This window comes from Cetorhinus maximus, chromosome 5 (genome assembly GCF_964194155.1).
Source record: "Cetorhinus maximus chromosome 5, sCetMax3.hap1.1, whole genome shotgun sequence".
NCBI classification, from domain to species: Eukaryota; Metazoa; Chordata; class Chondrichthyes; order Lamniformes; family Cetorhinidae; genus Cetorhinus; species Cetorhinus maximus.
Window position 1 is genome coordinate 161475494 of NC_135883.1, and position 72089 is coordinate 161547582.

Below are 72089 nucleotides of genomic sequence, written 5' to 3' on the forward strand. Positions count from 1 at the left end.
TGTGAGAAGAATGAAGAGGTGGGGCGGGTGTGCAGGACTAGAGGGTGTAGGGGGGGTTGCGGGAGAGCTCGGGGAAAGTGAGGGACTCAGCGGGGGTCTTGCAATGAGGGAGCTGGTATGGAGCGGGAGGGTGGAAAGAACCGTGCTGGAGCGTGGGCGGTGGGGGCTTGTGCAGATGTGCAGGGGCATTGGGGCTTGTGCAGATGTGTGGACTGGCATGGGAGGGGGTGGAGGGGGAGGGGGGGTGTGGGGGGGTGGCTACCGAGAGAAATGGGGTTCAGAGGGAAGGGTCAATAGAGTCAATGGAGGATTCCTGGGGGGATGCCTGTGGGTACTGGTGGTAGGAAGGGGTGGTGAGGGGTAAAGGGGGCAGTGGGAGTCAGTGAGGGTGCGATGATGCCAAGTGAAGGGCCACCGAGAGTTGTTGGTGGGGATGCGGAAAGTGACTCGGGTTCAGAGGGTTGGAAGGACGAGAGCGGGCATGTCTAAAATTACAGGAGTGAGATTTGGGGAAGGCAGGGGACCTCTGCATTAACCTGAATGGAATCGGAGGTGATGGGGAGGGTTGAAGGGTGACAACGGGGAGGCCGAAAGTGATTCCTGGGGAGTCAGTGGTTATGGGGGAGAGGGTGTGGGTAACGGGAGGGAGGTGAAAGGTGTTAGGCTGCACCTCAAATGTCACTACCACCATGGCTGGTCACAACTATGCAGATCCTTGTGGTAGAGATCTGAAGGGCTGCATGGGGGTTGGATCATCCAGTGTGGGCGGAGATGCAGGTCATCTCAGCTGGACAACTGAAGGGGAACCCCAGCATGTAGTACTGACAATGCTAGGGCCCTGGGAAAGGTGAGAGTGTGAAGGGCAAAGGGTCAGCGTGCGCAGCAGGCCTCTTACACATGGCCCGACAGGGCCCTGGCAAAGACCATTGCCTCACTGCAGATGCCTGATTCTGGGGGACACGGGGTGTCCCTCAGGAGACGAAGGTAGGGGGGATGCACAAAGGCTTAAGGACTATTGCAAATAAATCACATCAGGTATGATTAAAGTGCGAGTAAACGATATTTATATAAGTTTGATATGTATGACATTCATAGTGCAACCACCTGTGAATTCAAAATTTCTTAACTTTTCTTTCCCTACCATGTCCTCTAAATCCTCCCCCGACATCTGCAGCAGGGGTGGAGGCAGCCTGCTGACCCGCTGACCCTGTTGCCTTGGGTGACCTTGGTGGCTCCTGGAGACCGGAGACCTGGCGGGGCCCCTGCTTACTTTGGCTGTTCTGCTGTGTGGTAGCTGCTCCCTCTGTGGTCACAGAGGCCCACATTGGGTGGTAGAGGCTCCACCCACACTGGGACAGGGAGAGAACTCACCCACGCTGAGGCAAGAGAAGGCTCCATCACACTGGAGCAGTGAAAGGCTCTGCCTGGACTGGAGCAGAGCGGGGCCCTGGCCAAAGTGGAGCAGTGAGCGGCTCCACCCACACTGAGAGAGGGAGAGGATCCAGCCACATTGGGGCAGAGAGAGGCTTTGCCCACACTGGGGCAGAGAGAGATGTTCTGTCCATTGGTTGGTAGAAGGTCTACCCACACTGGTGCAGGGAGAGACTCCGCACACAATGAGGCAGGGGGTGGCTCCATCACAATGGGACAGTGAGAGGCTCTGCCTACACTGGGGCAGAGAAAGGCTCTGCCCTCACTGGGGCCGTGAGCGGCTCCACCCACACTAGAGCAGTGAGAGTTTCCGCCCACACTGAGGCAGAGAGCGGCTCTGATCCACACTGGGGTAGTGAGAGGCTCCGTCCACTCTGAGGCAGTATGATTCCTTGAAGAATTACCCATCCATTACACATCCTGTCCCATCTTTCCTTTCAAAGGAAAGGGCACACTCTATATAACAGGCAACAGATCTAATATTATCTATCATACACAACCACTTAATGTTAGAATGCTACCCAGAGAGGATGTGAGGACTTAAAGGGGAATGCGTTGTTGTATGTTGGTTAGCCTAGCTTCAGAATAATTACCGATTAAGGACTATTGCAAATAAATCACATCAGGTATGATTAAAGTGCGAGTAAACAATATTTATATAAGTTTGATATGTATGACATTCATAGTGCAACCACCTGTGAATTCAAAACTTCTTAACTTTTCTTTCCGTACCACGTCCTCTAAATCCTCCCCTGACAATCCTCAAACAGCCACTGGTTTATATTATATAACTGAGTTATGTACAGCAATCCATGACTAGATGTTACACTGCTAAAGGCACGAACATTCACCGCTCCTCTCCTAGTCATGTGTCATCTTGCCTTATCATTATGGGAGGTGCTATTTACATAGTTACACACATTATCCTTTGAGCTTTGCTGGAAAAAGATACTTTGTCGAAGCTTTTTGTCTTGCATTCATCAGAACAACCGCAATGTCAGGGGAAGCAACTACTTTATTAACCTTTACAAACCCTAATGCTACATGGTGTTACAACCGGTCGCTGGGTGAGGTCGCCCAATTTGTTATCATCACGGACAAGATACCACAAATTGTTGTGCTCCTGGTTGAAGAGGAATGAACTGGCTCCCTTTCTTTATTCAACCCCCTCAGTTGGTTGCAACAAGGCTGATTTAAAAAGGGTCCATCCCTTCTCTCGTGGATACCTTTTCCCAACCCAAATGTATTTATGTCTTAAAAGGAGCCAATTTAACCAGGCTTTCTTGAGCCAAAGAAAGAGTAAGTCTATTAGTTACTAAAAACCTGAGAAAAAAATAATAAAAATGCAACACACATGCATACAGATTAGAAATGAGAAGCTGGCTCCAAAAATAAAAGTTTTTAAAAAACATACGAATCAGTCTTTGGCTTGTCCATGAGGAGCAGATGGTGAAATGTTGCGGCTGTGAAGTTGGGTGATTCTGGTAGAGCTGACTTTGGCAGTTGAGCAGTTGGTTTGGAGACACTTGGTTCTGCAGGTTAGCTGAAAGGAATTGTCCTATTTCCTTTTTGACTGTGGCTTTGCTGACTTGTGACTTGCCTCCAGCAACAGAGAAAGACTTTTACCTCCAAGTTTCAGGGATGCCTAGTTGCTGTCCTTCTATGACCTTCACAGCACAAACTAGCACACCAGAACCTGAACACCAAAACTAGCACACAAGACCAGGTTTGCAGTTGGCTTTTTAACCCCTTTTCTTGTGTATTCCTGGAAGGGAAAAGTAAATATGTCTTTCATCAAGAATCTGCTTTCTTTAAATTCAGATCATGTCCACATTCTGAGAGAGGTTGGTTTCTGCTGAGATGGTAATCAGTCTCCATTGTCTCCACAACCACAGGAGATTAAAGTTTAGCCTTTTGCATTCCATCTCTCCCTTTCAAGTGTCTATCTGAAGTAGGCCTTGACATCTTTTAGGTGTGACATTCCATGTCCTCTCTGGACTAGTCGGTCAATTGTAATACACATAGGCATTTTCCAGCAAGTGGTTATTTTACATTCTCAGCTAGCTTTTGCTTGTATGTCTTTTTTTTTTAAAATGTGTGTCTTCCTTTAAATGTTCAATATGCCCATAAGTAATTTGGGCTGTGATCCGCTGTCATGACAATGGGTGGGTCAGCAAAATGAGAAGAATGAAAATTTGGCAAAGCAGAGGAGCTCTCAGTGGAACAGGGGCCTGGTGGAAGCAAATAACAAGTTAACAGCTAGGGTATGGACCGCCCCCCTCCCTGCCAGCAAGATGTCGCAAATGGGGTCCTGGGGGTGAGGGGGTGGGGATGGTGTGAGGTAGTAGTGTAAAAGAAAAAAAAATTGACCTGGAACTCCAAACTTACAATTGGTCTTTGATTAATCTCAGCAGCAAATAAGCAACTACAGTTAGCTAGGTTATATAGTGATGTCCGGCACAGAAACAGGTCATTTGGGCCAATCATCTATGCCATTATTTATTCTTCACACTGTCATGTTTCTATAATCATTTAAAGGCATCAATCACTCATTGGGTAAACACGTTGTTGTTCATTTATTAAGACTAGGCATGGATATAAAGCTTAAAGACATCATCAGCAGAGCTGCCTGTACTATGCCCTGCTGAAGGCAAAGCCAAAACTAAAACTGAATTGTATGACACACTTCCTTTCTAGTAATGTCATGCCCCCTTCCATTAAAGGCATTTACAACACACTCGAGCTGTTATTGCCTAGACGCTTTGATCTCTTATTTGAGGAGGGACATACTTGAACTGGAGGCAGTTCAGAGAAGGTTCACTAGGATGATTCCTGGGATGAAGGATTTGTCTTATAAGGAAAGGTTGAGCAGGTTAGGCCTACACTAATTGGAGTTTAGAAGAATGAGAGGTGATCTTATTGAAACACATACAATTCTGAGGATGCTTGACAGGGTGGATGCTGAGAGGATGCTTCCCCTAGTGGGGAAATCTAAAACTAGGGGGTCACAGTTTAAGAATAAAGGGTCTCCTATTTCAGATGCAGACGAGGGGGAATTTCTTCTCTCAGAGGGTCATTAGATTTGGGAATTCTCTTCCCCAGAGAGCAGTGGAGGCTGGGTCATTGAATATATTCAATATAAACTCACTGGCAGCAAGTGACAAAGGGCATTGTGCTGGCTCAGGAGAGCTGGCAGCTGTGTCGAGCCTTGGTAATAATGGCGGGCATGTCATTCTGCCATCTGCCAATGTAACCTGAGGTCATTGCTGCCTGAGAGGAGATCTGAGAGCTGAATGCCAGGTCAAAAATGTCCTAAACCTTTCTCTTTAACAATGGAAAATCTGGAGCAGAGTAGTCCACTAAAGTTGGCTGAATAGCCACAGGCACGGTGGCCATGGCGACACTGTTTTAACCGCGTGCACTAACTTTGGTGAGAAACAGTTTTGGACACAATAAAGGTAACTTGTACAGAATTACAGGGAATTTTACAGCTCAGGACTGGAGAATTTTATTTATGAAGGCAGACCGGATAGGCTGGGATTGTGCTCTTTGGAACAGAGGAGACTGAGAAGAGATTTAGTTGAGGTGTGCAAGATTACGAGGGACCTAACTGAAGTGGATAGGAAGCACCCGTTGCTGTTCGCAAAGAGGTCGATAAGCAGAAGGCATAGATTTAAAGGGATTGGAAGGATGACAGCGGGGAGTTGAGGAGAAATTATTTCCACCTGGAGGCTGGTAGAGATCTGGAACTCATTGCCTTAAAGGGTGGTAGAGACAGGAACCCTCGTCACACTTAAAAAATACTTGGCTATGCACTTGAAATGACATAACCAGCTAGGGCTCCAGACCAAGAGTTGGAAACTGGGATTAGGCTAGATAATTCATTATTACTCAGCAGACACAATGGGCTGAACATCCTCCCTGTCTATGGATCTGTGATTTTATGATTCAAGGTCCATGCGGATGTTTATGCTCCACGCGAGCCTTCTCCCAACTTTGTCAACTCACTTCAACTTCACTTCACCCTATCTTCATATCCTTCTATTCCTTTCTCCCTCATGTACTTCTAGCTTCCCCTTCAAGGTAGCCATGCGCCTCAGCTGTATGAATTTAAAATGTAAACTCCATAATCAAGGGAGGCACCAAGGAAGGCACCAAGATAATAAAAGCAATCAGGCACTCTGCTTTCTGTCTTTCAGTTTTAGCAAGAAATGTCCAATAAGGCTAATTACCTTGAACCTGTTCTGCCATTGAATTAGATCATATTGATCTTTCTTAGGTCCAGAGTGGAGAACCTGGCACTTGCCCACACTGGACTCCACCTGACACAATTGGGCCACTCACTCAATCTATCAACACTTTAGGGGCGTCCTCAAAACATCCTTGAAGAGGTCAAACATACCCACTGACTCCTGGGGAATCCTGGTTTGTGGCCAACCAAAATGGAGAAGGCTTAATCAGAAAGGCACCAAGCACATTGAGAGACTTCACTGGGAATGTGCAGAGGTGAAGTCAAAGCATCGGAGGGAGCGCATAAACCTCCAAACAACTCATCTACCCAACCCTTCAAGCACCACCTGCCCCACGTGTGCCAGAGTTTGCAGGTTGCCAATCACAACACTGCTTTGAAAAGAGGCTCAAAAAACATCTCCCTGATTCCCTGGGTTCAAATTTCACTCTCAACCAAAATTGTTAAAAGAGGCACCTACCTTTTGGTCATTATTACAAAGCTGCTTGTGGGATCTTGCTGTGTGCAAATTGGCTGCTGAGTTTTCTGTATCATAACAATGACTACATTGCCCATTTGGATGTGAGTTGTAGCTCAGTAGATTGCACTCTTACTCTCTGAGCCCAGAAGGTTGTGGGTTCAAGTCCCACTTCAGAGATTGACACTGACATTAGAATGAAGGAAATCAGGAGCTCTTTCCCCCAAAGTGACTGTGGTTAATGGATCGAGTGAAAGGTTATTTTTATACGGTAATTGCGTCAAGAGGTATGGAGGTAAATGGAGCTGAGGAGCAGATCAGCCATGGTCGAATTGAATGCAGGGACAGCCTTGCGAGGCTGAGTGGTCTCTGAGTTGCCATGTTCTGATAGAATAAAAACTGACAACGGGAAGTTGATAAAACGGTGTTTTCACGAGCTAAATATGACATTATCAATGACTTAGGTAAAAGAATAGAGAGACAGTATATCCAAATTTGTCGATGAAACTAAGGTGATTCAGGAATAGAGTAGACGGGAGCAGAAAGTGCAAAGGGACATTGATAGATTGAGTGAGTGGGGCCAACTGTGTCAGGTGAAGTCCAGTGTGGGCAAGCGCCAGGTCCTCCACTTTGGACCTAAGCAAGATCAGCTACGATCTAATTCAATAGCAGAACAGGTTCAAGGGGCCGAACAGCCTTCTCCTGTTCCTCTGTATGTTTTATTGGTAAATGAGTGACGGACATCGCACATGCGATCGAAACACCCCCTGCTCCGTCGACATAGGCCTGTGTAATTAGCCCTATTCTTGCCAAAACCGAAGGGCAGAAAGCGGAGTGTATGATTGCTTTTATTATGCTTTTCAAAAGAGTGCTGCCGGGATCTTTTACATCCACCTTAGAGGCAGAATCTTTGTTTAATCTTTGCTTCTCTGAAAGACAGTACCTTCAACAGTACAGCATGGGAGGCTCAGTCTGGGTGACGTGCTAAAAGTCACTGAAGTAAGACTTGAACCCACAGCCTGATTCAGAAGTAAGAGACTACGAGTCACTGAGCCACAGATGAACAAAGTCTGCCTCGAATCCAACAATTCATTAGTCAGCTGAAGGCAATAAAACAAAGTAAAAGTCTGAGCTAATGTTATGACAACAGTTGGTTGTGTATCGTTCATCAGGGCACTGCAAGCGCAGTTAGCACGAAGATACATTGGTTCACACTTTCCAAAGCCACTGCAGCAGACGGGTTAGTGGAATGGTATGCTGGGAGAGAACAGGAAGCCACAAATGACACCACTGTCTCAAACTGGTGGATATCTGATGCCTCAAAGTTATCGGGACTTTCAAGCTTCCGTTCAATGTGTGCTAGATCAGTGTAAACAAACACAGGGAGGTGGAAATGAGGTACTTAGCACAGTCACACATTACAGCCTTCAAGATGTATGGTTGACTGGTCAGCACGAAATACTGAATGTCACTTGTGTATCGACCTCTTCACCACCCAAGGTTATGCCAGATTTCCAATTAAATACTTTTGTAAGTTTGGCCATGGGTGAAATAGGGGTAAGCATGGCAGTTAATTTGTACACAGCATGATCCAACAACCAGCAGAGCGATAAATGACAAGATAATCTGTACTGAGAGGTTAGAAAGGGGTAAGTTTTGAACAGGACATCGTGGCGATCTCCCTGCCTTTCTTCGAATAGTGCCATGGGATCATTTACATTCATTCAAGAAGGGCCCCAAAGCTGCCTGAAAAGCATCATATTTGTCCTCAGCCAATTTTCAGGCATCTGGGGAAGCTACCTAAAACAGGTGCTAGGTCCCTTACCTATGGTAATGATGAAATTGGGTTGCCACGGACAACTACCGACTGACCACCACCGACGGGTAGCAGCAGTGTGCACCATCTACAAGATATAATACAGGAATTCACCAAGGCCCCTTAGGCAGCACCTTCCAAACCCATGACCACTACCAGCTAGAAGGACAAGGGCAGCAGATAGATGGGAACACCACCACCTGGAAGTTCCCCTCCGAGCCACTCACCATCCTGACTTGGAAATATATCACTGTTCCTTCACTGTCGCTGGGTCAAGATACTGGAACTCCCTTCCTAACAGCACTGTGGGTGTACCTGCACCACATGGACTGCAGCGGTTCAAGAAGGCAGCTCACCACCGCCTTCTCAAGGGCAATTAGGGATGGGCAATCGCTGGTCTAGCCAGCGACGCCCACGTCCCATGAATGAATAAAAGAAGAGTTTCTAGCCCTGGTTGGACCTATTCCGGGAGGCGTTGGCGGACGTGATGTCACAAAAAACCGGCAGCATGGTAACGAGTGGATTCTCAGGGATCGCGAGGGAGAGAAACACACTCAGGCCTCTATCCAAACTACTGCAAAAGTCCATTTCATACCAGCTAAGACTGCCTGTAAATTCTCTTGCTTCTTTTACATCCGCGATCCGTTCAGTGGGAAAAAACAGACAACGGCATCCATGAGCACAGTATGCGCATGCATCAGCATCATCGTGCTGCCAAGTATGCAATCTGATCACTGTTTCACAATGAATGAAGGGCTCCTGTACAAATTATGTGCATTATATTGTTACTTGCTTAAAATATTGTTTCAAAAGCTCCTGGAAAGATTGATGTCGATTCCCTGTCATTGCGGCAGGGTTGGCTTCCTGACATGGGCACCAGGTCTGCCACGCTAAGGCTTCCCTGGCATGGATGCGGCTGAGAAACAGGCTGAAACTCCAGGGGTAGGTTTTAATATATATTGTATCTTGGTCCAATTCCTGCTTTCCATCACATTCCCGCCCTCCCCCACCAGCACTTACCTGTGGGATGATGCAACTTGATTTTGTCGCAGGAAATGGAACTGAACACAGGGTGAGGGATGGGCAATAATCCCGCCTTGCGTCCATGCTCTGATTTTAATGTTTCTACAGACTGGGAGGAAGTGGAAATCAGCGTTCATTTAGAACATACAGTCAGGAATATTTCAGTGCCACACACACAATTCTGCACTCTCGTTCTCAGCACCAGCCATTCTAATTTTGTTACAACATTCTTCTTTTAATTGGCGGACAGCCTGGAGCAGTGTTCGTGTAAAGCACAGATAAAGAGCAAATCAAAGACTTCTGGACCCACACACCTTCCATTCATGATTCACTACGATTGCCACACCCCTTGTCACATTCTCTCCGTATAAGGGACATGCTATGAGTCACTGAGGCGGGATTGAAGGAAGTTAACAGCACGTGCCGCACTCTCTCACCTGAAAGGCAAACAGCATTCCTTTATACTACTGAGGATTGCTGTGAAAATGTCACATCACTGCAAGTGAGGAGGTTTTGTGTTTGAAAGTCAATCACACTCCCCAGAACATCAAGCCGTGCGTTGCATCAGTGGGCATTCAAACGTACACGCACAACTGCATGAATTTCCACACTGGTTTCAAGTTTTCTCTTATCTCTAGAACAGATTTGTTGTGCGTAGGCACATGTCTGCTTGGCCGCATGTTCTAACTTATTACATTCTAAGCCCTTTCCACTGCTGCAAACTTTCTTATTGAGGCTCTCTCCCTTGGCTCCTCCACTCTCACCTCCAGCAGTATGTTTACGAGGTGTTCCTGGACTTCTTTGTCACTTAAGATTGGGATCAACCAGTTAGTTGCTTCTGCTGCTTTCCTTCCTTCCAAGGCCATGGGGCTAAACTTCCTCTCAGGACCTCCTTCCTCAACCTAGCCTGAATTTGCTTCTTTATTTAGTTTCTCTCTTTCCTCCTCTCATGCAGTCTCTGAGCTCATCTGGTCTAAGAGGCCCACCTCCTGTGCTTTGACCCTATTCCCATTCACTGCTGACCACTCAACTTCCCCTCCTGGCCCCCATGTTCACGAACATTGTTAACATCTCTCTCGTCTCAGGTAAAGTGACCCTCTCCTTCAAATCTGCTCTCAACATTACTCTCCTCAAAACCAACACTTGTCTCCTTCATCTACTGTCTCACCCCCAACATCTCTTTTCTCTCAAACTCCTTGAGTGTGTTCTCACCTCCCAAATCCATGCCCATCTTTCCTAGGATTCCATTTTTGAATCCCTCCGATCAGAATTTCGCCCCTGCAATGGTACCAAAACAGCTCTTAGCAAAGTCACAAGTGGCGTCCTATGTGACTGTGACCATGGTGGGCTATCCTCCCTCATTCTTCACGACCTGTCTGCGGCCTTTGACACAGTTGACAACAGCATTGTCCTCCAATGCCTTTCCGCTATTATGCAGCTGGGCTCACCCAGTTCCATTCTTATTGATTCAGTGTATCCAGAGAAACACTCCAATGGTTTCCCTTCCTGTTCACCCACCATTGCCTCTGGTGTCCCCACGGATCTACCCTTATATTTTTCATCTCCACGCTACCCCTCAGCAACATCATGTGGAAACACAGCGTAAGTTTCCATATGTGTACCGATGACATCCCGCTCTGCCTCACCATCAACACTCTCAACCTCCTCCGCTATCTCTAAATAATCATACCGCTTATCTGACATCCAATACCTGATAAGCAGAAATTTCCTCCAATTAAATGTTGGGAAGATTTGGTCCCCGCCGTGAATTCTGTTTCCTAGCTATCGACTCCAGCCTTCCCGTATAATCTGTGTGAAGCTGAACCAGATTGTTTCCAAACTTGGTGTCACCTTTGGCCCTGAGAGGTGCTTCTGACCACATATCCATGCCATAACCAAGGCTGCTTATAACCAAGACTACCTCAGTAACATCACCAAACTTTGCCCCTGCCTCAGCCCATCTGCTGCTGCTGAAACCCTCATTCATGTCTTTGTTACCTTCAGACATGACTAGTCCAACACACTCCTGGCTGGTCTCCCACATCCCACCCTCTGTAAACTAGAACTCATCCAGAACTCTGCTGCCTCCTTCCTTACTTGCACCAAGATGGTTGCACTTGCAACTATCACTTCTGCATTCGCTGATCTACATTGGCTCCTTGTTAAGCAATGCCTCAATCTTAAGATTCTTATTCTTGTTTTCAAATCCCTCCATGGCCTCACACTTCCCTATCTCAGTAATCTTCTCCAGGCCTACAACCTTCTGAGATATCTGCACTCCTCCAGTTTTGGTCTCTTGAGCATCCTAATTTTAATCACTTCACCATTGCTGATCATGCTGTCAGCTGGCATTTTATTACATTAAAGGTGCTATATAAATACAAGTTGTTATTGCTGTTGTTGGTTCTAAGGAATCAGGGAGTTTACTTAAACAGTGAGACTGGAAAAGCTGGCATTGTTCTCCTGACTAGGCACTAAAATTCCACGCTTTTCTCCCAAAATCATTTGTCATCTTCTCTCTCCTCCTTTAAAAGATGCAACTTACTATCTCTTTGACCAAAACTTTGGTTCCCTGTCCTAACATCTCCTAATTGGCCTTGATGTCAAATTTTGTTTGATAATTGCTCCTGTGAAACTACAAACACATGAATGAGGAGCAGCAGTTGGCCATTCGGCCCCTCAAGCTTGCTCCGTCATTCGATAAGATCATGGCTGATCTGATTGTGGCCTCAACTCCACTTTCCTTCCTACCTCATATACCCTTTGGCTCCTGCGTCAGTCAAAAATCTATCTAATTCAGCCTTAAAAATATTCAATGACCCAGCCTCCACCGCTCTCTGGAGCAGAGAATTCCACAGACTCACAACCCTCTGAGAAACAAAAATATCTCCTCATCCCCGTCTTAAATGGGCGACCCCTTATTTTTAAACGGTGGCCCCTGGTTCTAATCTCTCCCACAAGAGGAAACACCCTTCCAGTATCCACCCTGTCATGTCCTGAGTAGTGTTACCAAGGTAATGGAGCTATCTAAATACAAGTTGTTGTTGTACCTTTCTAGTACACCTCAGCCCCCTTTCTTTGTAGTTACTGAATTGGACACAATGTTCCAGCTGGTACCTAAAGAGTGATTTATTAAGGTTGAGCATAATTAACACTAATCATCATTGATTTGAGATGAGAGTAGAGAGTGTCCCCAAACACGTTTACCAAGGACCCCCACAGTCAGTGAGGAGAGGAAACTTTCATATGCAAGCCTGCCTCGAATTCAATCCCGGTCATAGAGGTCAAAGGATAAGCAGCAAACTCTGCTGATGTCAGGGAAAGCGAGGTGTCTGAGATAATGTTTATCCCTCAAGCTACATCACCACAACATTTGATCATTAGCACATTGTATTTTTTTTGTGGGATCTTGCTGTGCACAAATCGGTTGTCAGCATGCCTTTCTTTAAAACAACGACTACACTTCAAAAGTACTTCATTGGCTTGAAAGCGCTTTGGGACACCCTGGAATGTGAAAGGGGCTTTAGAAATGCAAGTCTATTTTTTTCCTTCACTGAGAAGCAGTGAATCGGGCTCCAGGGTTCCACGTAAGGATACGTATGAACAGGAATAGGCCATTCAGGCCCTCGAGCATGTTCTCCCATTCAATTCGATCATTGCTGATCTGTATCTTAACTCCATCTACCCAGTTTGATTCTGTAACCCTTGCCACACAAAAATCTATTGCCCAGATTTTCACCACAACGGAGAGGCTCTCCATCACGGCAAAATTTGCGGACGAGCCCGGAAATCCTAAGTCCCACTCCAGATCATGGCACTTCCTATTGTTATGGGGGTAGAACTGGACTCGGGCCAGGGTTCGCACATGAACGGTTTATAGAGGTAGCTAGCCACTTAAATCATCAGCTGCCTCCACTGGAGGGGGATTTTAATAGGCCAGGAGTGTGAAGCCTGGTATGTACAGATTAGACTGGGTAAGAGCTGGTCTGAACTTGGATTCATTTGGATAGGTAGGGTACCCTTTTGGAGAGGTAAGATACCCTTTAGGGTATGGTCCCAGGACACCTTTGGGAGAGGTAAGGCATCCCTTGAGATAGGTAAGGCACTCTTTGGGATTGTTAAAAGTAAACATGATTGTGTGTAAAAAGTGCATAAACTCACTGGAACTGTCAAAGCTGTCAGTGGATTTATATCTGTTGAGGTTTAAATTTAAAAAACAGTCTGGAGTTTTTTTAAAAATCAGTGCTTGATATTTCATTCTGTCTGTTGACATAAGCCTGAGGGTTATCATTATAGGATTTGTGCTGCAATGACTGATTTTACAACCTAACATTATTACAGTAAGGTGCCTGTTTAGTGAACATTTTGACTGCCAACTCCAGGTGGTTACAGAATAGAAATATTTGCTTACACATGAGGTTAGTTGAAGGAATTTCCATGTATTGAATGGTTTTTATCAATGAGAGTGCTTTTTTAAAAATAGTGATGTCATCAATAGACACATAACTTTATTTTATGCCAGCATGGTTCCTGAGGTTTGCTCATGGTGGATACTAGGTGAGTTAGCATGGAGAGGGTAAGGGCAAAGAGTGGTGGGTGGGGCCATGGGTTGGCATGAGTTGGCACTAAGTAGGATTAGTGGCTTTAAAGGGCCATGAGAATTTGGGGCATAGGGGGTATGAGGGAACCATGGGGTTGGCAAAGGGCATATGAGGGACATGGGAAGAGGAGCATGAGTTGGTATGGGGGTATGGGGGCCATGGCGGGGGGGTGCTGGGTGGGGGACATGTGGGGGAATAGGTTGACATGGATGGAGCATGGGGAGTGTATGGGGGGGGTGGGTGTGTGACAGGTCAGGGCTGGGGGGCTGCTTTTTGTTTTAATCATTTTTTAAATTAAGTCCAATAAAGTGCCAGAGCACAGAGCCAGGACTTCCGCCCAGTCCGACTCTGCACTTGTTCCAGGGATGGCGGACTCGACTTCTAATCCGGCCCACCCTTCTGGAGGGAAAGGCAGATCTGCAGGCAGCCATTTTTCAAGGTCTGGTCCACAGAGTCGGGAAATCTCCCCCCACCCCCTACGCACCTGACCCGGGGGTGCAAATCTGGCCCTATCCATCTGTCTTGAAATTTTCAATTGTCACCTTCCTATCCTGCACCTCCCAGCCTTGACTGCTTTTTGGGGGAAAGAGGTCCAGATTTCCACTACCCCTTTTGAGTGATAGGTGAGTGGAACAACAATAACAATCAACAACAATGTGCATTTATATAGCACCTTTAATGTAGTAAAATGTTCAAAGAGTGTTACTAAACAAATTTTGACACCAGTGAGCATTGGGACAAACGAATGTAAGCTTGGTCAACAAGGTAGGTTTTAAACAGTTTCAAATAGTTGAAGAGAGACAGACAGGTTTGGAGAGCGAATTCCAGGCGTTAGTGACGAGACAGCCTAAGGCGTGGTGGCCTATGGTGGAGTGATTAAAATTAGGCATTTGCAAGAGGGCAGAATTAGAGGAGTGCAGATACCGTGGAGGGTTGCAGGACTGGAGGAGATTACAAAGACAGGGAGGGGGTGGCCATGGAGGGATTTAAAAACAGGGCTGAGAATTTTAAAAATTGTGCTTTAATTGACCAGGAGCCAATGTAGGCCAGTGAGCATAGGATTCATAGATAAGGGGAATTAATAAGAGTTAGGACATGAGCTGGATGAGCTCAAGTTTACAAAGGGTAGAACGTGGGAGACCAGCCAAGAGTGCATTGGAATAGTTGCGTCTCCAGGTAACAAAGTCATGGATGAGGGCTTCAGCAGCAGATGAGCTGAGACAGGGGTGGAGTCGGATGAGGTTATGGTGGTGGAAATAGGCAGTTTTAGTGATGGTGCCAGTAAGAGGTCAGCAGTTCATCTCAGGATCAATTAGGACACCAGGGTTGCAGTTTAAAGGTAGATCAATGTCAGACCAGTGGGAGGCATTCAAGGAGGGGATACAGGGGATTCAGAACAAACATGTTCCAGCTAAGAAAAAAAGGTGGGACTCTTAAATCTAAACCTCCCTGGATGCCAAAGCTCATACTGTCTAGATAATGTTAAAAAAGGGAAGCTTACGTTAGATGCCAAGAGCTCAAAACTGCAGAAAGCTCAGAGCAGTATAGCATGTGCAGGGGTAAAATTAAAAAGAACACTAGGAAAGCAAAGTAAAAAAAATATTGGCAAGTAAAATCAAAGAAAGCCCAAAGATGTTTTATAAATACGTAAAGAGCAAGAGGATAACTAAGGAAGAAGCATCGTCTCTTCAAGAGCATAAAGATAAGTTGAGTGGGGAGGAGGAAGACATGCTCATGATTCTTAAATAATATTTTGCATCTGTTTGCACAAAAGAGGGGAACGATGCAGACTTTGTTGTTAAGTGTGAACTATTGGATGATATAAGCACGGTAAGAGGGAAAATATTCAGGAGTTTAGCATCTTTGAAAGCAGATAAATTGCCCGGCCTGGATGAAATGTCTTCCAGTCTATTAAGAGAAGTAAGGGAGAAAATAGAGGAGGCTCTGGCCATTATTTTCCAATCCTCTGGCTACCGCTCTGGTGCCAGAGGACTGGAGAACTATTAATACTGTATCGTTGTTTAAAAAGGGAGAACGTTCAGGCAAGTCAGCTTAACATTGGTGGTGGGCAATTTATTGGAAAAAATTCTGAGGGGCAGTATAAATTGTCAATTAGAAAGGCACAGATCAATCAGTCAGTAAAGATTTGTTAAGGTTAGGTTGTGCCTGACTAACAATCTTAGAGGAGGGAACAGGAAGGGTGGACGAGAGTCTGATATAGACTACATGAATTTTAGCAAGGCTTTTGACAAGGCTCTACATGGCAGACTGGTCAGAAAAATAAAAACCCATGGAGCCCAAGGCAAGTGGAAAGTTGAATTCAAAAATTGGCTTGGTGGTTGGTAGCAATGGTTGATGATGTTTTGGTGACCGGACTCCACATGGCTCAGTACTAGGTCCCTTACTTTTTATGGCAGGTAGGCAGAAAAGTGGCAAATTGAATTCAATTCTGAGAAGTGTGAGGTAATGTATTTGGCGAGGGCAGCCTGCCGAACTGAAAATCCAAATGACGCGGGGTGACGTCAGGAAGAAGAGGGAGCCTGAATTCTCCGTGAGGAAGACAGAATTTTGAAGGACGTTCTGACTGAGATTGATAACACAAGTGTTGAGTGGACTGCCAAGACAACTCGTAAGATCTTGACCGTATTCTTGCTAAGCAAGTGGTAAAAGGTTATCGGGAGTAGGTGGGAACATGGAGTTGAGGTTACATTCGGATTAACCATGATCTTATTGAATGGCAGAACAGGCTCAAGGGGCCGAGTGGCTACTCCTGCTTCTAATTCGTATGTTTGTATGTATCTGTCTTAGCTGTATCTGCCATTTAATGTGTAATTTATTGGCCACAATTTTCCTGTTAATTCAAGCTTAACTTATGCTGATTCTGGTTTTAGAGTATAGGTGGTTAGCCAAGATAATATTTAGTGTTTGCTTTGACTCTTGTACTATAAAATTTATGTTGGTTTAAGCAGTGGAATCCTGTGGCTTCATTCTTTCAGTAAATAACTGGAAGTTCAGATCTTTTCTTTTCTAAAAATAAGTTATTGGTCTCGACTGAGGCCATAACACTGCAATGGGTTGGGACATTCTGAAGTGTTACAAGTGTTTCAAGATGTCGATTATGTCATTCTTACATTGATGGGCCTCATTCTCGATCTCCTCATTTACTGGAACCAGTCTGTTTCTACGTACACATTATTTTAAACACCTTGACTGAATCTCCTCGAATAAAATCAGCCCCAATTTGCCAAGTTACTGGTGTGCCGGCTGCATAAGGATACGACCAAAGGACTCCACAGCCCATCTGGTCAATGTCTAGATCTCACAGGGGTGACATTCATATCAGACAGTAGGACAAATCTGGTATTAGCAAATTGGCTTTCCCATTTTACACTCCACCCGAGTTTCTTTTCCAAGTCAGGGATATATATGATGGAAAGCTGAGGCTCCAGTACAAATCCAGGAGGAACACCGCATATGTGACATCCCAACAATCAGAGTACATCGCACTACACAAGTGTCAGGCAATGACCATCTCCAACAAGAGAGATTCTAACCATCTCCCCTTGATATTCAATGGCATTACCGTCACTGAATCCCCCACTATCAACATCCTGGAGATTACAATTGACCAGAAACTGAACTGGACTAGCCATATAAATGCTGTGGCCACAAGAACAGGCCAGAGGCTAGGAATCGTGTGACAAGTAACTCGCCTCCTGACTCCCCAAAGCCTGTCCACCATCTACAAGGCACAAGTCAGGAGTGTAATGTCATACTCCCCACTTGTCTGGATGAGTGCAGCTCCCACAACACTCAAGAAGCTTGACACCATCCAGAACAAAGCAGCCCGCTTGATTGGCACCCCATCCACATACATTCGCTCCCTCCATCACCGACGCACAATAGCAGCATTGTGTACCATCTACAAGATGCACTGCAGGAATTCACCAAGGCTCCTTAGGCAGCACCTCCCAAACCCACGACCACAACCATCTAGAAGGATAAGGGCAGCAGAAAGATGGGAACACCACCTCCTGGAAGTTCCCCTCCAAGTCACTCACCATCCTGACTTGGAAATATATCGCTGTTCCTTCACTGTCACTGGGTCAAAACCCTGGAACTCCCTTCCTAACAGCACTGTGGGTGTGCCCACACCGCATGGACTGCAGTGGTTCAAGAAGGCAGCTCACCACCACTTTCTCAAGGGCAATTAGGGATGGCAACAATTAATTTGCAACTAATCAGGAAGTTCAAAAGTTTTCATTCACCCCGATGAACACAAATAAAACTTACAGAAAGTATGGATCTCAGAACAGTGAGGTGGAATAACTGTTCCTGCGTAATTACTGGGTGCAACTTATTCCAGGGAAGGTTGACATGTACAAACATTGACTGTGAGGGAAAAGAACAGTGACATACACATCACTGAAACGTGCCGAGACACTTCCGGGGATTACAGTGTACTTGTGTTGCATGGCAATAAAGGAAAATGAGCACGTCTCACTGTAGAAAACCTTACACAAGCAAAGCTTCTATTCACCATTGATGAGACATTAAACTGAAGCTCCATCTGGCCCATTGGGTGGACATGGAAGACCTAAAGGCACAATTTCAAAGAAGCCTATTTCCTGGCCAATATTTGTCCCTTAACCAAAAGTTCCAACTGTGGACATCAGACTTTAGGAAGGATGCCAAGGCCTTGGGGAGGGTGCAGAGGAGATTTACTAGAATGGTACCAGGGGTGAAGGATTCAGTTATGTCAAGATACTAGGAAGGCTGTGATTTTTCTCCTTACAGCAGAGGAAGGTAAGGGAAGATTTAATAGCAGCATTCAAAATTATGAAGAGTTTTGATTGAGTAGATGGGGAGAACTTAGTTCCACTGGCACAAGGGTGGGTAACAGGAAAACACATATTTAAGAAAATTGGTGAAGTAAAAAACAGAGGGGAGATGAGGAGAAATTATTTTACTCAGCGAATTGCTATGACCTGGAATGCACAAAGGTAGGTAGGAAAGTAAATTGTGAGGTGGGCATACAGAGTCTGCAAGGGGATTTAGATAGGTTAACTGAGTGGGCAAAAAAAACAGCAGATGGAGTATAAGGTGAGAAAATGTGAACTCGTCCACTTTGGCAGGAAAAACAGAAAAGCAGCATTCTATTTAAATGGAGAGAGATTGCAGAACTCGGTGATACAGAGGGATCTAGGTGCCCTGGTGCATGAATCACAAAAAGTTAGTATGCAGGTACAGCAAGTGATTAGGAAGGCAAATGAAATGCTGTTGTTTAGTGAAAGGGAAACGGAATATAAAAGTAAGGAAGTTCTACTACTATTGTACAGTGTGGTGGAGAGACCACATCTGAAGTACTGTGCACAGTTTTGGTCTCCTTACTTAGAAAGGATATAATTGCATTAGAAGCAGTTCAGAGAAGGTTCATGTGATTGATACTTGGGATGAAGGGGTTATCTTATGAGGAACGGTTGAACAGGTTGGGCCTGTGTCCATTGGAGTTTAGAAGAATGAGAGGATGTTTCCTCCGATGAGAGAGAGTCTAGAACTAGTGGACACAGTTTAAAAATAAGGAGTCTCCCATTTAAGACAGAGATGAGGAGATTTTTTTTCTCTCAGAGGGTCGTCAGTCTGTGAAATTCTCTTCCCCACAGACTGCAGTGGATACAGGATCATTGAATTTTTTTAAGGCTGAGTTAAATAGATTCTTGACTGACACAGGAGTAAAAGGGTTTAGAGGGAAGACAGGAAAGTAGGGTTGAGACCACAATTAGATCAGCCATGATCTTATCAAATGGCTGAGCAGGCTCGAGGGGTTGAATGCTCTACTAATTCGCATGTTCGTACGCACTGCTTGAAAGGATGGTGTAATTACGCAAATTCAATAGTAACTTTCAAATGAGAATTGCGTAAATATTTGGAAAGAAAACAAACGCACGACTATGGGGGAGAAAATAGCAGGAACGAGAATAATTGGATAGATAGGTCTTTCAAAGAGCTGGCACAAACACAGTGGGCCAAATGGTCTCTTGTGTTGCATCATTCAATGAATTGAGACAGATGAGTCACGGCTTGCTCATTCTCTCTTTCTCATGGCTAACTCATTGACAAATCTCACTTCCTGGCTCATTATTGATCAAAGCGAAAAGCCGAGGCCTGTGTGAGCTCAGAACCTGGCAAAAGACTGATGACCACGCAGTAAGTACAGAGGCTGACGTAGGCTTGAGATATCAATTTCACTGGAGTTACATTCATCTCTGCCACCAGAGAGAAAAGAATTACTTCCTCGTGTCTGGCTACATCATTGGCATGCAAATTTGGGTCAATGCAATCAATGTCTAAATGAGAACACAGGCTAAGCGCTCACATCGACAGCTTTTATAAACCTGCTCCTCTATGTGCTCCTTGATGTAGTCTTTTCAAAGCCTCCATCTGCAAACCAGAGTAATTATGGGCTGCTTCTCACTTGTTATAGTTTTTTGGTTCAAGGTTGGACTGATTCTGTGTCATCGCACCTGGCTGCAAAGTGCCATCAAGTCACGCACCAGAAACAGCAATGCAATGTGGGATAGGGTTGCCAACTCTTCAGTATTGCCTTGGAGTCTTCAAATGAATTGCAGTTTAATCTCCTGCCCCCAAACCTCCCAGGGGGAGAAAAATCATAGCGATGTTAAATAAATAGTTTTTTTTTTTCCATTTCCTTTCAGCACACTTGTTTCTTTGTGATAAAAATATTGGAGGTGGGAGAAAGGCTATTTAACTGGGGCTGGTTTGTTCCAAGCAGGCGGGGTCATGTGATGAAACCTGCAGACTAAGGTCCCAGCAGAGTTGGCACCTATAGTGTGAGATGGCAAACCTAGAATGCAATGCGTTGCCAGATCTGTGTTCATTCAAAAGTCAGTATTTTCTCTCTTTTTTACTTTTGTGGAGAAGCTTTGAGAAGATTGAACAAAGCTATGTCCATCAGGAAGGTATCCAAGTCAAACTTCACCCTATCAGTTGGCCTGGACCTAGGCTAGACTGTGATTTTAAACAGCTGGCAGGTGTATGCGTGTAGATGCCAGTCAGGCACAGCTGCGATGCTTGTTAAAGTCCAGCAGACCGTGGCCACCCGCTGTTGTGCCTCAGTCACAGGAGGAACGTCCTATCAACGCCGCTGGTGGGCCGCCTGAGCCTGTGGAACCAGGCGCCAACCCACGTCGGTGCCCTCAGGGGGTGATGAGTAACCAACTGAGTGGGGAAATTAAGGCTTTTCATTCAAACTGCCTTTAAGTTGTCACTAGGGGCCAGAGCTCCTCATTGCCCGAGACCATGCAGATTACACGTGCTTACACAATTGCAAAGGAGACCCTGTGGTTTAGTGGATAAGGCATTCACCTGTCAGGCAGTTGTTGGTTCAAGTCCTACTCTGGGCACTTAAATATATTTCAAGTTGGGAGGCAATGGAGTAATTGCATTGGCGCTGGGCTAGAAATTCAGAGACCCAGGGTAACGCTCTGGGGACCTGGGTTCGAATCCCTCCACGGCAGATGGTGGAACTTGAATTCACTAAAAATCTGGAGTTAAAGTCTGATGCTGACCATGAAACCAATGCCGATTGTCATAAAAACCCATCTGGCTCACTAATGTCCTTTAGGGAAGGAAATCTGCTGTCCTTACCTGGTCTAGCCTACATGTGACTCCAGACCCAGAGCAATGTGGTTAGCTCTTAAAAGTACCTTCTGAACAAGGGGAATTAGGGATGGGCAATAAATGCTGGCCTAGCCAGTGACGCCCACTTCCCATGAACGTATAAAAAAATCGTGGACACCCTGAGCGCATTGGGGAGTGTTGCCCAGCTGTCAGAGGTACCATCTTCCTGGCGAGGTGTTAAACCAAGGCTCCCTTTGCCTTCTCAAGTTGATGCAAAGGATCCTATTTCACTCTTTCAAAGGAGAATGAGCAGTCCTCCCTAGTGCGCCGGCCAATATTTATCTTGGAGGCTAATAAAAAAAGTCAGTCATTCTTTCTTACTTAATGTCATAATTACAGCCGCACTAATTGAAAGCTGAGCAGTTGAGGCTGGCAGAGATACTGGGTGAGTCAGGCTGGGGGGGCCTAAACAATTGCACGTCGGCAGAGGCCTCAGTAGAGGTAGGAGGAGGCTCCTAGGCTTCTCTTCCCAACTTCAGATTAAGGCAATTTAAAAACAAAGTACTCCAGCAAAATACTGCGGAGGCTGGTAAGTTAAAATAAAAACAGAAATTGTTGGAGATGCTAAGTGGGTTAGGCAGCATCCCGACTTATTAAATATAAGCTTACTGGCAGGCTGCTTCCTTGCTTAGATCACAGCAGGGCCTGAAAAAGTAGTTGGAAGCTGTGCATTTCTATGTTGTGTATATGAGAGTCGGGAGGCATCCCATAACTGTTAAAAGGAAATTAGCTGATGAGAAAACCAGTTAAAGGACTTGGAGAAAGTACAGGAAATAGGAAGGAAGATTGTATTTGGAGCTTGGGAGGAACCAGAGGAGGAAGTTATCAGAAGAATCGCCATGATAGTTCTGACAAAACAGAGACACGAGAAAGTTTGGGACAACAGGGTAAAGATATTCCACAGTGGTTCACTGATCTCACCCTGACTGTGGCCTTGTCTTTCCATCAAACAACGCTGCAGTAAGAAACCACATGTTCTTTTCTCTCTTTCAGGTCACCACCACAGAGGGTGAAGGCAGGGATCCCTCTATGCGGGTGGCGCTTAAACAATGTGGACAATATGATAGCCCTCTGCGGAGAGGGAGGGAAGTCTTTGACCTTAACAGTTTAACCTATGTTCATCATGGATGGCAAGTTGGTCAGGGCAGGCTGCTATTCCCCACATGGATTCAGCCCGCCGACATTTGAAACTCTGAATCAGGAATACAAATCCATCAAAAGCACACGGACCAGAGATGGGGCGTCTCTGAGGGACACGATGAAGTGCTATCCAAATCTCAGTCTGTTTTTCCCTCTTTCTTTCTAGTTCTTCTTTCTTGCTTTTTTTTTCATGTCGTTCCTCCTCTTTTGCCCTCCTTCTTTGTTCTGAAAGACAATTCCCAAATACTGCCCGAAGCCTTTTCCTACTGAGCTTGGAGTTAAACGTAAAAAGATTCCTGGTTAAAAAAAAAAATAAAATGACAATTTTTAAAAAAATTCATCTTTCACTCCTGAAGCCGTGAATTCCTCGCTGAGGTGTTAAGAGTATCCAAATGGCTCTGATCCAACACACCGGCTTTGAGAGTGAGTCGTCTCAATGGGATATCCATCCATGGGAACATAGCATCTGCCCCGTTGTTACTCTTTCCAGCAAGGACCACAGTGGGAATCCTAGCAGAGTTTCCCTTGTTGAAACCAGTAGGACTGCAATAACCAACTGGGAGGTCTCAAAGGTCACCGAGTTGAGATCGGCTGGTGCAGCAAATAACTCCTCGGAAGGTCCGCAATTGACATGCGAATACCTGATGACTCACTGTATTTCTCAATCATGATTATCAAACATCAGATCCACCAGATACAAAAGCCTGAGAAGTAGATGAATGTAGATAGCGATAAACAGAGGAGGAGGTCTGCAGAATGGCCTTAACTCTTACATCAAAAAAAAAATCTTGTTTTGCAACATTTTGACATTTCAATTGTCCCACACTAAACATCCTTGGAAAGTTTTCCGAGTGAGGTTAGTAGTGAAATCATAGGCCAACAGTTCTTTTGCGTTCCAGCCTCACCATTCCAGGCAGTCCAGTCTCTGATAGTGCACGGTTCTGCCCATCTGAATGTGAGCTGTGGTTTAGTGGATAGTTCTCTAACCTGAGTCATAGGGTCCCAAGTTCAAGTCCCCTTCCAGGGCTTGAGCACAAAGATCAAGGCTGATGTTTCAGTGCAGTACTGAGGGAGTGTTGCACTGTTGAGGTGCCACTCTTCAGCTCAAATGTTAAACTGAGGCCCCATCTGCCTGCTTGGGCAAATGCAAAAGATTGCATGGCCCTCTGTTGAAGAAGAGCCGGAGAGTTATCCCTAGTGTTATGGCCAATATTTACCTCTCAATTAATTTCACAAAAAAAAGATGATCCTGTCATTATTACATTGCCGTTTGTGGGATCTTGCTGGGCTCAAATTGGCTGCGGCGTTTCCTACATTGCAACAGGGACTACAATTCAAAAAGTATTTCACTGGCTGTGTAGTACTTTGAGTCATCAGTGGACATGAAAGGTGCTATATAAATGCAAGTCTTTTGTCTTTCTATCATGCTGATGCTGGGTCTCTGAACGCACTATCCAATTGGTCTCACTCACCTTACCCCCTTCGCCATCACCCTGCAAAACTTTTCTTTTCAGACATGTGTCCAATTTCCCTCTGCAAGTTACATGAGAATCTGTTTCCACCATCCTTTCATACAATACCTTCCTGGCTGTTAAAAAAAACAATCTCCTCGGTGCTCCCTCGTTCTTTGCTCAACCCCCTTAAACCTGTGCCCTCTGCTTATCCGCCCTCCTGCCAATAGAAACAGTTTTGCCCTAACTCCTCAAAATTTTAGGCATTTCTTATCAAATCTTTTCCTAACCTTCTCCAGTCTAAGGAGAACAGCCCCAGCCTCTCCCATCTCTCCACATAACTGAAGCCCCTCACCCCGGTATCATTGTGGTAAATCTCCTCCGCACTCTCTCTGAGAACTTGGGAACCTTCCTATAGTGTGGTGCCCAGGACTAAATAAAAATGCTGCAACACACAAGTGATTTTTAAAGGTTTAATCAATACTGACTATCTTAATTTGCACCAAGTCATCTTCGTCCATCACCCCTATGGTGGCTGACCTACATGTGCTCCCAGTCTGTCAACACCTTATTTTAAAATCCTCCTAAGCAATATATACGAATATGTAATGTATAAAATGAAGAAGAGTCATACAAACTCGAAACGTTAACTCTGTTTCTCTCTCCACAGATGCTACCAGACCTGCTGAGTTTTTCCAGCCACTTTTTCTGTTTTTATTTTGGATTTCCAGCATCTGCAGTGTTTTGCTTTTATTCAAAATTCCCTTCTTTGTTTTCAGATTTCCCCATGGCCTCTCGCTTCCCCATCTGATCTCCTCTGAGATATCTATGCTCTTCCAATTCTGGCCTCTGGGACATCCCTGAATTCAATCGCTTCCCCCGCTGGCGGCTATGCCTTTCAGCCACTTGAACCCTTTCTTTCCCCAAGCCTCTTTGCCTCCCTCTCTTTCTCCTCCTTTTAAGGTGTTCCTTAAAGCCTCCTTCCTCAACCAAGCTTTTGGCTGTCTGTCTTAATGCCCCCTTCTTTGGCTCCGTTCCAGTTTTTGTCTGATTACATGCCTGTGAAGCACCTATGTTAAAGGCGCTATATAAATGCACATTGTTGTTGCGCCCTGCCTGACCCGGAAGCGCTTGATGTCGACAGCAGGCTCCTGAAAAGACAATGTGCTCCACTCCTCAGTGTCGAATTCGGCGCCTAGCTCATGCTCCACCTCAACTTGGGAAATCTGAGGCCCTGAAAAGCTTTCCTTTAGTGTTCAATTGCTTGGTGCTTGATTATGTGAGTCTGTTGACTCTTCCCTGTTGTGTGTGCCGTCTGCCAAGCCTGGCTGCGATGACTAAGAGGAGCATCTGGAAGCATAAGAAAGCAGATATTTTAAAATCACCATAAGTAAATCTCCCATACACACGGAATCTGGTGCGTCATCTCCTGATATCTTCGAGGCATAAAGCACAAATCTTTCCATTCTCAAATAGGCATCGTTTTGATGGGTGGGCCAGGGGGGGGGGGGGGGGGTGGGGGGAGGGCACATAAAATATGACAGGTGGCCAGCCCACTGCCTTCCCACCCACCCCTGACCCAGTCCCCATAATGCTGGCAGGTGAGCGGAGGCTGACATTACCAGCCTGCCCACCATTTTGAAAAAATCATTGTCGGGCAATTGAGCTTATTAATAAGCCAACTGGGCCGAATATCATGCTGCACGTGGGCAGTGGGGCATGAACAGGGAGAACATTTTTTTCGCCATCTTGGGTAAAGAAGCACGAAGGATTGGGCAGGGGGTGCATCTTTTGGGGGGAGGGGGTGGCTGTGTGCATCAAGCCCACCCCACCCCCCCCAACCCCCCCCTACAAGATGATACCCCCATTTAGTGCCTCTCCACCTGAGTTCCAAAAGCCATACCCCAACACCCACCCCCTACAAGTTGCCTGATCCCTTCCCACTCTAAAAGCCTGGGAACTTACCTTAGTCCGGGATCCGTTGCTTTTCTTCTTGGGGCCTACTTGCAGTGTCGGCAGCCGCCCACTACTGAGTTCTGGTGTTGCTGGCCAATCAGGGCGGGGCTTCCTACCACTGAGGGATAGAAGTGCCATTCTCTGCTCATTTAGCCCACCCTCAGTGTGTTATCCCAGAAGAAAAAAAAAAAGTTCAGACCAGTACTCTTATTTCCCAGTTTTTATTGGTGTTCCACTTTAAGGTATACAAGACCAATTCGGACCAGTATTCTTATTTCCCAGTTTTTACTGTTTATTTCCTTCTGGGATTGCTGTGGGGTGAGCTTTTTTAAAGCTCGTTGTTACAGAGTTGATTTTTCCAGGCAACTTTTCTTGGTGGAAACATTAAACTTTATTTACAAGGCGGCAGCAGCTACACGCATGCACCCAACTCTACAACTAAAAGATAAACCTTCCACGTGAAGTTCCCTGTGCTACAAGCTGATTGGTTTACACAGACCATGTGATCTTACAACACAGGATTATTCTTAAAGCCACAGTGCTATGTTTATCAAAACTATAATTACGACACTGGCCCACTTTTGTAACGGAGGAGGGAGCGATACATCACCCCTGCCCCTGCAAAATTCAGCCGTGATCTTCAGCAGTTAGACGGTGATGCATGCACTGCGCATGGCCAATGAATGTTGCAGCTGTTATGTAGTCACTTAGCAAGAAAAAAAAACCACAGAACCAGCTGTAACTAACAGCAAGGTGCAATGAAGCAAGCCAGAAATGTAGGCAGCTATAGGCAAATTGAGCAAATTTTTGCATTTTTATCTGTTGGCAATGGATCATTGGGAAAGTACATTGAAGAGGCCAATGATTTTAGGCCAGGAATTAAATGGAACTATGCATCATTTCCAAGAACTGGCATGCTGAAATGATCCTTCTCTTCAAGGCAGGCTTGGAGGGGAATTTGCAGGTGGTGATATTCGCATGCATCTGTTGCCCTTGTCCTTCTAGTTAGAGGTTGTGGGTTTGGAAGGCGCTGTCGAAGGAAATATAGGTAACTTGAGATCTACAACGCCTCCAAGATCTCTGTGCTCCTCCAATTCTAGCCTCTTGCGTTTCTCCAATTTTAATCGCCTGACCATGTCTTCAGCTACCTTGTCCGTAAACTCTGCCATTCCCACCTTAAATCTCTCGGCCTCTCTACCTCTCTCTCTCCTCCTTTAAGATGCTCCTTGAAACCCATCTCAGTTCCCAGTCGTCTGTCTGAATATCTCCTTATGTGTTTCGGTATCAAGTTTTGTTGGATAATGCTCCTGTGAAATGTCTTGGGGCATTTTACTATGTTAAGAGTGCCATATGAGCACAACATATCGTTGTTGTGGCATGGGGGTTGCTAATGGGGAATATTGCCCATGGTATATAGAATTGCAACTGTTAAAATACTTACAATAGAACTCTCCTTATCACTAGGCGAAGCAGAAATTACAAAGATAGCCACATATGAGGGAGTCCATCGATCTCCGCTTTCCACAGATACCTAAGGCTGGATTCCCCTCTGTTATCCCACCCTAAACTCCCGCTTCAAACAGTCCCAAGTCTGAGTCAAACGCTTCGGGGTTCAAACACCCGAATCCAGACAGTCCCATCATGCAGAGTTTGGGCCCTTCACTCTAGAGAGTCCTATCAAGTGGTGACTGGAGCTCTGGCTCTGAATTCAGGGATCTAATGGAGATGGTGGTCCGCCCCCCACCTCACCTCATCACTTGCATTGCAGGGGCCTATAAAACCCTCCCTCTGTATAAAACTGACCTCCCTATCGACCAGTATGAAGGTGGTACCGACCATGGATGGAGAGTCCATGTTTTTTTTTAATATTCTTTTCATGGGGTGTGGGCAACGCCAGCATTTGTCGCCCCCCCCCCATCCCTAACTGCCCTGGAACTGAGTGACTTTGCTGGGCCATTTCAGGGGGCAGTTAAGTCAATCACATTTCTGTGGATCTGGACTCAGAGTCAGGCTAGGTAAGGATGGCAGATTTCCTTCCCTAAACGAACATTATGGCCGGGATTTTGCGTACCTACTGGCGTCGGGTGTGTTTGACAGCGTGGGCGGGCAATATGGCACGATCGGGTTCACGACGGCATGAAACCAGTTTGCAATCGTCCGCTCAGCCCGCAAAACCCTGGGTTCGAATCCCACCATGGAAATGGTGAAATTTAAGTTCAATAAAAAATCTGGAATTAAAAGCCCGATGATGACCATGAAACCATTGCCAATTGTCGTGAAAACCCACCTGGTTCACTAAAGCCCTTTAGGAAAGGAAATCTGCCGTCCTTACCCTGGTCTGGTCTGGTCTACATGTGACTCCAGACCCACAGCAATGTGGCTGACTCTTAAATGCCCTCTGAAATGGCCTACTCAGTTCTCAAGGGCAATTAGGGTTGGGCAATAAATACTGGCCCAGCCAGTGATGACAACATCCCATGAACAAATATATATAAAAGAAAAGTCTGACATGCACAAGTTGGGACTTCCCCCCCTGCCCCCTCCAGGGTCTTGCTCATATCATGGACATCTGAACACGTCAACTGGGGAGGTGGGTGGAAAGTGTAAGGGAAGGAGTGCATAAAGAGGAGGCTGTCCAGGGGGAGGAAGGGGTGGAAGAGAGAAGGGAGGGAGTAAGGCTGGAGGAGGAAGTGAGGCTGGAGGAAGGAATTAGGAGTGGGAGGGACTAAGCGGGGGTGTCTGGGGGTTGGGAGGACTAGTGGGGGGGAAGGGGTGTGGAGGGGGGATATATAGTTGAACATGCAAGGGAGGGGTCGGATAGGTCCATGCCTGCCTCCAAAGAGCAAACTGAGGGCGGGTGTGCTATGGAGGAAGGGTGAGAATGACTGAGGGCAGAGTAGGCGGTAGGGTGGGAGGGTGAGGGTTCGACGGTAGCGATAGACGGGATGGCGGGAGTGGTTGGTGGGGACCCAGAGGCAGACACGGAACCTGAGGGTGGGAAGGAGGAGGTCGGGAAGGTTAATGTGGATGGAGGGGGGAGATTTTCGGGAAAGAAGGGAATGTGCACATTCACCTGGACACCCCCGAAGGAAAAGGGTTGAAGTGGAAGGTGATGCTCGGGGTGGGGGGGGGGGGTGGGGGGGGGGGGGGGGTGTGGGGGGGGTGGGGGGGTCAACAGTGATGGGAGAAAGGAAATGGGTGATGGAGGGAGGGGAAAAGACGGGGGAGCACACGACAAACCGAATCAAGGCCATCCTGGCCAAATCGAAAGTGAAACGAGAGTTGTGTTGGGCGAGATCAGGTGCTGCATGGGAGTGAGATCAGTGGGTAGGCGGAGATGCAGGTCAGCTCAGATAAACAACTGAAAGTGAATCCCAGCAGGCAACATTCAAAATGCTCAGGACATTGAGATGAGTGTGAAACGTGAAGGATCCGCGTGTGTGTGAGAGTGCTCGCACGAGGCTCCAAAAGGCCCTGCCAAACACACACACTTTTCCCTCCAGAATCACCCGTGGGCCGGCTGCTCTCTCTACGGTGTCAGAGGACGAGGGTGAGGGGATCACAGGCAAAGGGGACTCGGAAGGTGAGGACAGCCTCTGAGATTCCTCCGTGGATGACCCAGGGGTGCCCAGTGTCGCTCATCCTTCCCTTGTCTGTCTGAGGGCCCCAGTCTGACGCCTTGAGGGGAAGGAGCACCTGGAGGGACATCGAGGTGCCCCGTTTCCCTCTCGCGTTGCCACTGCAGGAACTCACTCATGGCTACTTCAATGGAGTGCAGGTCTGCACGCATGTCTGCATTTCTGCTAGACCAGGGTCTCCAAGGCGTCCACCATCCTCCCCATGGAGACCTCCATACACGCGCATGTGGGCACCACTTCATTAGAGAGCAGGCGGGCGCACTCTTTCGACTTGCGTGCCACTCTGTTGAGAGCTGTCAACAGCTCTGTGTGATGTTCCCCTGCCTTCTGCTAACTCTCCAGGATGAGTTGGAAGGCTGAATCCAGAGGCTCATCTGACTCGGACCTCACAGATGCCTCTTCCCCAGCAGTGCTCCGAGTGCCGGGGAGCTCGGCTGAACATGCCTCCTCCTGCCGCGGACACGTGTCCGTGTGGTGACCATCAGATTGTGAACCTGAGCCTGCTCTAGATCTAGTTCCCACCGAGGTGTGTGTGTCTGCGCTGGTGGAGGGTGTGGGTAAGCGCTGTGACAGGTCTTCCGGGCTGCTTATTTCCAGCTCTTCACTGTCGGCGGTGCCCTCTTGGCTGGAAGTGAGGACATGAATGGGGCTGAGAGACTGGCTGGATGAGGGTGTCGGTCACTTGGCAGAACTCCCTGTGAACCGAAGTAGAGATAATTAGTGCGTGGCAGCAGAGTCAAAAGCAGGAGAGAGAGAGAGCACTCACAGTGCTCTCAAAGTGAGCGAGGGGTCTAATGTGGGCCATTCCACCTCCTGGTCTGAGACCTCTCCCTGCTGATGTGAGCAGGCTTCTCCTGCATGACAACAGATGAAGAGAGTGTGAGCAGGAATGGAATGGAATGTTTGTGTAGTGAACGGCGCCATGGACAGTAATGAGGATTTGAGCCTGAGAGGATATGAGCCCGATGGAGAGGTGAGGGTGTGTGTGGGAGAGTTAGTGGTGTTGTCCCTTGAGGTGTGAGATCCCTGTGGATGTGTGATGGGTTTGTGAGTGTGTGAGTTGAGAGTGATGAGAAGAGTGAATTACCCTGGCAGAATGGATGAGACCATTCATCCTGTAGCGCCACTAGGTGCCTAATCTCTTTTGCAGGGCATTGGCGCTGACCCCCGCTGCCACCACTGCCCGACGCGCTGGTGCAGCAGGTGAATGAGAGCCCGCCCACCATGGAAACGGCGCGTTTCCCGGGAATGCATAACTAATTCAGCGGGTTTCGGACAACCCGGCGTGAGAGCCCGCCATCGCGGCCGGCAGGGAACATGTCATTTTACTCACCCCGCTACTGCACTGAGGGCAAATCTGGGACGACTCCGCCCTACGTGAACCAAAGGGGTTTTTAGAACAATCAATAATAGTTTCACGGTCACCATTACTGAGACCAGCTTTTCAATTCCAGATTTTATTAAAAGAGTTTAAATTCCGCCAGCTGTTTTGGTGGGATTTGAAACCTTGCCCCCAGGGCGTTAGCCTGGGTCTCTGAATGACAAGTACTAGTGACCCCCACCATTTCCCCCAGCCAGTCAGGCTGTTAAGCAGCCAGCCAGTCCTTGTGTCACCATTGCACACCATTCTCCAAGAAGAAGAGCAGAAAGATACACAAAAAAAACCATTAACAATCTGAGAGACAGGCACTGGTCTAACTGGAAAACTAGAAAAAATTGGCCAATAGCTTCAAAACTGCCGAGGTAGCTGCCAAAGCAGCGGCAGCACAAGGAAGACCCTAACATGTGAAAACAGGTCATTGGATAGGCCCTGTAATTAAGGTCACCGATTTACTCAGCATTTCCTCAATTGTACTGGAAGGTAAAATTCATCAGAGCCCGAGGGAATAATCCAAATGTCAAATGCCTCATATCTGTGATAAACATGGGTTTGTTTTACATTTCACAATTATTAGCTTGTTAACCTTTTAAAAAGGAATGATTAAACAGGAGCGTTTTCAACAGGCCAACTACACTTCCAGTGACCTCCAAAGGTATCCCAATAGTCATTCCAACCCTCTCCGTTTCACAGTGAGACTACACCTCCAATCCAACTCCTCACTCTTTTAGGGACGCGGGCCATCTATTTGCCCCATTCCCCTGCTCACCATTTCCCCTTCAATTGCTATTCATTTTCTGCCTTTCATTGCAATCCATTTCCCTCTCCAGTCTCAACTGATGTCCAGTCCCTGGGACCGGGATGACAGGGGAACATGGGGTCAGAAGTTGTTGTCGTTTGATAGGCTGCTCATGGCATTCTTGTTCTTTTTGTTGCTGCCACTGATGATTTCATGAGCATCTGTGTGACTTGACAATGATGATTTCCTCCCTTTCTTCACTGGCATTAATGGGTTTGCCAGTGAAAATCACCTGATCTGATGCTTCAGAAGATCTATGGTGGGATGTCAGATAGGTCAAGCTGTCTGAGAGGAGCCTTCTGACTGTTTTTTCTCTTCATTCATGGGATGTGAGGCTGCTGGCTAGGCCAACATTTATTTCCCACCCCTAATTGCCCTTGAGAAGGTGGTGGTGAGCTGCTGCCTTGAACTGCTGCAGTCCATGTGGTGTAGGTACACCCATAGTGCTGTTAGGAAGGGAGTTCCAGGATTTTGACCCAGCGACTGTGAAGGAACGGCGATATATTTCCAAGTCAGGATGGTGAGTGACTTGGAGAGGGACTTGCAGGTGGTGGTTTTCCCATCTATCTGCTGCCATTGTCCTTCTAGGTGGTAGAGGGTTTGGAAGGTGCTGCCTAAGCAGCCTTGGTGAGTTGCTGCAGTACATCTTGTGCAATGTACACACTGTTGCTTCTGTGCATCAGTGATTGAGGGAGTGAATGTTTAAGATTGTGGATGGGGTGCCAATCAAGCGGGCTACTTCATCCTGGACGGTGTGGAGTTTCATCAGTGTTGTTGGTTGCCACACAACCATGGTTACGGAGAGAAGAAACAAAGAATTTGCATCTCCACAGGATCTTTCCTGACCTCAGGATATCCAAAAGCGCTTCACAGCCACTTTGCTATTTAATGAGTAGCCACTATTGTAACGTGGGGAAACACAGCAGCCAATGTGCACACAGCAAGCTCCCACAAATAGCAACAGAATGATAACCAAGTAATCTGCTTTTAGCCGGGTTTGTTGTGGGATAAATCTTGGCCAGGACATCCACGATGACAGCTCCTCTGATGGTGCAGCATTCCCTCCATACTGCACATAAACATCATCCTATGTTCAGGCTCAAGACTCTGATGTGAGAGAACCCATGCCTTCCTTGACTCAAAAGCGAAAGTGTTACTCACTGAGTCATAGTTGACAGAAGCAAATTCTCCAACTTGGGCAGTTGTAGCGTTGATGAAATCTCCTCTTGCCAAAAGCAGTACCAGAATACCTCCCAATGCCAGTACTATGGTATTGAGTGCCTCACCATGCTATATGGTACTTTAGTATTGTCCCAATTATGCCATCTTAGTCTTCAGGTGGTACCACATGAAAAGCCCAAACCACAAGATCTAGCATTAACAAATTGCAACGGTTCAAGAAGGCGGCTCACCACCACCTTCTCAGAGGCAGTTGGGGATGGGCAACAAATGCTTTCCTTGTCAGTGACACCTACATCCCATGAAGGAATATATTTTTAAAAATTGAGATGCCAGATGCCTGCTCTAGTGCCACTGACATGACCAAGAGCACAGTGGGACAGGGGGTTGAGGGCGGACTGCCCTTGCAGGGCAAGGCGGATAAATAACTATGCCATCTGCTGCATGGCCATCTGTGGCTATCATATAGCACAGGGTTGGCATGTCCAGAGACAGCAGTGGTCAGCTGCAGCCTGAAACCTGGCTGCACTTCCTTGCAGTCACTCTGCGGTAGAAGGGCATGGTGTTGTGGAGCAATGCGAAGGTCCAACCCCTTGTACAAGTACCACGGCTTCTGACGTGATCAGATCAAGAAGGGGTGGTGAGGGAAGGCACCCATTGGCCTGTGCCTGCTCTATAGAATTCCTTCTCCTTTTCCTTGCGACCTGCATGCGCTCAGTCCTTCTGCTGAGAGATTCTTTTGGTGTTTCCGTGCCTTGAATGCGACGCTCTCCTGTTTCCTTATAATTTGACTGTCCTCTCCCATCACTTGTAGTCTCCCTGGAGCCACCCTGAACCAGAACACCTGCCGCTGCTGACAATGATGTAAATGAATGGACGCCGGCGAATTGTGTGTTCTTTGCATTCGAAGTGCAATTTGTGACCCGTTCTAAAGCGGTTGGAAGCAACCCAGGCCTGTAGATGTTAAGGCGCCCGGTGCAATTGGGCGAGGAGCCAAGCCAGCCAAGACTCAAAAACCCGAAGCTGCACTTTGAACTTTGCCAAGTTGCGTGGGGGTCATTATTAAACGACGGACGTGAAGCACACAAAATATATGTTGCAGCTGTTCATAGATGAAGGGTTGAGAGAGAGAAAAAAAACTTCAACCCGGAACATTCTGCACATCACTGTCAGCATTTAACATATTTTTCTTGATTCTTGGCCAAGTCCCAGATGACAGGAACAATCTTTTCATGACCTGGCAAGAACAGTGTTATATTAACTCCTTAAAGGTTTGAAAGGAAAAGGAATCATTTTACTTTTCCTGAAATAACATTTCCCCTCAGGTTTCTTCCCCCCACAGTTGACCCCTGAGATGAGCTGTGCAGGTCTTGACTGAAGTGGAGCAGTCTTTCTGTTTGTGCAACACCTTATCACATCTCTCAGGAATCTCCCAAAGGACTATGCTTATACACTTGGAAAGGAAGAATTTGAAGCTACAGAGAAAGAGTAGGGATTAATTGGAGAGTACTTTCAAAGAGTTGGGGCATGCATAATGGACCAAAAGGCCTCCTTTGTTGCTGAATTAGCTTACTCACCTCAGGCGGTCATGGGTTCAAATCCCACTCCAGTGACTTGAACACATAATCGAGGCTGACACTCCCAGTGCAGTACTGAGGGAATGCTGCTGTGCTGCCTTTCAAATGAGATATTAATAGGGTTGCCAACTGTAATTAAATGTATTTCTGGAGGTTTCATCACATGACTTGCCCCCCACACTCCAGCCATTGGTCGACCAACACATCCATCCTTGGTACTTCCTACACCAATTGGACAGCAAAAAGACTCATTACCCAATTGCTTGACTATCAGCTAAACAGCCTGTTTTTCCCATTTTCAATATTTTGATGTCTAGTAAAGAGAGATGTTCAAAGAATATGACAAAAAAAGAAGTCTTCTTTAATGTCCCAATGATTTTTCTCCAGGGTTACACAGAGTAATGTCCTGGAGATTGATCCCTCCCTAACAGCACTGTGGGTGTACCTATACCACATGGACTGCAGCGGTTCAAGAAGGCAGCTCACCACCAAGGGCAACTATGGGTGGGCAATAAACGCTGGCCCAGCCAGAGACGCCCAGGCCCCATGAATGAACAAAAAAAATTATGAAGACTCCAAGCCAGTCCTGGAGGGTTGGCAACCCTAGATATTAAGCTGAGGCCCTGTCTGTCCTCTCAGGTGGATATAAAAGATCCGATGACATTGGGTGTTCTCCCCGGTGTGGTGGTCGACGTTTATTCCTTAGCCAACATCCCTAAAAACAAAAGGTGACTTGGCCATTACCTCATTGCCCTTTGTGGGATCTTGCTGTACGTGCACTCGCTTCTGTGTTTCCCACAACAGAAGGCATACTTCTAAAAGTTACTTTACTGGGGTGGAAAGGGATGTCCTGAGGTGAAAGGTGCTTTATAAATGCAAGTTCACTCTTTAGCTCAAAATACAGGAGCAGGAGTAGTAGTGGTAGTTCATTCCATGCCTAATTTGTTCATATGATCTTGGCAAGACATGTAGGTGCAGTCCTGGTCAACAGCAGCAACAGTGGGTTAACTCCGAGGACTGGTTAACGGAGTATGTATGTCTTTGTGTGTTTATATGCCGGGCTTGTCCAACCAACGGCCCAGGGGCCAGATATGGCCTCCAAAGCCAGTCTCTGCAGCCCCCAGAGCCAGTTTTCCAAATTGCGGTCAAACAGGTAAGTGGGAGTGGAAGATTCGCCAAGCAGCTGCTTCTCCAATCACAGGCCGCTCCTCTCCCATACCTCACTAGTGAGCCATCCAGCAGCAAAGGTGGGAGAGAAACAGTCTGTGATTCCAGGAGCAGCGAACACCAGCAGAAGAGGGTATGTTCCGAATGCCGGGGCCTGGGGAGGGGGAACACTCAGTGCCGGGGCCTGGGGAGGGGGAACACTCAGTGCTGGGGCCTGGGGAGGGGGAACACTCAGTGCCGGGGACGGGGGAGCAGGAGATCAGAGTTCCCGGGCCGAGTGGCGAGGAAGCAGAGTGCCAGGGCCTGGCGGAGAGATACCAGGGGGGCTGGGGCCCGGGGAGGAGAGGCTGGCTGCAAGACATGGTCAGAGGAAGGTGGGGTGGAGTTTTGGAGAGGCTGGATCACATGTGTGGGAAATTCTGTGTATATATGTGTGTGTGTGTTGGGGGGAGTGACTGAGTGTGTGTGTGTGTGGGAATGAGAGGGTGAGTGTGTATGGGAGGGAGTGAGTGTGTGAGTGTGAGTGATAAAGTGAGTATGTGTATGTAGGAGTGAGTGTGTGTGTGAGAAAGTGAGTATGTGTATGTAGGAGTGAGTGTGTGTGTGAGAAAGTGAGTATGTGTATGTAGGAGTGAGTGTGTGTGTGAGAAAGTGAGTATGTGTATGTAGGAGTGAGAGTGAGTGAGTGTGTTTGAGTGCGTGATTGAGTGAGTGTGTGAGAGAGTGAGTGATTGCATGTGAGTGAGAGGATGTGTATGTGGGAGTGAGAGAGTGTGTGTGGGAGTGACTGAGTGAGTGAGTTTTTCGCGCACTCCCACCACCACACACCAACACACACACACACACTCACACTGGGTGAGGGAGAGTGAGTGAGTGAGCCTGAGACTGGGAGTGAGCCTGGCACACACACACACACACTGACCCTCTCACACTCTGGTCATTTTTATTAATTACTCTTCTTTAAAACTTAACAATTTATTGCTATGACATTGGTTTAGTTTTGCTCAGCAATTGTTTCTTAATACCCCAAGTTTTTTTTTTGAAATGCAGTTTAAAGTTGTGCTAAACCTTATCTTTCTGAAACTTGCTCATCAGCCCTTTGAGGGGGGGGTTAAAATGGGAATGTGCCCCCCCCCAAGTGAAAAGGCTGGGAAAGTCTGGTGTGTGCATTTTCTGTGCGTCTTTTTCCTCATTCGAATAATTATCATTGTGTGCGAGCCTGTCCTGGGAGTGGCGTGGGAAATTAATTTTTGGAAGAGACATTCTTACAAAAGGTTTCATCAGAAAGTTTGGTATTGCATCAGGCCACCTGAGAAGTTTAGCCAGCAGGTAAGGCCTGTTCCCAGGCATCGTGACCTTCAGGCCTGCGTCCAAGGCTCCAGTCCGACTGATAGCAGAGAAAGCAAAAAAACACACTCAATAAAACATACCTGTTACAAATGAAGAATTAAAAGAGTGGGGGAGGGAGAAGGATTACATGGGTCTTTAAAGGGGCCTTCATGAGATTTTTAAAAATGCTGACTCACAATAGTGATATTATGTTCCTTCTGTCAGGTCACTTTGCTGGCCAACACCTATCTACCGGTGGGTGAGTTGGCAGACAATATACTGCAGACGCAGAGATCAATGCAAGATGAAGCACGTGCTGTTTATTAACACAAGTAACAAAGCACTAACACAACGTGTGCTTGCCCAACCAGACCCTATTCTACACTACTGATTAACATTGCAGCCCGTGCTACACAGCCATTGGGTAATACAATCACTTGGTCAATCTGCTCACATTCTCTTAAAGGTGTATTGCACCTCAGATTACCACATCCCTTCCCCTTTATTCGAAAGTACAAGTTACAATCTTTACAACATATCAACTATTTACATCAATGAACTGTTTACAGATTCAGTCCTTCTGAAGGCTTTTTCAAACGTGTCGAACATTGTAGTTCTACGACTTCGGATGGTTTATCTGAGGCCTCCCTCTGAGGAGACATCTGTCCACTAGGCTTTCCAGTAGGAACCCGTAAGTTTGCCTCTTCGACTCTCTCAGGCTCAACGGATCCTACAGGTACTCCCAAACTAAGGGGAGTTCCTTCTACCTGTGGTGTAGACTCCAACAGGAATGCTTGGCGCATCCTTTCTTGTAGATCTGTTTCCCTATTCCTGAGGTGATCGATGCATCTCCTAATTATCTGGCCTTCGACTGATATGTGATAGGAAAGGGGTCCTGTCGCAGCACTAACTTCACCTGATAGCCATTTGGGCCCATCTCCAAAATTCTTTGCAAAAACTGTGTCTCCAACAGTGAAGTTGCTTTCACGACTGTGGTAATTGTGTCCATTTCTCTGGGCCTCCTGACATCTCTCTACCCTCCCCCCTAAATTCGGCCTTATGAGACTGAAACGTGTCCTGAGATGTCTCTTCATCATTAACTCTGCGGGGACAGTATTGGTGGTTGTGTGTGGCGTAGTCCTATAGCTGAGTAGGAAATGTGACGATCTAGTTGCAATAGAGTCGCCTTCCAGTTTTTCTCATTCTGGATTTGAAGGTCTGGACTGCCCTCTCGGCCAAACCATTGGATGCAGGTGTGTTATGGCGAGATCTGAACGTGTGTTATGCCACTGAGAGTTGTAAATCTTTGGAGCTCCCTGCTAGTGAATGCCGTTCCATTATCAGACACTATTATCTCTGGTAACCGTGTATCGCGAAACTTAGACGCAACCTGTCTATGGTGGTGACAGATATGGGTGATCTCATCTCGTATCCATCCATCTGCTTCAAGTGAGCGTCTATAAATCAAAAGGAACGTTCTGCCCAAAAAAGGCCCCATGTAGTCAATGTGGAGCCGGACCCATGGCCTTCCTGGCCATTCCCTGGGGCAGAAGGGGGCAATTTCTGTACCTGTTGGCACTGTATGCAGCCCTTGACTAAGTTTTCAATTTCTGTGTCCATCCCTGGATGTACCTACACCACAGGGACTGCAGCAGCTCAAGAAGGCAGCTCACCACCACTTTCTCAAGGACAGCTAGGGATGGGCAATAAATGCTGGCCTAACCAGCGAAGCCCACATCCTGTGAATGAATTTTTTTAAAAAATAAGTAGCTGTGCGCCAACCTTTTCATTCTGGAAATGCTGGGGTGAGCGCTATGCAATTCCCTCAATAATGGTTGTTTTCCTTTGGGAGGCACAATGACTCTCACTCCCCACAGCAAGATGCCATCGGCAGGTGAGCTCATATCTCCTGTTAAAATGGGGCTTCATTTCATCCAACTTTGGCTCCTCAGACCACCCCTGTAAGACTTGTTCCCTGACGTGAAATACGGTCTGTCCACTCTCTTATTTGTTTGGCATTTACTGGTGACGAATCCAGAAAGTTTAATAACAAGACAAGTTCTTGAGGGATGGGGGCATTCACATTGCTGTCCTTCAGGGGTAATCAGCGCAGCGCATTGGCATTGGCAATCTGGCTTCCCAGTCCGGGGATTAAAGTATATTCGTAAGCAACTAGAATCAGTGCCCATCTTCCAATGCGTGCCGAGGAAATTGGGGGTATTGCCTTATCACCCCCGAATAAGCCTAGTAGTGGCTTGCGATCGGGTACAATGGCAAAGTGGCGACCATGGATGTATTGGTGGAACTTCTTAATGCCAAATACAATGGATAAGCCTTCTTTCTCTATTTGTGAGCATCTTCATTCTGCAACACTGAGTGTTCTTGAGAAGTAACCAATGGGCCGTTCAGAACCATCTGGTGGGAGAGTACTGCCCCTACTCTGTAAGGGGATGCTTTGGTCAAAATTAATTCTTTCTTTGGGTCAAAATGTACCAACAAGGCCAATGAACGTAGCAACTGCTTTACTGACGTAAAAGCTTGTTGTTGTGGAGCTTGCCAAGTCCACCTGTGGTTTTTCTTGAGTAAACCGTAAAATGGAGCCAATACTGTTAACAAATTTGTGAGGAAATGGCCATAAGTTAACCATTCCCAAGAATGACTTGAGTTCTATCGCATTTTTTGGTGCTGGCACCTCATGAATAGCTCTCATCCTGTTTTCTACTGGGTGAAGATCCTGCGAGTCGACCTTATGGCCCAGGTAAATCACTTCTTTTGGTTGGAAGATACATTTTCCTCTTTTCAAGCGTACTCCGGCTTGTGAGAAATGCTTTACTACCTCTTCCAGGTTAGCCAGGTGTTCTTCACCAGTCAGTCCTGTTACTAGGACATTATTGAGATAAACCACCACATGGGGCAGACCTTGGAGTAAATTTTCCATAGTCCGTTGGAAAATGGCACAAGCCAATGAGTCTCCGAAGGGTAATCGGGTAAACTGGTACCTTACGTCTGTTGATAGTCACAAAATCCCGAGAGGCCTTTTCTAGCTCGATTTGCTGGTTAGTGTGGCTCATGTCGAGCTTTGTATATGCGGTTTCTCCTGTCAGCTTGGAGTATAATTCATCAATTCTCGGTATAGGATGCCTGTCAAGTCTGGCCACTTTGTTAACGGTCAACTTGTAGTTACCGAATATTCACACACTCTGGTCAGGTTTTAGTACTGGAACTATGGGTGCTGCCCATTCAGAAAATTGTAGAGGTTGTAAGACTCCCAATCTTTCCAGCTTGTCTAATTCAACATCAACTTTTTCTCATAATGCATAGGGGACTGGCCTCACCTTCAAGTATCTGGGGGTTGCTCCAGGATCCACGTGGATTTATCTAGCAGCCCCTGAATCTTCCCAAGCCCCTCCCTGAACACAGGGGCATATTTCTGTAATAATTCTTGCAGATCTTTCATTCTGAGTTGAAAAATCTCGGTCCACTCCAACTTTATTTCCTTAAGCCAGTTTCGAACAAGTAGACTTGGACCGTCTCCTGTTACCACTATCAGGGGTAAATTAACAGACTGGCTTCTATACTGTACTGGAACCTTGCATATTCCCCTTACTCATACATCTTCACCAGTGTATGTCTTTAATTTAGCGTCTGAGTTTTCCAGATTTAATGAGTGTCTCCTCCATTCAGATATTTAAACGTATTGTCCCCTATAACTGTCGTGGATGCCCCTGTATCCACCTCCATTCGGATGGGTTTTCCATTGACTTTCACTGTCACGTAGATTGGCTCTGTTTTACCCATTTTTAAGTTGGGTGGTGAGTAAGTATCTGACTCTGTTTCTTCTGGTTCCTGCATTATGTGGATTTCACCATTTCTACCTTATTGCTTAAAGTTTTGTCTCAATCCGTCTTTACAATATCGCATAATGTGCCCATTACAAAGGAACAGAAACACTCGGTTCTTTTAAATTGCCGTTCATTTGTAAGCTGTCTGGTTCTAATTCTGCTATTATGAATGTGGTTTTTATCCATTAAGCTATTGCGTTTTGCTGGTCTGTTTAATGATGGTTGTTTCCCGCCTTTCTGTGGAGCCCTGAGTTTCCGTGCCATTTCTAACCAGTGCTTCCCTCCCGATGCAAAGGACGGCGCCATTTTGTGCCCCCTTGATTTCTCCTGAGTCCCTGACTGTGTCTCCATTGCAAGCGCCAATTCCAGAGCCCTGCTGAAGTCTAAATTCGTTTCTGACAACAACCTTTTTTGAATGTCGTCTTCATTAATCCCACATACTGATTGGTCTCTTAACATGTCGTTTATCAACATCCCGAACTCACAATGCTCTGTCGGTTATTTTAAGGCTGCTACTCAGCAAGCGACTGTCTCTCCAGGGGTGTGACACCTCAAATTAAATTTAAAATGCTGTGTTGTTACTGAGGATTTTGGCTGAAAGTGGCTTTTCCCAAGATTCATCAACTCATCAAAGCTCTTGGAATCTGGGGCGTTGGGTGCCGTTAGACTACGAATTAGGCCGTATGTTTTACTGCCACATGTCGATAAGAGGATCGCTCACCTCTTCTCCTCCCCCAATATGTCATTGGCCAAAAAGAAGAATGCGAGGTCTGATCAAACGATTTGATATGGTCAAACTGGAGGAAGATAAAGTTGACAACTATGGAGAGGGCTGTACTGACAATTGGTCTGCAAGGCATGGCTTATTCACTTCAGTGGAATTTTCATGGCTTTCCTTGGTGTTGTCAGCTGGTCATGTTTTGCCTCGTGGCCAGTTGTTATGTTCCTTCTGTCAGGTCGCTTTGCTGGTGAACATGGTTGCATGTCTATCTACCGGAGGGTGAGTTGGCAAACAAAATACTGCAGACGCAAAGACCAATATAAGATGAAGCACATGCTGTTTATTAACACAAGTAACAGTGCTTCTCCAACCAGGCCCTATTTGAAACTACTGATTAACATTGCAGGCCGCGCTACACAGCAGTTGGCTAATACAGTCACGTGGTCAGTCTGCTCACATTCTCTTAAAGGTGTATTGCATCTCAGATTACCACAAGCGAGGAGATGCAAATTTAAGGCAAGCATTAAAGGGGAGGCTAAATGGGGGAAGGGGATGAGTAGAAAACAAATTCTGAACACTGAAATGCCCTGTCAGAGGTGCTGGCTTTTGGATGACACCTTAAATCAAGGTCCTGTCTGTCCTCCCAGGTGGATGGAAAAGATCCCATGGCGCTATTTTGAAGAAGACCAGGAAATTTGTCCCTAATGTCCTGGCCAATAATTACCCCTCAACCAACATTGCTTAAAAAAAACAGACTATCTAGTCATTTGTCAGTGTGCTGTTTGTGGGAGCGTGCCATGAATCTTTTAGGATCTCCTGCCATCATGGAAGGTGCAATAGAAATGCAAGCAGTTCTTTCTTCTTTTTATTAACCAAAGACCAGTCACAGAAGGAGGGCCCTTCCTTCTTAGGAAAGCCCAGGACCAGAACCAGAAGTGCGTAAGGCCTGCACGCAGGGCTAGACCTTTCTTAGAGGGCTCCTGTTGACTTCTCAGCCATGGTGATATCCATTTAACGGCTGAACAGGCTATCCGGGTAAGTCTCTTACTTAAGGGCATTGTACGCGTGGGATCTTCATGGGAACGGGGAGTTTAAACTGGGGTTTGTCCTTTCCAACTTGCATTCCTGAGGCTTATTCAACGGACCACATACAAGCTCGCAACTCAGGCTTGCAAAACACAGAATGGTTGACCTGTGAGGCATCTTTCTAACCACCCTACCACTCGCATTGTTGGGGTCATGTGTTCAGTGAATCTGTTGGTAAGTGAATCACTGGAAGGAAGGACAAGACTTTGCATTGATGTGGAACGCTTTCGAAGGGGCTGGTTAGCTCAGCTGGTTAGATGGCCAGCCTGTGGTTCAGAATTATGCCAACAGTGTGGGTTTGATTCCAGTTTTGGCTGAGGTCCAGCCTCCATGCCCTGGCCCCTGAGAGCGGAAGGCAATGGAAAGCTTCCACTGACAAAAGCTGTTGTGAGCCCAGCTCAGAATGAAGCAGAGGCAAGGATCAGCCTCTGGGCCAAGCACACACCAATGGATAGCACCTCTTACTTCTTCATGCAGGTCCCAAACTATCTTTGAAGTGAGCCATACAGACTGGTTCCCTCTTCTCTGCTCTGAGTTACTCGCTCTTATCCAGGACGGTGAGGGGGGTGTGGAAGGGGCGATGGAGATAAACAATTGGCCTCAGTGCCTTCCATGCCCAGGAAGTTGTTGGGGGGGTGCGGATCTGCCAGGGTTGCTGTTCTTGGTCCCTACCTGATGACTGGTGCTGGGCATTCACAGAAAGACAGTGTAGGGATCAGCTGAGAAGCCTTCTGTGGTGGAGGAGCCTGCCAACACCTTGGTGAGGATCGCAGGAGGCAGCTGGTGCCTGTGGGATCATAACAAGGAATCAGCAACTTAAAGGAGGAAGGAAATATTCCACAATTATCGTCTATTTATAAACAAATTCAGGACATCCAAGATCCGGTATTGAGTTTCCTAACAAACTAGCTTTAGCACATATTGCCTGTCAGTGTTAGGCCCCAGGCCATTGCTTAATAGCTTTCTTTTGATCTCTACGTGAAGTAATATTTCAGTGATTCACACTTTCTAAGCTTAATGCATAATTTTGCTGCATGTAGAAAATCGCCTCGAATTATGTAAATTCTGGTGACTGTGTCTCACTGCCCACCTCTGCAGCTCTGTTTCATTTCTTTCTCCCGTAGTCTCTGTATCTGTCTCATCTCCCTTTGTTCCTGTATTCCTCTCTGCCGCTCCCTGGGCAGAGGTTTTCGCTCGGCGGGCGGGCGCGCGCCTTTACCTGCTGGAGCGTGGAGTGACGCGCGTGAATGTCGGCCAAGCATGCCGACGTCAATGCGCATTCGCATGATGGTTCGGTTGGCGCCGGAGCCGGTAGCGCGCCCGCCGACCAAGTAAAAGGCCTGTTATGTCATCAAATAATGTAAGTTTTTCACTGCCCGTCCAGCCCAACAATTGGCGGGCAGGCGAAAAGGCCAAGCGGCCTTTGCATTCGTTTGGAAACCCCAGCCACAGGCAGGATGAGGTTTCCAAAGGCAAATAAACAATAAAATAAAAACTTTAATTTTTCATTATAACATGTCCCTGCTCATGTGACCGAGTCACATGAGGGGACGTGTTTCATACATCTTTATTTTTTCTTTTTTGTTTAGCTCCGTGCCTCAGGGAGATTCTGTGGCGCTCACTCGCGCGCCTGCTCAGCCAGCTCGCGCTCGCTCGCGCACGGGCTCAGCCAGCTCGCGCTCGCTCGCGCGCATGCTCAGCCAGCTCGTATTCCACCCCTCCCTGCTCCCACAGGCAGCCCTCAGTGCTGCCGCTTGCAGTACATGCTGGGCGGGCCTTAATTGGCCCACCAGCATGAAATCGCAGTGCGGTGCCGATCGTAGGTGGCAGTCGGCTTCCCGACCACCCCTGCCCATCTCCGCAGAGCCCGCTCACACCTGCCGAGCCCGCCTGCCAAGGGCTAAATTCTGCCCTCTGTCTCCCATATCTTCCCCTCTCCCTCTTTCTTTTCTCTCTGTCTCCTGTACCTTTTTCCATCTCCCTCTCTCCTTCCTGCCTACATAGATACAACTCTCTCTCTGTCTCATGTATCTCTCTCTCTCTGCCTCTCTGTCTCTTTCTGCCTCTGTGTCTCTTCTCTCTGTCTCTATCTCTGTCTCTCTCTGTCCACATACTGCATCTCTCTGTATCCTATGTCTTTCTCTGTTTCTTCTTTCTCTGTCTCTGTCTTTCTCTCTTTCTCTCTATCTCTGTCTCTCTCTGTCCACATACTGTATCTCTCTGTATCCTATGTCTTTCTCTGTCTCTGTCTTTCTCTGTCTCTGTCTTTCTCTCTGTCTTTTTCTCTCTCCCCCCTGTGTCTGTCAACATACTGTATCACTCTCTCTGTCTCCTATATCTTCCTTTCTTGCTCTCTCCTTAGCTCTCTCTCTCTGTCCCTTCTCTGTCTCCTGTACCTCTCTCTGTCTCTGTCTCTCTCCCTCGATCTCTCTGCCTCTCTCTGTCTCTCTCTCTCTCTCTCTCTGTCCACATACTGTATCTCTCTCTGTCTCCTGTACCTTCCTCCCTCACTCTCTCCCTAGATTGCTCTCTGTCTCTTTTCCCTCTCTTCTTTAAATATATAAAAAGGAGTGAGGCCAAAGTGAACATAGACTCCTTAGAGAATGAGGCTGAGGCAATAATTATGGGGAACCAGGAAATGGCAGAGGAGTTGAATAAATACTGTGCATCAGTCTTCACAGTAGAAGACACTAATAGCGTTCCAAAAATACAAAATAATCAAGGGGCAAAAGTGGGGGAGGAAATAAATCCAATAACTATCAATGGAGAAAAAGTACTAGGGAAACTAATGGGGCTAAAGGCTGTTAAGTCCCCTGGACCTGATGGGTTACATCCTAGGATATTAAAGGAAGTAGCTACAGAGGTAGTGGATGCACTGGTAGTAATCTTTCAAGAATCCCTAGACCCTAGAAAAGTCCCAGAGGATTGGAGAATGGCCCAAAAAGGGAGGGAGACAAAAACAGGTAACTGTAGGCCAGTTAGTTTAACATCTGTCATTGGGAAAATGTTAGAGACTATTGTAAAGGATGTAATAGCAGAGCATTTAGAAATACATAATCTAATCAAACAGAGTCAGCATGGCTTCATGAAGGGGAAATCATGCCAGACAAATTTATTAGAATTCTTTGAGGCGATAACAAGCAAGATATATTTGGATTTCCAAAAGGCATTCGATACCACACACAAGGCTACTTGATAAGAGCCCATGGTGTTGGGAGTAGTGTATTAGCATGGATAGAGGATTGGCTAACTATAAGAAGACAGAGAGTTGGGATAAGGAGGAGCATTTTCAGGATGGCAACCTGTAACTAGTGGAGTGCCACAGGAATCAGTGCTGGGGCCACAATTATTTATTATATATATTAATGATTTGGATGAGGGAAGTGAATGTACTATCACCAAGTTTGCGGGTGACACAAAAATAGGTGGGAAGGCAAGAAGTGAGGATGACGGAAAGAGTCTACAGAGTGATGTAGACAGGTTAAGTGAGTGGGCAAAAACTTGCCAGATGGAATATAAAGTGAGAAAATGTGAGGTTATGCACTTTGGCAGGAAGAAGAGGAGCTGAGTATTATTTAAATGGAGAAAGACTGCAGAAAGCTGCAGCACAGAGGGATTTGGGAGTCCCTGTGCATGAATCCCAAAAAGCTAGCATACAGGTTCAATAGGTAATAGGGAAGGCAAATGGAATGTTGGCCTTTATTTCAAAGGGAATGGAGTGTAAAAATAGGGAAGTCTTGCTAAAACTATATAAGACACTAGTTAGACCACATCTAGAATGCTATGAACAGTTTTGGTCCCCTTATCTAAGGAAAGATATACTGGCATTGGAGGCAGCCCAGGGAAGGTTCACTAGGTTGATCCCTGGTATGGAGGGATTTTCTTATGAGGAGAGGTTGAGTAGGTTGGGCCTGTACATTGGAGTTTAGAAGAATGAGAGGTGACCATATTGAAACATATAAGATTCTTAGGGGGTTTGACAGGGTAGATGCTGAGAGGTTCTTTCCCCATGTGGGAGAGTCTAGGACCAGAGGGCATAATCTCAGAGTAAGGGGTCACCCATTTAAAACAGGGATGAGGAGGAATTTCTTCTCTCAGAGGACAGTCAACCTGTGGAATTCTTTACCGCAGAGGGCTGTAGAGGTTGGGTCATTAAGTATATTCAAGGCTGAGATAGACAGATTTTTAATCAGTAAGGGAATCAACGGTTTTGGTTAAAAAGCAGGAAAGTGGAGTTGAGCGTTATCAGGTCAGCCATGATCTCACTGAATGGCAGAGCAGACTCAATGGGCCGAATGGCCTACTTCTGCTCCTACGTCTTATGGTCTCTCTCTCTCTGTCTGCTGTACCTCTCTCTGTCTCTGTCTCTCTCTCGTTCTCTCTGTCTCTCTCTCTCTCTCTGTCCACATACTGTATTCCCTCTGTGTCCTGTAACCCCCTTTCTCACGCTCTCTCTTTGTCCTTCGTATCTCACTCTTTCCCTCTTTCTCTCCCATTCCTCTCTCTCTCTCTCTGTCTCTTTTACTCTCTCTGTCTCCTGTATCTCTCTGTCTCTTGTATCACGCTCTCACTCTCTCCCTCTCTCTCTCTCTGCATCTGTCTTTCTCTCGACTCTGTCTCTTTTCTCTCTCTTTGTCTCTTGTGTCACTCTTTGTCTCCTGTCTCCTTTCTCTCTCTCTGTCTACATACTGTATCTCTCTCTCTCTGTCTCTCTTTCTCTCCTATATTTTCCTCTCTCTGTGTCTCTGTAGCATTAGATTTCTACCTACCACTTGCCTTTTTATCCATTTCTCACAATTCCGGACCATTCCCCCTTCCCTAGTCCAATATGGCATCATACCCAACATAGAAGCCCCCAACCCCTGTTCCGCCTGTGATCGGTGTGAGTGGGATGGGAATGTGACCTGTGATCTCCTATCCTGTACACTGGGTGGTGCAGTTGTAAAAGAATGAGCGGCCCCACCATCCCCCTCCCATTCTAGGAATGGAGACAAAATGGGACAAAGCAAAGCAAAAAGACAAGAGGGAGTGGCCGAGAGTTTTCTGCACGTCTCCTCCAGCTGGCTGCAGTGGGAGGCTATGGGAGGCTCCTTGAGATGGTGAAAATGGCTTGATTTATAAGTCTTCATAATCAAGTAGATTGCACGCTCCAGCTACTGATGTGGTTCTCCTCCTCCTCAGAAAGAGGTCCATCTGGGGCCTCTCATCAGGGCCTCATCTGTGCTGCGGCCGCTGACATCAGCATTTAGCAGGCACCCATCTGTTTTAACTCTTCCATCTCTCCCCAGAATATTCCCGGCAAGCGGCGTCCCTGTTTCCCTCATCCCCTTCCTTCCTAGCCAGCACGCTCCCCCAACCCCGTTCCATCCCCTGCCTCCAAACCGCTTCAGTTGAGAAGCCCAGGTTCGAGGCCTGAAACCCGTGGGGCAAATTGATGCCGGAACTGAAAAGGCAAGGCAAGGCAACATAGGTCAAAGATTTGGCTCCAACACGTTTTCCCACAGTTTGTAAAGAAGGATGGGAGCACCGTGGGAAGGAAAGAAGTGAACAATTTTTTTTTTGAGGTCCTGGGAAGTAATGGGAACATGTTGAGATGCTGATACGTTCTGACAAGAGGTCATCAACCTGAAAGGTGAACGCCCCTGCCCTCACCGCACATGCTGCCTGACCTGCTGAGAGTTTCCAGCCTTTCCTGGTTTTATTTCTGTTACGACGGAACCTGATTCGAACAGAGAGGAGCGGAGGCATGCTCAGGCAAACAAGAAAGATCATCTGGTCATCAAGCCTGCTCCACTCTCATGGAAAAATCATATCTAGATACTCCCCGTAGTATTAGGGTCTGGCACATATAGGGTTAATGTGGGATTGAGTACAGTACCCTCCACACAGGCACATGACCTAGACTCAGGGGTCATTGTCGTGTTGAGCAGAGACATGTATAGACTTAAGCATGGAGACAGCGCCTAGCTCGTCCCCTTTATTGTACATGTATAAATAGTTCTAGTAGTTAATAAAGATTTCTGTAACCAACACCCTTCCAACATGGTGGCAGCAATGGGATTAAAAAGAAGGTGGCTCATCGCCAACATCTCAAGGACAATGAGGAGTGAGCAATAAATGCTGCTCTTGCCAGCGCTGCTCACATCCCATGAATAAATTTAAAAAGAAACATTCACCGCCTGTCACTGACAGAGTGGATTAATCCTTCGACAACACCTTCCCAGCCTGCCACCTCTATCATCTAGAAGGACAAGGGCAGCAGGTGCATGGAGAACACCACCACCTGCAAGTTCCCCTCCAAGCCGGTCATTATCCTGACTTGGAAATGTATCGCCGTTCCTTCACTGTCGCTGGGTCAAAATCCTGGAGCTCCCTTCCTAACAGCGCTGTGGGCACATGGGCAAAAAGGCAGCTCACCACCACCTCTCTCAAGGGCCATTTGGGATGGGCAATAAATGCTGGCCTAGCCAGCGCTGCCCATATTCCATGAAAGAATAAAGAAAAATTTTCTTTACCGTTCTCAACGTGCCATGCATTTGTTTCTTGAAAGGCTCAATCTGTCCCAAACAGGCTTTTCCCATGTCATCGAGCATTCTGCGGATATCAGGCCTTCAGGAATCATGCCCGCTCCTGAAGCTGCTGTGAATGATACGCGAGGAGATTGACAGTGACTGCTGGGATGAAGGTTTCCATGTGTGGATTAGCTGAGCAGTTACCATTTAAATGTTAAGCACTATCGGTCGTCTGGTCCTTAGAAATTCCCGCCCACTCCCACTCAGCTGAAGTAAATGGTTTCCTGACATGGCATGCCAAATTTTTGGACATCTGCTTCATTCTCATGGAAGCAGGTCAAGTGCGATTGGATGAGTTCCCTCAAGGTTTGCAGGCTTATTAACTTCGTAGGCCTCAAAGGTTCACATTAGGGAGCCTTCAGGACCCTCAACTGAAAGAAAGAAAGAATTTGCATTTCCATAGTGTCTTTCATGAGCTCAGGATGTCCCAAAATGTTTTACAGCCCATAAAGTGCCTATGGCCACTGTTGTAATATAGGAAACAGGGCAGCCAATTTGGACACAGCAAGATCCCATAACCAACAATATGATAATGACCAGGTCATCTGTGATAGTGGTATCAGTTGAGCCCATGACACTGCGGAGAACCCCCCTGCACTTGTTTGAAGTAATGGATAGTAATGAGGCCCAGGTTAATGCTCTGGGGACAGGGGTTCAAATCCCACCATGGCAGCTGGTGGAATTTAAAATCAATTAATAAATCTGCAATTGAAAGCTAGTCTCAGCAATGGTGGCCATGAAACTGTCATCGATTGCTGTAAAAATCCATCTGGTTCACTAATGTACTTTAGGGAAGGAAATCTGCCGCCCTTATCCGGTCTGGCCTACATGTGACTCCAGACCCGCAGCAAGGTGGTTCCTTCTGAAGTGGCCTAGCAAGCCATTCAGTTCAAGGGCAATTAGGGATGGGCAACAAAAGTTGGTCTTGCCAGCGACGCCGCAAGCCACATCCCATGAAAGGATAATTTTTTTTTAAATGCCATGGGATCTTCTGTGTCCACCTGAAATGGTAGAAAAGGCTTAGCTTTAATGTTTCATCCGAAAGACGGTACCTCCAGCATTGGAGCACTCCCTCAGTACTGCCTTGAGTATGAGCCTGGATTAGGTGCTTAAGTCTCTAAAGCAACACTTGGAAGCCCACTCAACCTTCAGACTCAGGCGAGAGTAGCAGCAGCAGCAGCAAAGAGAGTACAATGAGCCTACAGACCCTTTGCTTTGCCTTGTGCAGGAGTGTGCGAGGAGCGTTTTGTAAAAGCCCTTGTATTGAGAGATACATTAATAATAATTTTACCGATACACCACCACTCATTCGGTGCAGATCCGTCAGACGAGCGCCCAGTGCTTCTTCCCTCGCACCCACCCTTGCCCTCATCTCCCTTAACCCAGAACAGGATTGACAGCGTGCTTTTTAAATCCTGGGGCCAACAGGACTAAAGTGATGAACTTGATCAGACACCGTGGGGTCGGTGAGGAGTCGACTTTCAGAGGTCGATCCTTCCAGAATACTGACCGACTGACCGCAGCCTTAAAAAGGATGGGCAAAGGGTTTCATTAACACTTCTTCTGAAAGTCACGTACCAACTCATTCATTTCCCAGTCAGCTTCTGAAAACATTCTTTCAGCCTTTAACAAATGTCAACGGTCTCAGCACATAAGTCAGGAGTGGCCTCACATGTTTGTGAAATGCGGGGCCGGAGCCCTGGTACGTGTCGGCTGGAAGGGCTGACACAACCAAGGTCACTCCAGAGACTGACTCGATGCGTTTGAATTATGAAATGTGTCATAGTCAGCAGCAGCAGCCTTCTCCAGCTGAGACTCCCACAGGGACACAGTTAACTCTCAGCAGCAAAAACAATTCTGATTGTACTCGAGCAATAATCCAGTCCCACTTGTTCACGTTGTCAAGAGCAATAACTGAATTGTTACAGCCAATGACAACTCCTGGTCTTCATTAACCCCCTCGGTGGCTGCTATGGAAGCACACTTGTCACAAAGGGTGTGGATTCAAGTCCCAGGCCAGAGGCTTGAGTACAGAATAAGTGGCACTCCATTAGTGAGGGAGAGCTACACTGTCAAAAGTGCCAATGAGGAGTCAAATCAAGGACCCCCTCTGCCTTCTCAGGTGGAGCTAAAAGATCCCATGGAGCTGTTTCAAAGAAGAGCAGGTGAGGTCTCCCCAGGTGTCCCGGCTGCTATTTATCCATCAGCAAATGATCCGATCGTTATCACCTGGCAGGACCTTCCTGAGGACAGACAGGAACTCAGTTTAACGTCTCATCCTCAGTATTGAACTCAGAGTGTTCAGCCTGGATTTGTGCTCAGGTCTCTGAGGAAGGCGCTGAACACACAAGCTTCAGGCTCAGGTGTGAGAATGCTACCATTGAGTCACTGATGACACCTAAGATGCAATAAGGTGCCACAGAAATGATTTGAGGTCAACAATCAAAAGTTCAATTTCAAAAGTTGCAGATGACACAAAATGGGTGCAACAGTGAATATTGAGCACGACTTGACGAATTGCAAAAGACATTAAAAACTTATAGAGTGAGTGTTTAATTAACAAATTAATTTCAAAATAGATAACTGTGAGGGTGCATATTTTAGGAGGAAGAATAAGGAAGTCATAGGCTGCTTGGATATTGAGAGTCAAAATGGGGTAGAGAAGGAACAGGGTCTAGGGCTACAGACCACTAAAAGTAGAGATGCTGTTGTGGTATTGTGTGCATGGCAATCCAGACAGTGACATGTACCTTTAAGCTGCATAGTGACATCATTATGACATCACCATGGGGAGACTTTTTCCTACAGCGGGCAGGCTGGGCGGGGGCAGGCGCGGAGCCAATCGCCGCCCGTAATCGGCTGTGTGCCACCATTTTACACAGGAGGGCCAATTAAGGCCCGCCCAGCGTAACACATGACCGGTAGCGCTGCGCTACCTGTGCAGGCAAGGGGAAGACAGAGAATCGGGGCCTGCGTTTTTTTGCGCATGCGCGCGGAAGAGATTATTAAATGGGTTATTAAAGTTTTTAATAAATAAAGTAAAAATGTGTTTAAACATGTCCCCTCATGTGACAGTGTCACACGAGCTGGGACATGTTTGTGAAGTTTGGAAACTTTACTTAATTATTTCATAAAACCTTCAGGAAACCTCATCCCGCCCATGGATGAGGTTTCCTGAAAAACGCGAAGGCCGCTTGGGCTCTTCGCCTGCCCACCAACCTTAAGGTTGGACAGGCAGCTCAGCTAATTGAATTAATTACTATTTAAATGGCTTTAATAGGCCTTTGACAGTTCAGCGGGCGCGCAGTGAACTGAAAATCTAAATGACGCGCGGTGATGTCGGGACGCCCGCCCCGCGTCATTTTACGCGCTGGCGAGCGGGCCCCGCCCCCACTCGTCGACCAGACAATTCCACCCCATGTAACTGTGTTTGGCCAGAACCCTCATCAGTCTCAATACCTTGCTTAGCAAAGATAGCACAGAGGCAGATTCCTTGAGGTCTACGTTGAGATCCTCAACATATATGGTAGCAGCAGACTGTAAGGGACCATGACAGGCGCGGGATCATTTTTAAAATATTTTTCACAGATGTTGGTGTCACTGGCAAGGGATTGTTGCCCATCCCTAACTGCCCTTGAGAAGGTGGTGGTGAGCTGCTCCCTTGAACCGCTGCACTCCATGTGGTGTAGGTAACACAGCGCATGTTAGGGAGTAAAACCATGAAGAAGTAAACAAAGTACCGGGATTAGCTTCCAGATTGAAAAGCAAAGAAATTATGTTAAATCTATACAGAACGTTGGTTAAACCACACTTAGAATACTGTGCACAGTTCTGGTCTCTCTATAAAAGTGATGTAGAAACACTGAAGAAAACAAAAAAGAGGATTTACAAGGATGATACCAGATCTGAGAGGTTATGTCTATAGTGAAGATTGAATTTTTCTTGAAAAAAGAGAAGGCTGAGGGGTGACTTCATAGAGGTCTTCAAGATTGTGAAAGGGTTTAATAATAACAGAAAATGCTGGTCCAGCAGCATCTGTGAAGAGAGAAACAGAGTTTACGTTTCAGGCCAGGGAGCAGGTGAAAGGGTTCAATAGGGTAGTTGTGGAGAAGATATTTGCACTTTTGTGAAGCCCAAAACTGGCAGCTATAAATAGAAAATAGTCGCTGAGCAGAGTATTGCTTAAATGGAGAACGGCTGCATAATTCTGAGGTGCAGAGGGTTCTGGGTGTTCTAGTTCATGAGTCACAAAAAGTTAGTATGCAGGTCCAGCAAGTAATTACAAAGGCTACTAGAATGTTATCCTTTATTACAACAGGGATTGAACATAAAAGTAAGGATGTTATGCTTCATTTATACAGGGCATTAGTGAGACTGCACCTCGAATACTGTGTGCAGTTTTGGTCTCCTTATTTAAGGAAGGATGTAAATGCGTTGGAGGCGGTTCAGATGGGGTTTACTAGATTGATACCTGGAATGAGCGGGTTGTCTTATGAGGAAAGGTTGGACAGGCTGGGCTTGTTTCCACTGGAGTTTAGAAGAGTGAGGGGTGATTTGATTGAAGCATACAAGATCCTGAACGGCCTTGACAAGGTGGACGTTGAAAGGATGTTTCCCCTTGTGGGTGAGTCCAGAACTAGGGGGCACTGTTTTAAAATTAGGGGTCACCCTTTCAGGACAGAGATGAGGAGAATTTTTTTCTCTCAGAGGGTTGTGCGACTTTGGAACTCTCTGCTTCAGAAGGTGGTGGAGGCGGGGTCATTGAATATTTTAAGGCAGAGGTAGATAGATTCTTGTTAGGCAAGGGAATCAAAAGTTATCGGGGTTAGATGGGAATGTGGAAATCAAAACACAAGAAGATCAGCCATGATCTTATTGAATGGTGGACGGAATGGGGCTGAATGGTCTACTCCTGTTCCTATTCCTTATGATAAATCTTATAAGGAATTTAAGAGAATATGGAAGTCACAAACACAGGGAGCGGCTGAAGCAAATAGTAATAATGTATTTTAAGGGAAGCTAGATAAATGCATGAAGGAGGAAGAATAGAAGGATATGTAGATGGGGTTAGATGAAGAGGAGAGTCTTGTGGAGCATAAACACCAGCATGGACCAGTTGGCCCTAATGGCTTGTCTCTGTGCTGTACATTCAATGTCATATCTGGAAATCCTTCTTCCTTCATTCCTTTCCCGAAACCATCTCGGAATGAGAAGCAAATTATACTTTTCAATGGAGGTTCCCTCATTACTGCCTGTGTTTGTAAACATTTTTCCATGACTGCGGTGCTCCTTGTATATGCAAAAAGAACAAATGCATACAGAGCTGGGACTGACAATCTGCTGCTCCTGAGAGCTGTTCTCTCAGAGGCTTGGGAAGGGTCCAGAATCCTGGCAATCCATCAGGAACATCTCCTTCAGTCAGTGACATTTAGCAAACTTACGCTGAATAATCTTGTTTGGTATTTCATGGCCTGCTTAAACTCACGTACATATTAAAGGGACAACGACTTCATAAATATAGGTCTGACCAACTTTCCTTTATTAGTTGAAGCCGATGAACTCAACTGTAAAACCTAATCCTGAAACATTTAGGCTGGTTTTATATCACAAATGACATGTGACTGTAATAAAGGTAAACTATCCCTCCTCATCCTTCTCAATGTGCCTGCGGGTATACAATTGAACACACCATCCTCCTCCAACACCTGTCCATTGTCATCCAGGTGGATGGAATTGCTCTCGCCTGGTTTTATTCTTATCAATTTAATCAAATCACTTGCAATGGTTTCTCTTCCTGTTCCTGCCCTCTGGTGTCCCTTAAGGATCTATCCTTGGCACCTTTCTATTTTCATCACATGCTACCCCAAGGCAAGATCATCTGAAAACAGTACCAGTTTCCAAATGCACACTGACAACACCCAGCTCCACCTCACCTCTCTCGAGTCCTCTGTTCTATTCCACATAGCAAGTGATTAAGGATAGATCTGGAGTCTAACTATTACACACTCTTATTTATGTATTATCTATTAATTTATTTATTAAGCTTTTATTTACAGGGACACACATTACAAACTCCTAACCTGTAAGGAACATATATTTTTATTTTCTGTTGGACTGTGGATTAGAATGGCAATGGCTACAGGTTGAAAGACATGTCCACTAGAACAGAATGAGAGATATATACAATGTTGCAGTCCTGGAACAGAATGTGCCATGAAAGACAGGATGGTGCCAGAAAGGAATCCTGGGCCAAAGGAGCTGCATGACAACAGCATTTTAATTGGTTCCTAACCAGGTGACCAAGGTTTTGTGTGAAGAGCAGGGTAGCAGAAAGCTCCTGGCCTACAAAGAGAAAACATCTAAAATCTCTTCTCCTCAAATTTCTACAACCTGCTCTCCCTCTCTGAGGAAACCCCTGCAAAAAGGAAAAGGGGAAAACCACTGTCAGAGACATTGAAAAGCAAGTTCTCAACCAATGAACTAAATACTAAGTGCTGGAAGATCACTTTGTGTTGTCAACAAAGAACTGAAAGGGAAAACAGAAATACCTGGAAAAACTCAGCAGGTCTGGCAGCATCAGCGGAGAAGAACAAAGTTGACGTTTCAAGTCCTCATGACCCTTCCACAGAACTAAGTAAAAATAGGAGAGGGGTGAAATATAAGCTGCATAATGCATAAATATAATGCAGCTTATATTTCACCCCTCTCCTATTTTTACTTAGTTCTGTGGAAGGGTCATGAGGACTTGAAACGTCAATTTTGTTCTTCTCTGCCGATGCTGCCAGACCTGCTGAGTTTTTCCAGGTATTTCTGTTTTTGTTTTTGATTTCCAGCATCCGCATTTTTTTGTTTTTATTTAAGAAACCTGGTGCTCACATTCTGTTAACCCAACTTAAACAGTTAGGTAGAATTGGGGCAATCTGGTGGTTTGGTGAAACTTTTCACATGTGTCACTGCTCAGGGAACAGTGGGGTTCGATATTACAGAACACTATCCCCAGTGAGTCGTGAGAAAGTTTGGGGGCTTGGGTCCCGGGATATTTTGGAACAAAAGACAACGACGATTTGGGTGTAGATTTAGTAAGTAATAAAAGCTGAAAGGAAACACCTTGCTTGTACTGCTAAAAATAAGATGGCACTGGAAACTGCTAAAGATTTCCTGCAAGTGGAAGAGATGTCCCTGACAATTTTACATGGAATCCCAAAAGCCAGGTTAATCCAATTAGCAAGAAAATTAAGAGTAGGATAATTGAAGAGATGGCACAGCATTTGAAATTGGAAGGAATACCCAAGGGAGCGAGTTCTCCAAGGGGTGTTTCATTGGAATGGGCTCAAATTCAGTTGCAAATAAAAAAAATTGGAACTAGAGGCATCAGAAAAGGAAAGGGAAAGGGCAGTCCAAAGGGAACAGACAGAAAAGGAATGAGAAAGGATATTTCAAAGGGAGTTAGAAATAGCTAGGTTAGAAAAGGAGGAAAGAGTAAAAGGGAGAGAATTCCAGCTTAAAATGCTGACAGTTAAAAAAGAGACACCAGTATGTGAGGCAGGACTCATTTCCAGACCAGAACCCAGTGGGGGAGATGTTTAAATTTTTTCCAAGCTCTTTCAAAATTTGAGGAAAGGGATTTTGAAGTATTTTTTATTTAATTTGAGAAGATAGCTAAACAGATGAACTGGCCAAAAGAAAACTGGGCATTACCCATGCAGAGCAAATTGACAGGTAGAGCACAGGAAATTTATGCTTCACTGTCAGAGGAAGTTTCTAGGGATTATGATGTGGTGAGAAAAGCCACTTTGAGTGCATAGGAATTGGTTCCTGAAGGATACAGACAAAAGTTTTGAAATTTAAGGAAACAGCCTGGGCAAACTTACATTGAATTTGAAAGGTTTAAGCAAAGTAGTTTTGACAGGTGGATATGAACATTAGGAGTTGAAACTACCAATGAAGTTCTCAGAGAGACCATTCTCTTGGAAGAATTTAAAAACTGCCTACCTTCTGTAATAAGAACCCATGTTGAAGACCGAAGAGTTGCAACTGCTAGATAGGCAGCAGTGATGGCTGATGATTATGAGCCGATCCATCAAAACTATACCTGTTTTCCATCACCCCCATAAATTTGAAAAAGATAGAAAGTGGGAGAGTGAATGGAAGGCAAGTAGCCAGGGTAAAGAATGGATAGCTGGGAATACCTTGAGATCTCCTCCCCAGATCAGGAAGGAAGATACTGAGGGTGGAGGTGAAATTTGAAAGCCTAAGTGGTTCCATTGTAATGAAGTGGGACACATTCGTTCAGAATGCTGGAAGTTGCGAGGGAAGCCCATGGGACTTATTGGAGTTCTTAAGAGTGAGTCCAGAAGAGAACTCAAAAAGAAAATGCCACGGATCAAATTGTAGCTTTAACTACAAATAAGAGTCTGGAGGTAAACACTGCTATGAATGCAGGTGAAGTAAATAATGTAGATGAGAGATATAAAGGGTTTTTGTCTTAAGGAAAGGTAACCCCTTTTTCATCAAAGGATGCAGCTAAACCCAGAACTATATTAAGGGACACAGGAGCTAACTCTTTTGTCAAACTCTTTTACTGGAGAAGGACCTAGTTTTCCCTCCAGAGAGTTCAATGAAAGCTAAAGTATTAGCAAACGGGATAAGTGGAGAGTATATCCTGGTTCCATTGTATAAAGTGCAATTGGAGTGTGATTAGTTGTCTGGATCGGTGGTTGTCGGAGTGGTTAAGAAATTACCCGTGGATGGAGTTGATTTACTCCTGGGGAATGACTTGGCAGGAGTGAAGGTTATAGCTTCACCCATAATTATGGAAAGTCCGAGGGAGGCTAAAGAAGCGGGGCAGTTACAAGAACAAGTTCCTGGTATTTTTCTATCATGTGTGGTAGCCAAAAGAATAGCTAAACAAAGTCCATCACCAGAGGTCAAAGTAATACCATGGGCAGACATTAGATCAATAAACATTCTTTAAGGATGAGGATAATTCGAAGGAAGTGTTTGCCATGTCTTCATTAATTGAGGAGAGAAAACAGATCCAGAGTTAAACAAGTTAACACAATCAGCTCACACTGAAGCTGAGGCCGAAGGAGTTCCGGATAATATTACATTAAAAATGGAGTTCTGATGAGAAAGTGGAGACACCCTCAGAAACCTGTGGATGAGTAATGGATGGTTGTTCATCAGATAGTGGTACTGCCCAAATATCGTAAGGAGATATTGCGAGTAGCACATGAAATCCCTATGGCAGGACATGTAGGAATACTAAAAACCCAAGCATCAATAAACAGGCATTTTACCTAGCAAAATCTTCATAAGGACATAGTGCAATTTTGTAAAATGTGTCATACATGTCAGGTAGTAGGTAAACCTCAACATGTAATTAAACCAGCACCTTTAATACGCATACCAGTTTTTGAAGAACCATTCTATTAGTAGATTGTGTAGGATCATTACCGAAAATGAAAGCAGGACATCAGTGTATCCTTACAATCATGGATATGACAACCCAATTTCCAGAAGCTATTCCTTTAAGGACAATTACAGCTAAGGTGGTAGTGGAAAAGATAACTCAGTTTTCCACTCGTTATGGCCTGCCAATTGAAATACAATCTGACCAAGGTTCTAACTTCATGTCTAAAATTTTCCAGGACATAATCAGCAATTTGGGTATCAAACAACTAAAGTCTACTGCTTATCACCCACAGACACAGGGAGCTTTAGCGAGACACCATCAGACTCTCAAAACCATGATTAAGACGTATTGTCATGAATACCCAAAGGATTGGGACAAAGGATTAGCTTTCTTACTATTTGTAACCAAAGATTCTCCAAATGAATCTACTGGATTTAGTTCATTTGAATTGATCTATGGTCATGAAATAAGAGGTCCATTAAAAGTGATTAAGGGAAAGTTCATAAAGCATAAAGATAAATCCTCCATGTTGGATTACGTGTCCATGTTTCTAGAAAGACTCACAGGAACATGTAAAGTTAGATGAGAGGACTTAAAAATTTCCCAAGCCAAAATGAAAGAATGGGCAGACAAACATGCTATAACTAGAACATTCCAAACAAGAGATGGTGTATTGGTATTGTTGCCTTTACAGGGTGAATTCAGTGGCCCCTACAAGGTAGTTAGGAGAATTAGCAAAGTGACTTATCTGATAGGTACTCCTGAGTGTAGGAAGAAGAAACAGTTATGTCACATAAACATGTTGAAGCAATATCCTCACAGAGAAGATGATAAGACAGAGCAAGTGTGCCAGGTGGTAGGAGTAATGGAGGATGACAGTGACAGTAAGGGCATGGTAGAAGAAGTAGACAGTGCCCAAAGCAAACTTCCTATAATTTGACTAGCCAATATGACAATACTGGGACAGTTAGACCCTGTGTTCTCATATTTAGAGGAAGGACCAAGGGAAGAGCTAATAAGTTTACTTAGGAAGTATAAGGGAATTTGTAGGGATACACCTGGATGTACTACATTAGCTAAACATGATGTGGACGTAGGAGACTCAGTGCCGATAAAACAACATAATTATTGGTTGAACCCAGAGAAACAAGCTCAGTTAGAAACAGAGATCCAATATATGCTGTATAATCAATTGATTGAGCCTAGCCAAAGTGGCTGGAGTTCACTGATAGCATTGGATCCTAAGCAAGATGGATTCATTAGATTTTGTACAGAGCACCAGAAAGTGAATGTAGTAACGAGGACAGATTTGGACCCAATTCCTCGGTTAGAAGATTGCATCGACAAGGTTGGCAGTGCTTCATTTCTTTCTAAATCGATCTAATGAAGGGGTACTGGCAAGTGCTATTAACACCAAGGGCTAACATTAACGTCCTGCCTTTGTTACACCAAGTGGGTTGTATCGTCTAGTCATGCTGTTTGGGTTTAAAAAACCCCCAGCTACATTTCAGAGACTTATGAATCAAGTTGTAGCTGAAGTATCTAGTTGTGTGGTTTATTTAGACAATGTTGTAATATATAGTATCACATGGGAAGAACATGTAAAGCAATTAGAGGACCTGTTTGAGCAACTGCAGTTGGCTGGCTTGGCCATAAATCTGGCCAAAAGCGAATTTGCAAAAGCAAGGGTAACTTACCTAAGTCACATTATAGGACAAGGGCAGGTGTTACCAGGAACAGCAAAAGTGAACGCTCTAATAGAATTTCCCATTCCTAAAACTAAACAAGGAACCCTGAGATTTTTGGGGATGTGTGGGTTTTGTAGGAAGTTTGTGCCTAACTTCAGCACACTAGCTGTACCTCTCACCAATTTCTTGAGAAAACAGGCAAAAGTGGTAAGGTCAGCAGAAAGACTAGCAGCCTTTGAAAAGCTGGAGGCAATCTTAATAAATGAACCAGTGTTGGCCTCCCCTGACTTTACCAAACCTTTTAAAATAGCAATTGATGCTAGTGACTTGGGGGCAGGTGCAGTCCTATTATAAGATGATCAATTAGAGGTAGAGAAGCCAGTGGGGTACTTTTCCAAGAAAGTAAATCAATATCAGAGGAAGTACTCTACAGTAGAAAAAGAAACTCCTGCATTGTTGTTGTCTCTTCAACACTTTGAAGTTTATGTCCAACACAATAACAGAGAAACACTAATCTACACTGACCATAATCCACTAACATTCATTGCAAAGTTTAAAACTTGAAATGCAAGACTGTTTAGATGGAGTCTATTGTTTCAACCATTCAATGTAAAGATTGATCACATTGCCGGCAAAGATAATGTGATCGCAGATACATTGTTGCGGGTGTAGAATACTAAAATAAGTTAAAGGGGTAAGAAATGCTGAAGATTGTATAAGATTGTATAAGGGGGTAGAAAGATGAATGAAAGTAAGTCTCGTGTTTGTTGTCCATGTGTTACATACCTTGTGATGAAACGCATTTTTGAAATGGTGTTTCATCTCTTTTAAGTGTGGAGGCATGGAAGGAACATGTATTTTCATTTCTGTTGGACTGTGGATTACAATTACAATATCTGTAGGTTGAAAGACATGTCCACTAGAACAGGATGAGAGATATATACAATGTTGCAGTCCTGGAACAGAATGTGCCATGAAAGACAGGATGGTGCCAGAAAGGAGTCCTGGGCCAAAGGGGCTGCCTGACAAAAGCATTTTAATTGGTTCCTGACCAGGTGACCAAGCTTTTGTGTGAAGAACAGGGTAGCAGAAAGCTCCTGGCCCACAAAGAGAAAACATCTAAAATTTATTTTTCCTCATATCTCTACAGCCTGCTTTCTCTCTATCTGAGGAAACTACTGCAAAAAGGAAAAGGGGAAAGCCACTGTTAAAGGCATTGAAAAGCAAGTTCTCAACCAGCGAACGAAATATTGAAAGTGCTGGAAGACCACCTCGTGTCATCAACAAGAACTGAAAGGAATTTGGAAGACATCGATCAAAATCAACCCATCGAGTCCTGTACTCCAGATTGGTGCTATTGAACTGTTTTATCCCACCCTTAAAATCCATGTTTTGTGCGTCTTATGTGTCGTGTGTGTGTGTGTATAGGGATTTAATAAGGGGGTAGAGTTTGAATTATAGTGTTAGAAGCTAACAGTTCACATTTCTTTGTCTTGCCACCAGTTAAAAACAACTTGTTCAATAAACAGTTATTTACTTATTAAGTTTACAAACCTGGTGCTCACATTCTGTTAACCCAAATTAAACAGTTAGATAGAATTGGGGCAATCTGGTGGTTTGGTGAAACTTTTCACATTTGTCATGGCTCAGAGAACAGTGGGGCTTGATATTACAGTACACTATCCCCAGTGATATAACCCAGAACCATAATTTCATGCAGTCTGTCCCTATTCATGTGAGCACAAGAGAATCTCCTATTAATTAACATTCTCCATTGATGCTAATTTATCGGACTAATTCTCTAACAGACTAGATGAGCATGAATATCCTCCAATTAAGGATAGGGAAACCATTGTCTTTGGTCCTCGCTACAATCTCTATTCCCTACCCACTGACTCCATCCCTCTCCCTGGATTCTGTCTGAGGCTGAACCAGTCTGTTTGCAAACTTGGTGCCATATTTGATCCCGAGGCGGTTTTCCAACTGCATATCTGTGCCATCAGTAAGATCACCTATTTCCACCTCTGTAACAGCATCTTTGTCTCTGCTCCTGCCTCAGCTCATCAGCCGATGAAGACATAGCCACTGCTGTTTGTTGCATTCTTTCATTTTACCCCATCTGTGTGGCACAATCTGTTTGAAGGTGGAAGCAAGTAGATCAGGTACAATAGTGTAATAATCCAGCATCAAAGATTACTAGTTGAGATGGTACAAGCTCCAAGTCCACCGTGGCAACTGAAGTTCAGCTTTGTTTTTAAATATATGGAAATAAAAAGTTGGTATCAATAATAGTGGCCATTAGGATGTCAAAAAAATTCTTAGTGATCTGGGTTGCATGTGGCTACAGTCCACATGGCAACTTGGCTGCCTCTTAACTGCCCCCTGAAGAGGCCTATCCAAATGCCGGAAAGGAATAACCATAAGAAACACATCACGGTTCAAGAAGCAGGACCATTATTACCTTGTTGGGGCAACTCAGGCCAAGCAATGAACGCCAGCCTTCCAGCCCTGCCAGCCCATATTCTGAGAGCTAATTTTTAAAAAGAGTACAGAGATTTCCAAGCCAAGATGCCCCTCAGCTGCTGTCAGGTTTCTCAATGAGGTTAACATGTATACAGAGGATAACCCTGTTCTCCAAAGAACACTCAACCTCCTCAAATCTGTTACGCAATTCAATTAAATCATGGCTGATCTTTACCTCAACCCAGCTATCACCTTTGATCAATATCTCTTGATACCTTTCAACAAAATATTTATTGGTCTCAGTCTTGAAAGCTTCAGTTGACTCAACATTTTCAGGCTTTTGGGGGAGCGCACTCCAGATACCCAGTATGATTTGTGTGAAAACATGATTTCTGATTTCACACATAGACGGCCTAATTTTAATTTTAAGATTGTGTCCACTTGTAGTTTCATTGAAGAATTAAATAGAAGCTTTTTTTATATTCATTCATGGATGTGGGCATCACTAGCTGGGCCAGCATTTATTGCCCATCCCTAATTGCCCTTGAGAAGGTTGTGGTGAGCTGCCTTCTTGAACCGCTGCAGTCCATGTGGTGTAGGTACACCCACAGTGCTGTTAGGAAGGGTTTTCCAAGTCAGGACAGTGAGTGGTTTACAGGGGAACTTCCAGGTGGTGGTGTTTTAATCTATCTGCTGCCCTTGTCCTTCTAGGTCGTAGTGGTCATGGGTTTGGAAGGAGCGGTCAAATGAATTCCTGCCATGCAGCTTGTAGATGGTACACGCTGCTGCTACTGTGCGCCGGCAGTGAAGGAAGTGAATGTCTGTGGATGGGGTGCTAATCAAGCGGGCTACTTTGTCCTGGATGGTGTTAAGCTTCTTCAGTGTTGTTGGAGCTGCACTCATCCAGTCAAATGAAGAGTATTTCATCACACTCCCGACTCGTGCCTTGTATGGTGGACAGGCTTCAGGGACTCATGAGGTGAGTTACTCACTGCAGGATTCCGAGCCTCTGACCTGCTTTTGTAGCCGCAGTATTTATATGGCTAGTCCAGTTCAATTTCTGGTCAATGGTAACCCCCAGGATGTTGATAATGGGAGATTCAGCAATGGCAATGCCATTGAACATCAAGAACAGTGGTTCGATTCTCTCTTGTTTGAGGTGGTCATTGCCTGATACTTGTGTGGCATGAATGTTACTTGTGTCAGCCCAAGCCTGGATATTGTCCATGTCTTGCTGCATTTGGACAGGGACTGCATGGAAAGGGGTCTTTGGCCCATGATGTCAGTGCCAGGTCTGTGAAAGAGTTTTCCACTAATCCCAATCTTTTCCTGTTGTCCTACAAATTTCTTCCCTTCAAGCATTTATTCAGCTCTTTTTTTAAAATTATTATTGAACTGCTTCCACATCCTTTCAGGCCATGCATTCCAGATCATTAAAACTGACTACATAAAAAGCTCCCTCCATCTCACATCAGGCTCTTTTACCCATTAAACCTGTGACCCCTGGTTAATAACTCTCCTGCTCACGGAAACACAGTCCTCCTTATCGACTTCATCAATACCCTTCATGGTTTTGAACATCTCTAATAAACCTTCTGTTAACCTTCTCTGCTTTAAAAAGAACGACTCAGCTTCTCAAGTCTCTCCACAAAACTGAAGGCCCTCATTCCTTGTATCATTCTAGTAAATCTCCTCCGCACCCTCCCCTTTCTAAAGTATGGAGTCTAGAATTGAACGCAGTACTGCGGCTAAGGCATAACCGGTGATTAATGATTTTTTAACATAACTGCCTCATTTTTCTACTCTATGCTATGGCACCTATATGCCTTTTAGTAGCCTTTTCAACTTGTCCTACCGCCCTCAAAGATCTCAGTATATAAACCCCAGGCCTCTCTATTCTGCACCCCATTTTAAATTGTACCATTTAGTTTCTAAATTGATCTCTTCTGAATTTCCCACCAGAGGAAGTTGCCTTTTTTTTCTTTATTCTTTCATGGGATGCAGGCGTTACTGCCAAGGCCAACATCTGTTGCCCATCCCTAACTGCCCTTGAACTGAGTGGCTTGCTAGGCTATTTCAGAGGGCAGCTAAGAGTCAACCGCACTGCTATGGGTCTGGAGTCACATGAAGACCTGGCCAGATGTTACGGACAGGAGAGGGGTTAATTTAAACAGTGCTGATTTCTCCTCTCACCACCCGTCCGGTGTACAGAAAGGTGCTTTGATTTTGATTTCCCCCTTTCATAAGTAGCAGCGTAATTTTTCAACTTCTCAGTTCTGATGTGATCCAGTTTCTATTAGCGACAGCACAGGAGTAATTTATTCGCACACACTCAAACACGAGAGGAAGGTGTCACAACTTAGCCTCCTTTTTCACTCATACAATGAAAGAAAGGGGGAATAGAGAAAGAAAGGGGTTTACAGGGCAAAAACTGCAGAATACAAAGTTATAATTTCATCTGAGTCCAGAGTCCAGAATCTTTGGAGGAACAGCACCTCATCTTCCGACTAGGCACTTTACAGCCTTCCGGACTGAATATTGAGTTCAACAACTTTAGATCTTGAACTCCCTCCTCCATCCCCACCCCCATTCTGTTTCTTCCCCCTCCCTTTTGTTTTTTCCAATAATTTATATAGATTTTTCTTTTCCCACCTATTTCCATTATTTTTAAATCTATACCTTTTATGCCCTTTTAGTCTTATTTCACCCCACCCCCACTAGAGCTGTACCTTGAGTGTCCTGCCATCCATTCTTAATTAGCACATTCTCTTAGATAATATCACCACCTTCAACACCTCTTTGTTCTTTTGTCTGTGACATCTTTTGATTATCTGCTCTTATCACTGCTTGCTTGTCCCTACAACCACCACCCCCCCACTTCTCTCCCCCCACCCCCCCACCTTAAACCAGCTTATATTTCACCCCTCTCCTATTTTTACTTAGTTCTGTTGAAGGGTCATGAGGACTCGAAACGTACACTTTGTTCTTCTCCGCCGATGCTGCCAGACCTGCTGAGTTTTTCCAGGTATTCCTGTTTTTGTTCTGCACTTTTAAGTGTCAGTCCAGTATGTGCTCAAATCTGGGGAGGAACTTGAAACAGGACGTGACTGAGTTTGTCAGGCCTCAGAGAGGTGGGGGAGTCGGGCCTCGGTTGGGGAGGGTTGGGCTTCGGTGGGTGGGGCCTTCGGTCAGGCCTCGGGAGGCAGGTCAGGTCGGGCCTCAGGGGGGAGGGTTTAGATCAGGTCGGGCAGGGGGGCGAGGTGGCAGGAGACCCCTAGGGTATCAGGGGCAGGGTGGTCCTTTGAGTCCTTTGGAAGAACGGGGGTGGGGGGGGACCCTGGGGGGTCAGGAGGTTGGGACAGTCCCGTGGGGTGGAGGGTGATCCCTGGGGGGGTCCCATGGGGGCTGGTGGGGCGAGTCCTGTAGGGGGTTGGTGTGGGTCTGTCCAAAAGTTATCCAGAAGTTAGAAGAAATTTTAATTCTTCTAACTTTTTCTGGGTAATTATTGGTGTAACACAGTCAGAACCATCCAAAGTTTGTGATTTAAATCGCATTTTCTGATGGTTTCCAGTGCAGGGCAATTGCCCAGGGGAAGTCTGCACTTCCGGGCAATCACTGTGCAAACCTTACCTGGGAACTTCCAAAAGGGGTTCCCCAGTGCATCTTCCCCAGCATACCCCCCACAATATGATGCTGGGGAGCTCCGAGGTTACAGCCCAAAGTCCAACGGTGTATTCTTTCACAGAATCAGCAGGTTGAAGGCTGATGCTGGATAATTCACTTTTCCAATAGGGATGACTTCCATGATGGAATGGGCATATAGAGATGAGTTAATCGTGTAGGCCCTAGTACAGAAACAATGTAGATGAGGGACAGGCAGTTAAACCTGGACAGAATTCTGGTTCTGAGCAGCTGCTTGCTAGATGGAAGGTGACAGTCTACTTTGCAGCTCCAGCAAGATAGGGTAACTGGTTCTCCCAGCTGGGGGAGGAGGCAGGATGTCATGTGATACAAATTCCAGTTCTCCACTTTGGTTTCGACAAAGGATGTATATTCCTTTGTCTGGATTCTTGAGATGGTTAGTCTTTCAAACATTAATAGTTTCAAAAGAGGTTTCAGGGTCCTTTGTCCTATCAGACTGGTAGTCTCCATTGGCTGGTCCGGACCTTAGAAATGTAAATGGCGTTTGTATAATTCCCTTGGATTTGATCTCTGCCGTCACAGGGGTCAACAGCGTCTCTTTAGAAGCATCAGCTTCTCTGAGTGCCAGAACATTCTTTTTGTTTGAGTCATGGATAGCCATGGCTTCAGTCATTTTAAAGCCTTTGTCCAGTTTATTAAAGATTTTATAAATTAGCCATGATTATTTATATATAAATAGAGATAATAAAAATATAGAATCAGTCTTTGGCCCCCATGTCAGGATGGCAGATTTCCTTCCCTAAAGGACATCAGTTAACCAGATGGGTTTTTACGACAATCGATGATAATTTCATGGTCGCCATTGCTGAGACTAGCTTTATATTCCAGATTTATTAACTGAAATCAAATTCTATCAGCTGCCGCGTTGGGATTTGAACCTACGTCCCCCAGAGCATTAGCTGGGTTTCTGGGTTACTAGTCCTGACTCTGGATTACTGCTTTGTATCAAACTTGTTGGGTACATTCATCATTTTTAAGGCCCCTACTAGATCAACCCGCATCAATCAACATTCAAGGGAATGCAGCCTGTCTTCATAATTTAACCCTTTAAGTCCTGGTATTATTCTGGTGAATCTGCGCTTCAGTCATCCAAGCTCGACAATAGCTTCCCTTAGGTTTGATGTCTAATGCTGATCGCAGACTCCAGCTCTGTGCAACTGAAGCTCTGAACATTCTTTGTACTCCAACAATCTTTGGATATCCTATGTGTGTCACCTGGGCCATCATTATTTACAAGTGCAGCAATTTGTCTTTATACATTGTCTTTAAAGTAGCAGAGAGGTCATGCTGTTTTCCTGACCCCCGCCAGGCATTGCAGTTGCCAAGGTGACTGTCAACCGGGTCCCCACTGCAAGTTGACGGGGGGAGGGCATGGGGTCGGGGAGTTTTTGGCTCCTGGAGATCCCTTTGGGGGAAGAAGTGATTCCTTTGGTAGGCTCATGGGGTGGGGCCAGTGGCCACTAGTGAGCGGACTGCAGCATGGGCAGAAGGTAAAGGAGCCTCTGGGAGCAGCGAGCGCAAGTCAAATGGTCACGGGCACGCGGGCCCGAGGTGAAGGAGCCTCAGGGGGAGACCAAGAGGGCACAAGGCAGCAGGGATGTTGTTCCTGACAGGCTGGCGGTAAAGTGGGTAAAGACTTTGGCAAGGCGAAGACAAAAGTGGTTTCCCGCGCAGAGCGAGCTGGCCTGAAGTCCCTGGTCAGTCAGATGCATGGGCACCTGAAGTCCAGGGCCACCAGTTGCAGGCGGGTGGGTGCCAAGGTGGTGGTTTTACAGCACAGCCATCCTGGGGTATCTGACCGTGAGGTTCTGCAGCCTGCAGGAAATACATCCAAAGACCTGAAGGTAAAACATATTATACCTTGCCACTTGCAACCTGAAGAGTTGGATTCTTTAGTCAAAGCTACCATTACTGGTGATGGTGTGTCATTCCACACATGCACAAATCCCTGATTGTCAAAAAGCAAACAGAGAGCCAGCTCGGCACTGTTCAGATTGGGGGTGATCTCTCAACATGTTTGGATTTCTTTTGTATCTTTAAAATGACGCTCTCGTACTTCAAATAGTTTGCAGCAGGTGGAATAAAGAGTCAATGAACTGGAACCTTCAGGAATTTAGTGTGCTTTTCTCTGTGTTACACTAAGTTGGAAAAGCATCCCAAGGTGTTGCGTGAACGTATAATAAAACAAAAATGGATGCCAAGCCAAAAAAGGAGATATTCGGAGGGATGGTCAAAACCTTAGTCAAAAAGCTGGATTTTAAGGAGGGTCTTAGGCAGAGTGGGAGGTGGAAAGGCTTAAGAAAAATGGAATAGCTAGAAAAAAGGATTAACCCTGACCAGACGGGAATCCCAGTCCTGAGACATGCGTCATGAAAGTAATAAGCAATCTGTGAAAGGCAGCTGAGAAAGAATAGAAAAGGGAATTGGATAAATACTTGAAGGAGATATCACAGGGATAAGAAGAAAGAGCAGGTGAGTGGGATGGCTCTTTGAAAGAGCTGAGGGGGACTTGATGGCCTCTTTCTGTGCTTTATTCTTCGATGATTCTCTAATGAGACATGTGGTCACGGGTGCATACCATGAACTTACTGAGACCTTTACTGACGCGATGCCAGAAAGTCAGGCCCCTCTTATCCAGCTGACAAAAGGCACCCTGAGCTAATTTGTGTCGAGCTACACCCTGCGTAATTCTGCTCTGAGAAGAGGAGGTTCGGGAAGTTTCCGGAGAGGCGACTGCTCGCAGCAAAGGAAGATAAATCCAGCAGCGTCCAATAGACCACATTTCAATTAAAGCTCAGACTCACTCCAGCACAGGCCGTGCTCAATGCACGTTTCTTTTGAACTGACTCACCAAACCCCAACCGTAGCATTATCCTCTATTTGACCTCAACCCTTCTGTTTATCTCATGATGCAGACATCTGCCCCAGGACAAATGAACTCTCTGCAGAAAGTCAAAATCCAATTCCACACATTTATTGCTCTAACAGTTCTTAGTGTGCTGTCAATTAGTGGTTTTATTTTTAACTCCTCTCCTTCCCCTTTGTGACAGGCCATGGCAAGTGTCTGCTACCACTGGTGCTGCTTCTGGTGTGCTACTCTCATGAGAGAAGAAACTGGGGGTGGGGGGGGGTCACTGCAACACTCGATGTGACCAAGCAGGGTGGTGACTCCTTCCTTCTTTCCGCTGCTTCCCAAAATCTTCTTCAGCCACACCTCCCAAGCCCGTGACCTCCACCACCTGGAAAGACAAGGGCAGAGGTGCATGGAAATAGGCAGCAGCTCCAAGTTGTCATCTAAGTCATAGACACCATCCCAACTTGGTCATGGATTCGCATTCCTTCATCATTGCTGGGTGAAAATCCTGGAAGTCCCTGCTTAACCACAATATAGGAGCACCTTCATCACTTGGATTGCAGGGGTTCAAGAAAAAGGCACGTTTGCCTCAGTCCAACAAGCTTTAGGACAATTGAGTGGCTTGCTATGCCACAGAGGGCCATTAAGATTGAATATGCTTTTACATATAGGCCCAGGCAGTGAGTTTCCTTCCCCCAAAGGATATTCATATTTCTATAGCACCTTTCATAACCTCAGGGCATCCCAAAGCACTTTACTGCCAATGAAGTAACTCATTTTGAACTGTAATCATTGTTGTAATGTAGGAAAAGTGGCAGCCAATTTGCCCAAAGCGAGCTCACACAAACAGCAATGTGATAATGACCAGGTTATTAGTTTTAGTGCTGTTAATTGAGAGATACATATTTGTCAGGACACCAGGGATAGGTTCCCTGCTCTTCGATATCATGTCAAGGATCTTTTATATCCCTCAGACAAGGCAACCAGCGACTTAATTTAACGGCTCATCTGAAAGACGGCACCTTCAACAGCGCAGTGCTCCCTCAGTACTGCACTGGAGTGTTAGCCTAGGTTTTATGCTTCAGTCCTAGAGTGAAACTTGAGCCGAGGATCTTCCTGACTAAGAAGTGAGAGTCCTACCAACTGAGCCACAGCTAACACACTGCAGTTGGGCTTTTATGCAAATCTGACGATTTCACACTCCCTTTTACAATACTCAAACTGCCAGGGTGGTGTTAGAACTCCAAGAGCCGAATTTTCGCTTCTGAATTGGGTAGCTAGAGGTGGGAAATTCCCTGAGTCAGCAGACCAGCCTGATTTAAAGGACCCTGTTAGACCCATTTTTTTTTCTCCGGTGAGGCAGCGGCAGGATAGAGTTGGCCCTGCCGACTCCGGAAGCAGATCCTACTTGGCCACAGGGGCACGTGAAGTGCCGAGGCAGGTTGGTTAGAAAGCTCACCTTAATTCTCTGGGACTTGGTCTCAATTGCTTTAAAAGCCGCTAGGTCCTGTAGCCCTCATCCCCCTACTCCCACCCACCCCACCCGTGGCCCCTCATACCTCCTGTGCACTTCCATAGTATTCATCCAGTATTCACCATGGGCAGACTGCAGGGGTCATGTGGAGAAGAAAAGAAAATTCTAACAACCTAATACAGCTCTTGGTAGTGAAAGAACTCCCCATTGCTGAAACCCATTCAAAGCTTTCAATTTTCAAGTGATTAATCACAATGAAAACAAATTCTATTCACATCAGAGATATCTAAAGATATCTAAACATTTAAACACCTCTTTAAACTGTCAGTCAAACTGTGAACTCAGGAACCCCTGCTTAGATGATTTAACCTCTGAAACTCAGCAAAGTATTCGTAATGACATAATAATAACCTTTGGGAAATGTCAAAAAAGACCTCGGTTGAAACTGCATGAACAGATGGCAATGTTTTTTTCGAACCTACACCAAATGGCCTGTCAATCGAGACAGTCCAGCAGAGGGTTTTCAGGTAATCAAACTTGAACAGACCTTATCTGCCTCTCAAGAGTGTTTACATCTACTGCATAAATTTGTGATTCTTACACTGTGGGCTAAGGCCCTTGGATCAGGCAAAACGGAATATGTTTGAACTCAGCACGAAGTTCAAATGGCCCTGCTGAGTTCAGGTTTCCCTCCCATGGGAGTCACACTCCAGGCCTTACCCTTACCAGCAAAAATTGGATCTATCAGAAATGGGGGAAGGATTTACGCATCCGGGTCCCTCTCACCATTTTTAAAGGTTTGCGTAATCTCCCCAACTCTGTGAAATCCAGCCCGGTACCAGGATCGCTAGCCCTGTAATACGACAGCTACACTACCATATCCCTGCACTTAGGACCCAGATTACACAGGCTGCACTAAAGATTTGTGCCACATGTTCCAGAGTGGCCTGCAGTTCAGCAAAGAGGTTAGACAAACATAGTGTCAGACATGGCGAGTGGACTCCTCCATAATCTTTGTTTCATCATGATAAACACACCCCAGCCACCGATCGTGCTCACAAAATGGCATTGCTGTATCTATAGGCCTTGCATGGCACTAATTCTGAAAGTTTTCAGCTGACACTGGCATGAAGCTGTCCTCTGCCTATCTCCCTATTGTCATCTGCATATGTTTCTCCTCACATATACTGTGTCTCACCCAGTGCTCCTGGATCTAGCTCCACTCAGATTATAATAGTCTCAGTATTAGCATTAGAGTTTCATCCTAGATTATGTGTTCAGGTCTTGGAGGGTTTCTTGAACCCACAACCTTCTGACACTAATACGTATTCAACTGGGCCAAGCAGACTCCTTGAGAAAACATGACCCCTTCTACAATTC